This window comes from Ranitomeya variabilis, chromosome 1 (genome assembly GCF_051348905.1).
Source record: "Ranitomeya variabilis isolate aRanVar5 chromosome 1, aRanVar5.hap1, whole genome shotgun sequence".
Lineage (NCBI taxonomy): Eukaryota > Metazoa > Chordata > Amphibia > Anura > Dendrobatidae > Ranitomeya > Ranitomeya variabilis.
In genome coordinates this window covers 357,433,152-357,505,240 of record NC_135232.1, presented here as the reverse complement: position 1 = coordinate 357,505,240, position 72,089 = coordinate 357,433,152, and the positions used below count along the sequence as shown (strand labels likewise).

Genomic DNA, 72,089 nt, shown 5'->3' with positions numbered 1-72,089 from the left:
GAATCCTCAAGATGTTGATACTCTTAACAGCCACCACTGTGTGCTCTGTCACTTCCAGCCTGCGGCCTGCTGGAGGCGGGAGCCACGCAGGTGACTTTGGTTTGCAAGATGACAATACAAGCATCAACACCCTGACGAAGCTGCCCGGTGTGGTGGCGATACGCGTTGGGTCTCCTTGTAGCCCACATTAGGACTCTTTTTCCAGGCGCTATAGGCTTGGGCATTATGTGCCCTGGGTAATATGCTATCTCTACAGCTCACACTATCTTGGTGCTATTTTTCTGTATAGTGGCATGTTAGATAGTTAGTCACATGCTATTGAGGCATTATGCTGATATATTTTTTGCTGCTTGACATTTATGTACCGTTATGTACACACCTGTCGTCTCTACTTGCTAGGCAGGTTTGTGCATGTGTGTCCCTTATCTAGCACTTGCAGTGCAGGGATTTGTATGTCTATGTGGGCTTTATACTCTTGCTATTTTGCATTCACACTATTAGTGGTCTGTTTCCATTTGCAGTACCCAGGGGAGTGCCCAGGTAGCTTGGCCTATTTCTTTCATTCTATGAGCAATTTGGTTCTAGGTAATTACATCATATGTACATGACTCGAGTCCTATGTGGGGTACGGCCGTATTAGGGGCTGTTGTGTATAGCATTTGTATGCTTTTTAAGTGTTTTTATATGTCCATGTGTTTGTTACCCTTGTTTGTATATATATTTCAATAAAGCTGTGTATATATAATTTTTCGCCATTTCCTTGTTGTGGTGATCCCCTTTCTTAGGACCTTGTCTGTTTCACCTTTTGTGAATACAAGCATCATTGTCTTGCAAACACAGCAGACAACCAGTTATAAGAGACAAACAGTAGCCATTCAAAAATATAAAAAATCAACATTTAGGACAACAGGGTATGGTTCTTGACCAACTAAAGCAAACGCATAAATTCAACATATAGATAACAGTCTATTTCTCATGGCTTACTGAAAATAGACGTCTAGTTAATTAAGATAAAAATGCTGTGTTGTCACAGTGGTAATATTGGTTTTAGTATTGTGGCTTTAGTCAAAGACGCACTTCTATCTATATTTTTAACTAAATGTGTGTTTATGGTAATTTATTGAATTGGGAATGTATCAATAAGCTCACCACCATTTTGTTCCCACTTCTCAGTGATGCCACCACAATCCCGACTAGCCAGCTCAGTCTACACATTATGCTATAATCAGAAGTCTTTTACAAATATAGAGTAATAGAACCTTGTTGAGCCTCGATCTGATACCCCATAGATTAACATAATAAAAGCATCTCCTCGGTCACACAACGCGCAGTGTGACCAGGACAGGCTTCAAAGCCGTGACATCACTCAGAAGAGAAGCAGAACGGCAATGAACACCAGAGAGAGCAGCTGTAAGTGAGTTTATACAGTAAACACACTCACATTACATTGCACACACATACTGTATGCACAAAATTAATAAGAAACAAATATAGATGAGAGAGCTTATTTAATAATCAGTATGGCGGTATTATCACTACTGTATATGCTGATGTTATTTGTCTATTATATTTCAATATTATTATTATTATTATTATTATTATTATTATTATTAATAAATCTTATATAGCAGTATTATTGGAAATAAAGGTAGTAGTAAATCATGATTTTCTGCAGAAAAGATAATTTAATAGAGACCCTAATCTCGAGAAGGGGATGGAGCCAGCATTGGCCTGTTTGCACTTTCAAAGGTCTTTCCAGGTCTGAATTTTAGTCCTAGTCCTTTCCTGTAGCCATAAACATGCTGGTGTCTGACCGCTATAGTAGCTGCTGCCCCAGATTAGGGGTAATCAGTGCCTGAGCAGTAGCATAAAAGCACCTCTCTGCCTACAAGTGTAACTTAGGGTACCGTCACACATTGAAATTTTCATCGCTGCGACGGCACGATTCGTGACGTCGCAGCGTCGTATAATCATGGCTCCAGCGTCGTAGACTGCGGTCACACGTTGCAATCACGGCGCTGGAGCGATGCCGAAGTCCCCGGGTAACCAGGGTAAACATCGGGTAACTAAGCGCAGGGCCGCGCTTAGTAACCCGATGTTTACCCTGGTTACCAGCGTAAACGTAAAAAAACAAACAGTACATACTCACCCGTCGGTGTCCTTCAGGTCCCTTGCCGTCTGCTTCCTGCTCTGAGTGCAGCCGTACAGTGAGAGCAGAGCGCAGCACCGCTGTGATCTGCTCTCACTTTCCGGCCGGCACTCAGAGCAGGAAGCAGACGGCAAGGGACCTGAAGGACACCGACGGGTGAGTATGTACGGTTTGTTTTTTTACGTTTACGCTTGTAACCAGGGTAAACATCGGGTTACTAAGCGCGGCCCTGCGCTTAGTTACCCGATGTTTACCCTGGTTACAAGCGAAGATATCGCTGGATCGCTGTCACACACAACGATCCAGCGATGTCAGCGGGTGATCAAGCGACGAAAGAAAGTTCCAAACGATCTGCTACGACGTACGATTCTCAGCAGGGTGTCTGATCGCAGTAGCGTGTCAGACACAGCGATATCGTAACGATATCGCTAGAACGTCACGAATCGTGCCGTCGCAGCGATGAAAATTTCAATGTGTGACGGTACCCTAAGACACTTTGTATTTGATTAGACCCCTTCCCTCATGGCAACTCAGTAGTTTGCTGATTTACCATTCACCCCCATCTATATATCATCTAAGTTCCAATACAAGAGAAGCAGCACAATTTTACCATTCACCTTTGACAGCAGAAATGCTAGAATCACAGTTTTAAAAAGCATATGAACTCTTCCCAGACCATAAGTTCAGAATCATTTACAGGACTGGTGTACTCTGTGAAATCATTAACTATTATTTTCCCTCATTTGTGACGTCACTATCTGTTCTGACACTCTGATTTAGGTCATCAATCCTATGAAATCCTATCAAATCTCCTATCAAATCTCTAATTTAATTACATACACTGATATCCTTCACAGGACCAATCAAATCTGTGCTTCATGAGCCCTATTCTACCCATTAGGGCAAAACAAGAGGTTACATTAATGTCTCCACTTTAATGAGCTGTAATACTCTGTTAGTGACGTCAAATGTGGCAATAGCACCATCTTGGGATGTTTAATTATATTACAAGTTGTTTTTCTGTAAAACTGTCAATTACATCGCGGAAAAAAACAACAATGCACTTTGGGTAAGAAAGTCCTGGTGAAGCAGTCATTTTGTAAGAAGCAGTCTAGCAGAATAGTTGTGTAAAATGTTCTCCTACATTACGTTACTAAAATGCCACTATCCTGCATAAATTATATCTGGTAGACCGGTGTCACACTTGCGAGTGCAATGCAAGAAACTTGTGTGAGTCTCTCTCAATACTGCTGCCGGCACTTGGGACCGGAGTGTGCAGATGCATAGAAATACATGTCCGGTCCCGAGTGCCGGTGGCAGTGCCAGGTATTGATGAGAGAGACTTGCATGAGTTTCTCGCATTGCACTTGCAAGTGTGGCACCGGCCGTAAGGGAACACTCTCTCTGTTCTATTGTATATTCAGAACTGTTGTTAAATTGGATGGTGATTGTTACTAAGTAATGAGAACATATGTTGTCACTGTCTTCAGTAAGGAAGGGGGGCTTCAAACTGTCCCTTTAACTGGGACCCTAACTATCCCTGTCCTTGGGGTACTCTTGAAGGTAGAAAGGCCTGTGTCTCCAACCTTACTATGCTGCTGTTAATGTCATAAGCTGTTTTCTCACCAAGAGGCCTGGGACAGATATGTTAGTGTATAAACATGTAAGATAAATAGGGATAACAAAAAGCAATTTACATACAAAAACATTCACCAAGCTTAGGGAGGTATATAGAAAATGATAGGAATTCACAAACCAAATGGGAATAGGAATAAAGAGGAAGGCATACAGCCAAAACGGCAAGCAACAATATCCAGTAGCAACACAATCTCCAATAAAGAACAGCGTTTCCAAGGAGCAAGGAAGCAAAACTTTCACTGGTAAGACAATGAGGGTTTGGCCAGGTTTTATAGGAAGCATAGAAAGGGTCGTTAATCTCTTCAGCATTAAGGGAAAACAGATTCTTTTAATATGGGATCCAAGCAAACACACAGGCTAAAAGCAAGATTTGTGATTCACAATAAGCAGTGATCTTCTACCCCCAGATCTCCCAGGTTGATGTGACACACTGGTGACAGTACCCCTCTTCTAGGATGGGCCCCAGGACCCTCGGAGCTGGGTTTACCTGGATGGCCCAAATGAAAGGACCGTATCAACCAACCGGCATTAACTTCAGATGCCGTCACCCACATCCTCGACTCCAGACCATATCTTTTCCAATGTACCAAGTACTGTACAGAGCGGCGAATCAATCGGGATTCAACTATTTTTGCTACCTGAATTTCTAAATTGCCATCAACTATAACTAGTGGATCTTGAAAATCGACAGAACTTGAGACGAAAAGCTATAGGGTTAATTACAGTGACCACCTTATGAAGACCAATAAACCTATGACCTAATTTCAAAGAAGAAACTTTCAGTTTAATATTTTTGGTGGATAGCCATACTAATTCATTCACCCCCAGGTCTGGACCTGACAATTTTTTCTTATCAGCCTTACTTTTGTATTTGTCTCCCATGATCTTCAAATTATTCTGAACCCCTTCTCACATAGATGAAAGTAAAGACAATTGTTCCTCCCCAGGAACCCCTGAAGACTCATCTTCACTGAAGGTACAGAATTGAGGATGGAAACAATATGCTCCAAAAAAATAGAGACGTACCAGTGGACTCACTACAATGATTGTTTAACACAAACTCAGCATGTGGTAGAAAAGAAGACTAATCCTCCTGGTTGTCTGACACAAAACATACAAGGTAAGTCTCCCAACTTTGGTTTAGGTGTTCAGTCTGGCCACTCGTTTGAGGATGGATCACCAAAGAAAATTATAGATGCATCCCAAACGAGTACAAAACGTCCTCCAAAATTTAGATACAGATTGGGTGCCCCGATCTGAGAGCACATCGGAGGGAACCCCATGATGCTTAATCACGATCTCAATGATAAACACCTGAGCCAGTGTCTTGGCATTAGGGAGTGCAGGTAAAGCAATAAAGTATGCCATTTTACTAAACCTATCCACCATAACTTAGATAACAGTTTTACTAGATGATGAAGGAAGATCTGTAATGAAATTCATGGATAAATGAGTCCATAGTCGGTCAGAAATGGTTAATGGTAATGGTAAAAGAGCCCCAGATGGACAAGTGGGTGGTCTTGCTAGGTCTTGGAATGTGCACAGATACGACAAGAAGACACAAAGTCAACTACATCCTTACTAGTGATGAGCGAGTGTACTCGTTGCTCGGGTTTTCCCGAGCACGCTCGGGTGGTCTCCGAGTGTTTGTTAGTGTTCGGAGATTTAGTTTTCATCACCGCAGCTGAATGATTTAGGGTACCGTTACACAAAACGATTTACCAACGATCACGACCAGTGATACGACCTGGCCGTGATCGTTGGTAAGTCGTTGTGTGGTCACTGGGGAGCTGTCTCACAGACAGCTCTCCAGCGACCAACGATGCCGAAGTCCCCGGGTAACCAGGGTAAACATCGGGTTACTAAAAAAAAAAAAAACCATACATACTCACATTCCGGTGTCCGTCAGGTCCCTCGTCGTCGACGTCACCGCTGTGCTCTGCTTTTACTTTCCGGCCGGCAGTCAGGCAGTGCGGGAAGCAGACAGCTAGGGACCTGACGGACACCGGAATGTGAGTATGTACATTTTTTTTTTTTTACATTTACGATGGTAACCAGGGTAAACATCGGGTTACTAAGCATGGCCCTGCGCTTAGTAACCCGATGTTTACCCTGGTTACAAGCGAACGCATCGCTGGATCGGTGTCACACACACCGATCCAGCGATGACAGCGGGAGATCCAGCGACGAAATAAAGTTCCAAACGATCTGCTACGACGTACGATTCTCAGCAGGGTCCCTGATCGCTGCTGCGTGTCAGACACAGCGATATCGTATGGATATCGCTGGAAAGTCACGGATCGTACCGTCGTAGCGACCAAAGTGCCACTGTGAGACGGTACCCTTACAGATACTAGCCAGCTTGAATACATGTGGGGAATCCCTAGCAACCCGGCAACCCCCACATGTACTCAAGCTGGGTAGTAGCTGTAAATTGCTCTGCTGCGGTGATGAAAACTAAATCTCCGAACACTAATAAATACTGGGAGATCACCCGAGCGTGCTAGGGAAAACCCGAGAAACGAGTATACTTGCTCATCACTAATCCTTACATAACCTTGGCCACCAAAAACAATGAGAAAGGCGGGCCAGGTCTTTCCCCCCTAATCCAGATGTCTCCCAGCCATCACTCATGGTCTCTGCACGCCGGGTGCCTTCTCCTTGCAGAAGGAAGACAACAATCCTCATCCTCTGTACCTCACTCCCAGATGACCAAGGACACAGCCTGAAATAGAGCTTATACGACTCCCGAAATGCAAGAAATTTATCCTGAGCCTAGAAAGGGTCGTTAATCTCTTCAGCATTAAGGGAAAACAGATTCTTTTAATATGGGATCCAAGCAAACACACAGGCTAAAAGCAAGATTTGCGATTCACAATAAGCAGTGATCTTCTACCCCCAGATCTCCCAGGTTGATGTGACACACTGGTGACAGTACCCCTCTTCTAGGATGGGCCCCAGGACCCTCGGAGCTGGGTTTACCTGGATGGCCCAAATGAAAGGACCGTATCAACCAACCGGCATTAACTTCAGATGCCGTCACCCACATCCTCGACTCCAGACCATATCTTTTCCAATGTACCAAGTACTGTACAGAGCGGCGAATCAATCGGGATTCAACTATTTTTGCTACCTGAATTTCTAAATTGCCATCAACTATAACTAGTGGATCTTGAAAATCGACAGAACTTGAGACGAAAAGCTATAGGGTTAATTACAGTGACCACCTTATGAAGACCAATAAACCTATGACCTAATTTCAAAGAAGAAACTTTCAGTTTAATATTTTTGGTGGATAGCCATACTAATTCATTCACCCCCAGGTCTGGACCTGACAATTTTTTCTTATCAGCCTTACTTTTGTATTTGTCTCCCATGATCTTCAAATTATTCTGAACCCCTTCTCACATAGATGAAAGTAAAGACAATTGTTCCTCCCCAGGAACCCCTGAAGACTCATCTTCACTGAAGGTACAGAATTGAGGATGGAAACAATATGCTCCAAAAAAATAGAGACGTACCAGTGGACTCACTACAATGATTGTTTAACGCAAACTCAGCATGTGGTAGAAAAGAAGACTAATCCTCCTGGTTGTCTGACACAAAACATACAAGGTAAGTCTCCCAACTTTGGTTTAGGTGTTCAGTCTGGCCACTCGTTTGAGGATGGATCACCAAAGAAAATTATAGATGCATCCCAAACGAGTACAAAACGTCCTCCAAAATTTAGATACAGATTGGGTGCCCCGATCTGAGAGCACATCGGAGGGAACCCCATGATGCTTAATCACGATCTCAATGATAAACACCTGAGCCAGTGTCTTGGCATTAGGGAGTGCAGGTAAAGCAATAAAGTATGCCATTTTACTAAACCTATCCACCATAACTTAGATAACAGTTTTACTAGATGATGAAGGAAGATCTGTAATGAAATTCATGGATAAATGAGTCCATAGTCGGTCAGAAATGGTTAATGGTAATGGTAAAAGAGCCCCAGATGGACAAGTGGGTGGTCTTGCTAGGTCTTGGAATGTGCACAGATACGACAAGAAGACACAAAGTCAACTACATCCTTACTAGTGATGAGCGAGTGTACTCGTTGCTCGGGTTTTCCCGAGCACGCTCGGGTGGTCTCCGAGTGTTTGTTAGTGTTCGGAGATTTCGTTTTCATCACCGCAGCTGAATGATTTAGGGTACCGTTACACAAAACGATTTACCAACGATCACGACCAGTGATACGACCTGGCCGTGATCGTTGGTAAGTCGTTGTGTGGTCACTGGGGAGCTGTCTCACAGACAGCTCTCCAGCGACCAACGATGCCGAAGTCCCCGGGTAACCAGGGTAAACATCGGGTTACTAAAAAAAAAAAAACCATACATACTCACATTCCGGTGTCCGTCAGGTCCCTCGTCGTCGACGTCACCGCTGTGCTCTGCTTTTACTTTCCGGCCGGCAGTCAGGCAGTGCGGGAAGCAGACAGCTAGGGACCTGACGGACACCGGAATGTGAGTATGTACATTTTTTTTTTTTTTTTACATTTACGATGGTAACCAGGGTAAACATCGGGTTACTAAGCATGGCCCTGCGCTTAGTAACCCGATGTTTACCCTGGTTACAAGCGAACGCATCGCTGGATCGGTGTCACACACACTGATCCAGTGATGACAGCGGGAGATCCAGCGACGAAATAAAGTTCCAAACGATCTGCTACGACGTACGATTCTCAGCAGGGTCCCTGATCGCTGCTGCGTGTCAGACACAGCGATATCGTATGGATATCGCTGGAAAGTCACGGATCGTACCGTCGTAGCGACCAAAGTGCCACTGTGAGACGGTACCCTTACAGATACTAGCCAGCTTGAATACATGTGGGGAATCCCTAGCAACCCGGCAACCCCCACATGTACTCAAGCTGGGTAGTAGCTGTAAATTGCTCTGCTGCGGTGATGAAAACTAAATCTCCGAACACTAATAAATACTGGGAGATCACCCGAGCGTGCTAGGGAAAACCCGAGAAACGAGTATACTTGCTCATCACTAATCCTTACATAACCTTGGCCACCAAAAACAATGAGAAAGGCGGGCCAGGTCTTTCCCCCCTAATCCAGATGTCTCCCAGCCATCACTCATGGTCTCTGCACGCCGGGTGCCTTCTCCTTGCAGAAGGAAGACAACAATCCTCATCCTCTGTACCTCACTCCCAGATGACCAAGGACACAGCCTGAAATAGAGCTTATAGGACTCCCGAAATGCAAGAAATTTATCCTGAGCCTCAGAAAACCTATTCGGGAGCACCACTTTAGATTCTGGTTCAGCTACCTGTTGCGTCAAAACCTTAGACCATAGGTCGGATATCCCAACAGACAGACCCTGCAGCTGTCTGGCAAAGTTAGCAATGGCATCCATGTCAAGATCCAGAAAAATGTGGGACCAGTGAAAATTTTTCCTCTGAAAGCCGGAGGAGTGACTGCTCCAGTAAGGAGGGAAAAAGGAGAGCAGGGCAGGCCAGACAGGTGCTGGTAGTGGGGGACTCAATTATTAGGGGAACAGATAGGGCAATCTGTCACAAAGACAGGGATCGTCGGACGGTGTGCTGCCTACCTGGCGCTCGAGTCCGACACATCGCTGATCGGGTGGACAGATTACTGGGAGGGGCTGGTGAGGACCCAGCGGTCATGGTGCACATTGGCACAAATGACAAAGTTAGAGGTAGGTGGAAGGTCCTTAAAGATGATTTCAGGGAATTAGGCAGCAAGCTGAAAGCAAGGACCTCCAACGTGGTATTTTCCGAAATACTGCCTGTACCACGTGCCACGCCAGAGAGGCAACGGGAGATTAGGGAGGTTAATAAGTGGCTCAAGAATTGGTGTAGGAAGGAGGGGTTTGGGTTCCTGCAGAACTGGGCCGACTTCTCAGTTGGCTACAGGCTCTACGCTAGGGACGGGCTGCACCTCAATGGGGAAGGGGCAGCTGTGCTGGGGGAGAAAATGGTTAGAAGGTTGGAGGAGTGTTTAAACTAGGGATTGGGGGGGAGGGTATTCATTTTATAGGAGGGGAAGATAGTACAGATAGAGACCTGGGCACAAATGAGGAAGTTGGGGGTGGCGGTGGCATGGGGGGTGGGGTTAGAACAGTTAGTAATTTAAGAAAGAATAGAGGTACAGAGAGGAACATCAAGTGCATGTATACTAATGCCAGAAGCCTCGCCAACAAAATGGATGAATTAGAACTAATGTTGTTGGAGCATAATTATGACATGGTGGGGATATCTGAGACGTGGCTGGATGAGAGCCATGACTGGGCTGTTAACTTGCAGGGCTATAGCCTGTTCAGAAATGACCGTACAGATAAGCGAGGGGGAGGGGTGTGTCTGTATGTAAAATCGACCTTAAATCCCATCCTGCGTGATAATATAGGTGAATTTAATGAAAATGTAGAGTCCCTGTGGGTGGAGATAAGGGGAGGGGGAAAAAATAATAAATTACTGATAGGGGTTTGTTATAAATCTCCAAAACTAATGGAAGCAATGGAGAATATCCTCGTAAAGCAAATAGATGAAGCTGCGACTCAAGGAGAAGTCATTATTATGGGGGACTTCAACTACCCTGAAATAGATTGGGGAACAGAAACCTGCAGTTCCAGCAAAGGTAATCGGTTTTTGACAACTATGAGAGACAATTACCTTTCACAACTGGTTCAGGACCCAACAAGGAGGGGGGCACTGCTAGACCTAATATTAACCAACAGGCCAGACCGCATATCAAATATAAGGGTTGGGGGTCACTTGGGGAATAGTGATCACAAAATAATAAGTTTTCATGTAACCTTTAATAAGATGGGTAGTAGGGGGGTGACAAGGACACTAAACTTCAGGAGGGCAAATTTCCAACGGATGAGAGAGGATCTTGGTGCAATTAACTGGGACGATATTCTGAGACACAAAAATACACAAAGAAAATGGGAGACATTTATTAGCATCCTGGATAGGACCTGTGCACAGTATATACCGTATGGGAATAAACATACTAGAAATAGGAGGAAACCAATATGGCTAAATAGAGCTGTAAGGGGCGCAATAAGGGACAAAAAGAAAGCATTTAGAGAATTAAAGGAAGTAGGTAGCGAGGAGGCATTAAATAAATACAGAAAATTAAATAAATTCTGTAAAAAGCAAATCAAGGCAGCAAAGATTGAGACAGAGAGACTCATTGCCAGAGAGAGTAAAAATAATCCCAAAATATTCTTTAACTATATAAATAGTAAGAAACTAAAAAATGACAGTGTTGGCCCCCTTAAAAATAGTCTGGGTGAAGTGGTGGATGAGGATGAGGAAAAAGCCAATATGCTAAATGACTTTTTTTCATCAGTATTTACAAAAGAAAATCCCATGGCAGCCAATATGATCAGTGATAAAAATTCCCCATTAAATGTCACCTGCTTAACCCATCAGGAAGTACAGCAGCGTCTAAAAATAACTAAAATTGACAAATCTCCGGGCCCGGATGGGATACACCCCCGAGTACTGCAGGAACTAAGTACAGTCATTGATAGACCATTATTTTTAATCTTTAAAGAGTCCATAATAACAGGGTCTGTACCACAGGACTGGCGTATAGAAAATGTGGTGCCAATATTCAAAAAAGGGGCAAAAACTGAACTCGGTAATTATAGGCCAGTAAGCTTAACCTCTACTGTGGGTAAAATCCTGGAGGGCATTCTAAGGGATGCTATGCTGGAGTATCTGAAGAGGAATAACCTCATGACCCAGTATCAGCACGGGTTTACTAGGGACCGTTCATGTCAGATTAATTTGATCAGCTTCTATGAAGAGGTAAGTTCCGGACTGGACCAAGGGAACCCAGTGGACGTAGTATATATGGACTTTTCCAAAGCTTTTGATACAGTGCCACACAAAAGGTTGTTACATAAAATGAGAGTAATGGGGATAGGGGAAAATATGTGTAAGTGGGTTGAGAGCTGGCTCAGGGATAGGAAACAAAGGGTGGTTATTAATGGAGCACACTCGGACTGGGTCACGGTTAGCAGTGGGGTACCACAGGGGTCAGTATTGGGCCCTCTTCTTTTTAACATATTTATTAATGACCTTGTAGGGGGCATTCAGAGTAGAATTTCAATATTTGCAGATGACACTAAACTCTGCAGGGTAATCAATACAGGGGAGGACAATTTTATATTACAGGATGATTTATGTAAACTAGAAGCTTGGGCTGATAAATGGCAAATGAGCTTTAATGGGGATAAATGTAAGGTCATGCACTTGGGTAGAAGTAATAAGATGTATAACTATGTGCTTAATTCTAAAACTCTGGGCAAAACCGTCAATGAAAAAGACCTGGGTGTATGGGTGGATGACAAACTCATATTCAGTGGCCAGTGTCAGGCAGCTGCTACAAAGGCAAATAAAATAATGGGATGTATTAAAAGAGGCATAGATGCTCATGAGGAGAACATAATTTTACCTCTATACAAGTCACTAGTTCGACCACACTTAGAATACTGTGCACAGTTCTGGTCTCCGGTGTATAAGAAAGACATATCTGAACTGGAGCGGGTGCAGAGAAGAGCGACCAAGGTTATTAGAGGACTGGGGGGTCTGCAATACCAAGATAGGTTATTACACTTGGGGCTATTTAGTTTGGAAAAACGAAGACTAAGGGGTGATCTTATTTTAATGTATAAATATATGAGGGGACAGTACAAAGACCTTTCTGATGATCTTTTTAATCATAGACCTGAGACAGGGACAAGGGGGCATCCTCTACGTCTGGAGGAAAGAAGGTTTAAGCATAATAACAGACGTGGATTCTTTACTGTAAGAGCAGTGAGACTATGGAACTCTCTGCCGTATGATGTTGTAATGAGTGATTCATTAATTAAATTTAAGAGGGGACTGGATACCTTTCTGGAAAAGTATAATGTTACAGGGTATATACACTAGATTCCTTGATAGGGCGTTGATCCAGGGAACTAGTCTGATTGCCGTATGTGGAGTCGGGAAGGAATTTTTTTCCCCATGGTGGAGTTACTCTTTGCCACATGGGTTTTTTTTGCCTTCCCCTGGATCAACATGTTAGGGCATGTTAGGTTAGGCTATGGGTTGAACTAGATGGACTTACAGTCTTCCTTCAACCTTAATAACTATGTAAAAATGTGATACTATGACGGTCTTTGGTAAGAAAGGGGGGCCTCAAACTATCCCTGGAACTGGGATCGTAACTATCCCTGTCCTGGTGGCACTCTTGAAAGTAGAGAGGCCCGAGTCTCCGACCTTACTATGCTCCTGTTATTGCCCTTAGCTATCTCCACCCCTCCGCCATGAGGACTGGGATAGATATGTTAGTGTATAAACATGGAAGACAAACAGAGGTAGCAAAAAGCAACTTACATACAAAAACACTCACCAACGGTAGGGAGGTACATAGTAGGATAGGAATGTACAAAAATCAAAAATCTTTAAATGAGATGGTGTGTCCAAACTTTTGGTCTGTACTGTACTTAGTCTAAGCTCAATTCATATACCTGTTATTTATATTCTTGTAGTTTTACCACATCCACATATATTTTGATTCATATACACCTGTTGACCAATAAACAGGTTAGACTACAGAGAACGGTCTGCTTATTTTGGAAGACAGAGAAGGTTTATGCTGTATGTCAGATTGCACACCGTGAGAATGTGTAAGAAGACAGAACAATCCCTATTAATGTTGTAATCAGCAGTGATGTTAACATTTGTCATATCATGATAGCTTCAGATTGTGCTATAGCATATTAAAAGGAATATATTATGCCTGTCTAGTAACTATAGGACTTAGCACTCAATTCACTTAACAGTAGTGTTGAGCATTCCGATACCGCAAGTATCGGGTATCGACCGATATTTGCGGGTATCGGAATTCCGATACCGAGATCCGATACTTTTGTGGTATCGGTATTGAAACAACATTAATGTGTAAAATAAAGAATTAAAATAAAAAATATTGCTATACTCACCTCTCCGACGCAGCCTGGACCTCACCGAGGGAACCGGCAGCGTTCTTTGCTTAAAATGCATGCGTTTCCTGCCTCCCGTGACGTCACGGCTTGTGATTGGTCGCGTGCCGCCCATGTGGCCGCGACGCGACCAATCACAGCAAGCCGTGACGTAATTTTCAGGTCCTGAATGCCTAATTCTAGGCATTCAGGATTTTAAAATTACGTTCCGGCTTGTGATTGGTCGCGTCGCGGTCACATGGGCGACGCGACCAATCACAAGCCGTGACGTCACAGGAGGCAGGAAACGCGCGCATTTTAAAATTACGTCACGGCTTGTGATTGGTTGCGTGCCGCCCATGTGACCGCGACGCGACCAATCACAGCAAGCCGTGACGCAATTTTCAGGTCCTGAATGCAGAATTAGGCATTCAGGACCTGAAATTACGTCACGGCTTGCTGTGATTGGTCACGTCGCGGCCACATGGGCGGCACGCGACCAATCACAAGCCGTGACGTCACGGAAGGAAGTAAACGCGCGCATTTTAAGCAAAGAACGCTGCCGGTTCCCTCGGTGAGGTCCAGGCTGCGTCGGAGAGGTGAGTATAGCAATATTTTTTATTTTAATTCTTTCTTTTACACATTAAAAGCATGTATTCATGCTTTTATTATAACTCACCAGCCCATGTCCTTGACAATATTCATGGCAGTTTCTATAAGCTCAAATTTGTGGCTTCTTCTATCGCTATGCTTCCATTATGCTTATCCTTTGTGTGATGTAGCAATGGTACGAGTCTCTATCTCACAGTACTGCCCTGAGGGAACCTATATCACACTATGACAGCCTATAAAAATCTAGTCCCAAAACATATTACATTACTAAGCACAAAGGTATAGTGGACATTCACCGTCTGTGAAACAGAGATCTCATTTTCTCAAATCACAGCCAAAATCGCACGCTTGCAGTTTTTTGTCAGTGCCTGACTAGTTAGCAGCTAGGGAAACTAACATACAGTAAGACATGGCCTATCGTAGTCATAGTCATAGTGACATACAGTAAAGTCCTGCTTTCTGACTACGTTATTATTTTTTATTAATATTAGCCCTGCTTTCTGACGTATTGCTATTAATAAACAATAAACAGCTACAGTACATATGCAATGAATGAATACAATTGACTCACATTATATTTTTTTTCAACAGTTAAAATATTATATGTGTGTATTTAAGTCTTTATTTAAGGCCCGGAATCCCCATTCATATGCATACGTACTGTTATGGGCTGGAGCTCGTCTTCTTCTCTCTTTGTTAACTTGCTTTAATTACCGATACTTGCGATTTTACTTTTTAATCACTTCCCCAATTGTAAAGTGCTGAGAATTATTATTATTATTATTAATAATAATAATCCATAGAAAGTACCGATTATACAGAGGACAGAAGATGCAATCATTCAGATTCCATCACCGCCTAAGGACTTACACCTAACAGTCCCTTCATTTTCTACTTAAAAACCACAGGTGACAGAACTCATAGATATTTTTTTTCCCCATTTTTCTGCACTGTTAAATATTCTTTAAGATACCCAGTTTTGAATGTATTTATTACAGTAGTGAGAAGCATCTTCCATACAAAATGCCCATTTCTTGGCATACATGGTACAGTCAAAACGTATCCATACATGAAGATTTCTCTGGGGATTCTGTTGATTGGGGTGGGATCTGCCATCAAATATACAATATGTATGACCATCTTATTATATTAACACAAACTGGTAATGAGGCACTAGCTATAATTTTACCCACGGTCTTCCACCAACCTTCATCAGACCCCAACCCTTAGGGCAACTTAATGGCTACCCCTTTGCTGTACTAGTACTGCTCTGCGGGAGGTGCATTTGTGCCCAGAGCAGTACTAGTTATATGCCGCGACCGCCGCAGCCTCACAGCTGGCACCCTGCAGCAATGCCCACGATCGGTGGCATTTAACCCCTCTGATGCCGCTGTCATAGTGACAGCGGCACAGAGAAGCCCCCTTCCTGCGGGCTTCCCTCAGAACAACCTGATACAATCAAATTGTTCTGATGGTCTCCATGGAGACCCGGCACCAAAATGCCCACGGGGGTCCTCCGGGTCCTGCAGGGAGGTGGTTTGTGAGTGCCTGCTGAGATCATGCCTGGCATGCCTCCTTCCCTGCCTGTCAGATTGCTGATGTGATACTCTGTAGTGCAGAGTGTCAGATCAGGGATCTGACATTATATAGTGATGTCCCATACTGGGACAATATAAAAAGGTAAAAAAAAATATTATAGAGTGTAAAAATATTTTTTTTAAAATCCCTAAATTAAGAAAAAAAAGAAACCCCTTCTGTAAAAAAAAAAAAAAAAAAAACGAGGCAAAAAAAAAATGCTTTCATCATACCGCCGAACAAAAAGTGCAATAAAACGCGATCAAAAAGACGGATGTAAAAAAAAATTGGTACTGCTGAAAACGACATCTTGTCCTGCAAAAAAAAAAGCCACAAAACAGCTCCATCAGCAGAAAAATAAAAACGTTATAGCTCACAGACTAATGCAATGCAAAAATAATTATTTTTTCTATAATATAGTTTTTATTGTGTAAAAGCGCCCAAACATAAAAAAAGATATAAATGAGGTATCGCTGTAATCATACTGACCCAAAGAATAAAGCTGCCTTAACAATTTTACCACATGCAGAACAGTAAAAAAAAAAAAAAAAAAAAAAAAATTAATGAATTGCTATTTTTTGTTCATTCTGTCTCCCAAAAATTGGAATAGAAAGCGATCAAAAAATGTCATGTGCCCAAAAAAGGTACCAATAGAAACGTCAGGTAGTCCCGACTAAAATACGAAAAAATTATAGCTCTCTAAATATGGTAACGCAAAAACTAGTTTTCGCATTAAAAAGCGTCTTTTAGTGTGTGACAGTGTGTAATCGTACCGACCCGAAAAAAAAAGTCACCTAATCACTTATACCACACAAGGAACGCATAAAAGATAAATAAAACCAATTCTTCACATGCTGTTGATTTTTTAATTCTCCCTCCCAAAGATCGCAGTAAGGCTCGGTGCACATATATCCTGTGCTCTGCGTTGAGCGCTTATGGAGCGCCCCCAGACGCAGGGCCGCGGGGTACTCGGTACCAGGCCTCTCTGTCTCGGTTCTGGGGTTGTCACGGTGGCTAGACCCGGTCCGTGACCCTGCTAAGGGGTGTCCAATGAAAGGTGTGATGATGGTGCGTGGTGCAAGGTGTGATGAATAACAAGGACACAGGGTTGCAGTCTCTTTACCTCTTTACTGAAGGCTTCAGGATCCGCAATCCAGAGCACTGCTAACAGGGCTGGCTGAGACCGGCCGGTCCGAAGGCACATCCAGAGTTCCCTTTGCAGGTGGAAATCAGTGCCTACCTTCTAGTGCCTGTGTGTTGTAGTACCTCCCTGCTGAGCACCACGGGATAGTCCTCACAACTGTTGTGTCTGTTTCTGATGTTCTTTCTCTCTCCGTCCCCCAGATGATTTGGCTAGGACGCACCCGTATGACGGGGTAGGCCTGGAGTTATTCTGGGACCCTAGAGATGCCCCTCTCCCACAATTGCCTCCGTTGTCTGCTTAGGTGATTTAGGTGAGACAGCCAACCTAAAGTTAACTGTCCTGCTGCTGTTTGAAGTAATGCTTGGAGCCCAATACTTCCTCGGCGTTCCAGCCACCGGCTACGCGCCTCAGTAGGATGTTGCCACGATCTTAAGGCACGACTCCTACTGGTTCTATTCTCCTTTGTGCTGTGATCTCGTTTCTCACTTCTCCACAATAAACCTCGCTTTGTGTCCTTTCTTAAGATGCCACCGCAACGGGTGCAGGCGCGGCTCCGTAACGTTCTGTCCTTTTCGCTAGGCCACTGTCAGGATCCCACCCCTGACAGAGACCACCCTGAATCTTCCCAGGAACTCCCTCTCTCACAGGATGTTGCCTGGGCCAAACCCAGTCAGCTTCTCCCTAACTTCCTATCCGACCCCCAGTTTTACCTGAGTGTGAGGAGTGGCCTAATACATAGAACCCTTTGCTCCCCCTGGTGGCCAGAGTGTGAAGTGTAATGTGTGACTGTAATACCTGGTCAGGTGAACTCCTTTAGTGCAATCAGACGTGACATCACTCCCCTTAGTGGCAGAGCGACATCACTGCAACGACCAGGACTCTGGGGCGCTGCACTTACATCGGGGTTTCCGTGTAAATCTCTGAAATACGTGATTCAGCCAGAACCTCTTGCTGAAGATTCCCTATAATGAGGCAGAAGGAGGCACTGTGGACGCCGTCTGACCTGTGATCCAGCGGTGTCTGTCTTTTTAGGATTGCATAAAAGTGTCGTCGGCCACAGTTTTGTGCACTTCTGAAAAGAAGGACACTGCGGAACAGAGGCCTGACGGAGTGCAGAGTAACTCTGCTGCATCACTATTGTGAATGGATTCATTGGGGTTTCATCTGAATCACGTCACTCAGAGATTTAGATGGAATCTCCAAAGTGGTCATTGTAGCATTCTGAATATACGTGATCCCAACTGTTATGTAAAATGTTCCCATGTTATGTAAAATGTTCCCAATAAAAGCTTCAACTCAATCCACAAAAAAAGCAAAACCCCACTCAGATCTGTTATCTGGTAACGGAAATATAGGGGGCTTCTACGTTACTGATAGCATAAAGGCTCTGGAAAAGTGAAATGGCTCCTCAACCGCCAAAAGGAATTCAGCAAATTCACAGTACCCAAATCCAAATGCCCCCCCTCCCTTCTGAGCCCCAGTGTGCCTAAACCACATATAGCGCCAACATGTTTGGCATTTCTATAGTGATTGAGAGCCTGCCTAATTTACAGGTGCGTGTCTCCAGAAACATGAGATGTCCATAATGCACTGGTGACTAGTGATGAGCGAGTGTACTTGTTACTCGAGATTTCCTGAGCACGCTCAGGTGGTCTCCAAATATTTATTTATATTTATTTTTTGTCGACGCAGCTGCATAATTTGTGACTGCTAGAGAGCTTGAATACATGCAGGCATTGCCTGTTTGTTAAGCAACCCCAACATGTATTCAAGCTATCTAGCAGTCACAGATCATGCAGCTGCGTTGACAAAAAAATACATCTCCGAGCACGCCAAAATACTCGGAGATCACCCGAGCATGCTTGGGAAATCTTGAGAAACCAGTATACTCGTTCATCACTACGGGTGACTGCAACGGCAGTTTGCTGCCTGTTTCTGGAAAACACCCATGGAGTCAAAATCGTCACTACATCCGTAGATAAATTGCCAAAGGGTTATGATTTCCAAAATAGGGTTATTGGGGGGTTCTGCTGTTCTGGTACCTGAGGGGCTCTGTCATTGTAACATGGCACTCTCAAACAAGTACAGCAAAATCTGCACTGTAATATGGCGCTACTTCCCTTCTGAGCTTTGCACTGTGCCTAAAAAACTAGTTTTCGACCACATGTGTGGTATTGGTGAACTCAGGAGAAATTGCACAACTAATTTTAGGGTCCATTTTCTCCTTTTGCCCTTGTGAAAATACAAAATTTGTAGCTAAAAAAGATTTTTGTGGGAAAATGTTAGTTTTTTATTTTCACGGCTTAACGTTTTAAACTTCTATGAAGCACCTGTGGGTTCAAGGTGCTCAATGCACATCTCTATAAGTTCCATAAGGGGTCTAATTTCCAAAATGGTGTCACTTGTAGGGGGTTGCCACTGTTTAGGCACATCAGGGGCTCTCCAAATGCGACATGGCATACGCTATTTATTCCAGCAAATTTTGCATTTGAAAAATCAAATGGCGCTCCTTCCCTTCTAAGCCATGCCCCCAAATAGTGGATTTCTCCCACATATGGGGTATTGTTATGCTTAGGAGAAATTGCACAACAAATTTCGAGGTCCATTTTTTCTGTTCTCCTTGTAAAAATTTTCAAACGCAGCCGCTAATTATTCCAGCATATTTTACAATCAAAAAGTAAAAAGGTGCTCCTTCCCTTCCGAGACCTGTCGTGTGCTCAAACAGTCGATTTCCCCCACATATGTGGTATCGGCATGCTCAGGAGAAATTGCACAACAAAAGGTATTGTCCACTTTCTCCTGTTATGTAACACCCCAGGAAGCCAGTTATTACAGTGGTATTGCCTTCCTCACTGGGATGTTAATGCCATGCCTGAAAGCAAAGAGGACCCCTTTAACAGGTATCATGTACATACAACACTGTTCTAACTCCAGGCCAGAAGAGGAAGCTCTGAACCCGGTTTCAGGGTAGCTTCCCTAGATATATTCTGGCTGGAGGAGGAGTTAGCTAGTCAGTCAAGAGGAGAGCTGGAGCTGGGCAGACGGCTGTTTCTGCAGCTGCTGACAGAGAAGTCTGTAGGAGACAGAGAGGGGAGAAGGAGCAAAGGAGGAGAGAGAACCTGGAGTGGAGTTGCGACTGGGCTCCCTCCAGGTTCAAGCGCAAGAAATTGGAGGCAGGAATTCCAATGTTGTGGGGGTAACTGTATGCCCCACAGCAGAAGCTGGCGGACAGGAGATTCCAAGTCTCCTGGCGACCATTACACCTGAAGGCACCTGAAGGCACAGCAGCAGATAGAGCCCGGAGTCACCACGAGACGAGACACCTGTAAAAAGGCTCGAGTTGCCTGCCATGCGGGTTGTGTCCACCTAAAAGGGACAGAGAGAATGAGAGGGCCTTGTGTGAAGTTTCAGACAGCAAGGAACTTAAAACACAGCGCAGTAAGGAAGGCTTCCAACCCCACTTGGCTAGGGGGATTCCGAATCGCTTCCAGGCTGCCTGGATTTCAAAGACCACCTGTAATCTGTGTACCTGAACTGCACCAGTAAGAGGTAAAGAGACTGCAACCTTGTATCCTCCAATTCTTTCCTGCACTTCATCTTTCATCTGTATCAACTACACCGGGAGCCCTGGGGACTAAAGTTCTCCGTGTGGGGACTACACCATCTCTGCTGCAATACCATCATCCCCAGAGGACCCCTTTTAGCAGTGTCTGCCATTCCTGGCCAAGTACCCCAGGTGGCGTCACGAACATTACTACATTAGACTTTATTTCCATATTTATTAACCCCCTTTTATTGGACACCCAGGGCCACAGACCAGGTCACTGCCACTGTGACACATCCCTTTAAGAACTGGCCCAGTTTTGAGTACCCCACCGCCCTAGCAGGCGCTCCACTTACCCTTGTGAAAGTAAACAAAATTAGGTCTAAAGAAATTTTTTTGTGAAAGAAAAGTAGATGTTTATTTTTTCCTTCCACATTCCAAAATTTCCTGTGAAGTACCTGAAGGGTTAATAAACTTCTTGAATGGGATTTTGTGTACCTTTAGGGGTGCAGTTTTTAGAATGGTGTCACTTTTGGGTATTTTCTTTCATATAGACCACTCAAAGTGACTTCAAATGTGATGTGGTCCCTAAAAAAATGGTTTTGTAAAATTTATTGAAAAAATGAAATATCGCTGGTCAATTTTTAACCCTTATAACTCCCTATCAAAAAAAAAATTTGCTTCCAAAATTGTGCTGATGTAAAGTAGACATGTGGGAAATGTTACTTGTGCTGATGTAAAGTAGACATGTGGGAAATGTTACTTATTAACTATTTTGTGCGATATGTCTCTTTGATTTAAGTGCAGAAAAATTTAAATTTGAAAATTGCAAAATTTTCAAACTTTTCGCCAAATTTGTTTTTTTCTCAAATAAACGCAAGTACAATATGTCACGAGGAAACAATCTCAGAATCACCGGGATCCATTGAAGAGTTATTACCTCATAAAATGACAGTGGTCAGAATTGTAAAAATTGGCCTGGTCAGGAAGGTGAAAACAGGCTTAGTCTCAAAGGGGTTAAGAAAAATAAAAGGGAAGTTCTTTTTTCCTGTAGGCCAAAGTATGGAATACATCTCTAGATTGCTGTTGAATACACAGAATTGCATTCTTAAAGATGGTGAAAAAGAGGGACAGACGTGCCTTACACTTTTACGTAGACAGTGGTGAAATAGGTTAATAGTTAAAGATGAACTGCATACAAGTACCATCATTTCTGATATATGTTTTATTTTATGCATACTAAAACACATTGATGCAGGATCATTTCTATATATATAATTATCTAAGGGGTACTTCCGTCTTTCTGTCGGCAACTTCCGTCACGGAAATCCCGCGTCACTGATTGGTCACGCTAGCTGCCTGTCATGGCTGCCGCGACCAATCAGCGACGGGCACAGTCTGATTAGTCCCTTCCTACTCCCCTGCAGTCAGTGCCTGGCGCCCGCTCCATACTCCCCCCCAGTCACCGCTCACACAGGGTTAATGCCAGCGGTAACGGGCCGCGTTATGCTGTGGTGTAACGCACTCCGTTACCGCTGCTTTTAACCCTGTGTGTCCCCAATTTTTACTATTGATGCTGCCTATGCAGCATCAATAGTAAAAAGATGTAATGTTAAAAATAATAAAAAAACAAAAAACCTGCTATTCTCACCTTCCGTCGTCCGACGATGCGCTCGCGCCGGCTGCCATCTGCCATTCCCAGAGATGCATTGCGAAATTACTCAGAAGACTTAGCGGTCTCGCGAGACTGCTAAGTCATCTGGGTAATTTCGCAATGCATCCTGGGAACGGAAGATGGCGGCAGGCGCGCGCGCATCGTCGGAGCTTCGCTGGATCCCGGCGGGTGAGTATATAACTATTTTTTATTTTAATTTTTTTTTTTAACAGGGATATGGTGCCCACATTGCTAAATACTACGTGGGCTGTGTTTTATACCGCGTGGCTGCTATATACTACATGGGCAGTGTTATATACTGCGTGGGTTGTGTGATATACTGCGTGGGCTGTGTGATATACTGCGTGGGCTGTGTGATATACTGCGTGGGCTGTGCGATATACTGCATGGGCTCTGCTATATACTACATGCCGTGTTATATACTGCGTGGCCTGTGTTATATACTACGTCGCCTGTGTTATATTTGGCGTGGCTGCTATATACTGCGTAGGCTGTGTTAAATAGTACGTGGGCTGTGTTATATACTGTTTGGGCTGTGTTATATACTGCATGGCCACTGTTATATACTGCGTGGCCTGCATTAACGCATTGGATATTCTACAATATGTATGTATCTAAGTATATAGCAGCCACATAGTATATAGCACAGGCCACATAGTATTTGTCTGCTATATACTACATGGCTCCTATATACTACATGGCCTGTGCGATATAGACTATGTGGCTGCTATATACTGTACATACATATTCTAGAATAACCCAATGCGTTAGAATCGGGCCACCATCTAGTATTTATATATTTGTTACTTTTGTTTATTGAAATGTTATTGTACAAAGAGGAAAATACAGTAAATGGATTCAAGTGCAAAGTAAAAGCCCAGTGGAAGTAACATCCCACTGAACCATGAGGTTATGTTTTTATAATAATAGGGAATTACATATAATTTTATATTTGTGTATTATTTAGAATTGTAATTATTTTTTTATTTTGCATCATACATTCGGCGCTTTTTACAATAGTTATAGTTTTGTGACCTGATACCTAGAAATAGGCAAGGCATCAGGAAAAAGAAAGGAGTGTTCACATGAACGTTCAGTAGGTGGCACCTAAAAGTCTCCTTCCACTTTGCAGTCGCCATTAGAGGAGCAGGAGTGGGAGCTGGAGCCTGTCCATCCCTGAGCTGCACAAGGCTCTGTAGCCAAGGTACTGAGGCAAAAGCAACAGCCCAGGCCAAGGCAGAAAGAGACAGAAGGGGAGGGAGACACAGCCAGTGAGGACAGCAAGGAGCAGCAGCAGCACAAGGCAACAATCACAGTGCACCAGACTGAGCACTTCCAAAAGCTCCTTCTTCCCACCAGCTCTGTTTATATTATGACAGCAAAACTCTGAAGATCTTCCCTGTCTATTCTTCATCATCAGGTATTTATCCTGCTCTTTACCTACATGTAATGACTGAGGAGCCCACTGCTGATGGCACAGAACATTGTGCATTGCTGGATGCTAGAATCCAGGTCAGCAGCATCCACATCACCTGCACAGTGTAGCTCCAGTATGATATCATAATCTTATATAATGCCATGAATCATTGCACAGACAGGCCAGGCACTGGTTCCTCCTGATTATACAAGGACTATGTTCTTCTGATGCTTCTACCTAGGAGAAAGGAGATCTCCCTGGCATATCTGTGCATTGGAGCTCTGCTTCTGCCCATATTACTGTATGGACATGCTCAGCAGCAAAATGAAAAGGCAAATCCTTGTCAGCTGTGCAGGGGATATTTCCAGTTAATATTCTATAATGCTGATTTAGAATCAATACTTTGCACAAGGGAATCAATCAGACATCCCTGTTCTGTTTCCTCAACTTTACAGAACAGCAACATAGCTGCTATGGGATGCTGAGGGGAGGAAATCTGGCATTTGATGATGGGACGCCCGTTAAACATAAGCATTGATTTTCTTCCCCCCCCCAAGTGCTTCAGGAAAGAGATTCTGGAACACAGCAGCCTTTAAATCAGCTTAGCTCCCTCAATCTCAGCAAAAGGCAGGGAATGGTAGCAGAAAAAACACAGATTAAAAAGAGGGGTCAGCAAGGTTCCCGCACACAATTTATATTACATTGAAACACAATGTTACATATTTAGAGATTCTGTTTTGTTTTTTTTTGTTGCGTTTTTTTCAAATGATTTTTTTTTTATTATTTCAATAATCCATCAGGAAATAAGCTTGTCTTATTCATACAAAACTGTCAGACTCTGCAGCATTGCATATTTATGAACATACTGATTTGCAGAGTAATATATTTAATAAATTATAACTTTTTTTTCCCATCGGTTGAATATTCTCTTTTTATGAAACAGGATGTAAAAATGATTCTTACATGCAGAATATAAATGGTGTGAGTTACGGGAATTATGTGCATGCCAATGTGGCAGAGTTGAGTTTTTTATGTGCCATGCTGAATTACCGTATCACAATGTGTAATTTATGGCCCCCAGAAAGCCCGCCACATTAGCTAAACTTACAGCGCTAAATGGGGTCCTTAAGAATTGATATATTCAGTTCTGCTACATCTGTAAAATTATCATCTATCCTCTGGCACCTGTTTTTACAGCTGATTTGCAGTAAGTATACCCTGCTCTGATTTTTCCACCCATATGATGTTGCTTTGGCTGTCATCTAAAGTTAGATAATCAGGTCATCTCGGATGCGTATATGCTATAATGCACAGTCAATCAGTTGGTTTCCGCAGGCATTAGATTTGCAACTGAAGATTAATGAATGTGTGTGATTGTGTGTGTGTGTGTGTGTGTGTGTGTGTGTGTGTGTGTGTGTGTGTGTGTGTGTGTGTGTGTGTGTGTGTGAATGTCTGTGTGTGTGTTAATGAATGTCTGTGTGTGTGTGTTAATGAATGTGTGTGTGTGTGTTTGGGTGTAGAAAGCCCTCAGGTGTCTTTAAATGCAATGAGTTTTCACCCCTATTTTACATATTTTACATAAAACTTGTAAGAACAATCAGATTTCAGTTTTTCTTAAAAACTGGGTGACAGCTCCTAAGTACACTGCACTAATTGGTATTAATGGTTGTCACCAAAGATCTGAAGGACCAAACTACGGTAACTTCCAATCATTCCAGTAGGCTTTATACAAAAGTGCAACAAAGTGAATTTAAAATGATTTTCTGATCTCTGTACTAAGATCCCTTGCCATGATATCACCATGTAAGCCAGTCCCTTCCTTAAGTAGTAATTTCACTTTGGCGTCACCACCACAGAAAATGATTGGCTAAATACATTACAATTTTTTTTCATGAAGTTAGAACTAGTTTGTCAATATTTTTGCTAATGAAAAATACCCTTAAATACGAGCTAAGTTTTATTACTGTCATAGAAGGAAACCTACAAAGCTCTCCACAGTTTTGCATCTAATTCTCACCCCTTACCCCTCTAGACCAAACATTATTACCCTATGTTCACGTGCAGTTCTCTCTTTTTAATGACCTAAGACTAAGAGTCTCAAACCTCACAAACCCATCTCGAAGACTTCTCTTATGCTGCCCCAATTCTCTGGAATGCACTACCCCAGATAATCTGGTTAATTCCCAATATGCACAGTTTTAAGCGTGTTCTAAAAACTCATTTCATTAGACTTTCCTATCACCTCACTAATCTAACTACTCCCTGTTCTACACTCCTAACTTTTGCTCAGAATCTGGTCCCTTCCATCGTCTGGATAGCAGTCTGTATCTGGACATACCGTACATAGATACTGGCTGATAACCGGGTCATGCAGTTTTATTTGAATGCCCCTATTTATTTATTATAATCAAGGCTGGACCATACAAGACAAGCACTTTTTTACCTTTTGTGTCACCCTGTTTCCTAATAGATTGTAGGCTTTTGTGCAGGACCTCACTCCTCTTGTTTAAATTGTTGAATAATATATTGCTGCGTAAAGTCTTGTAGAATTCGTACAAGTCCGCCTCTGAATTGTAAAGTGCTGCAGAATATGTTGGCGCTATAGAAATAAAATGATCATTATTAAGGAAATTATATGATACGTATCAGTATGTCTGTAGATGGCTAAACAGCCCAGACATGAAATGATACAAATCATACCATACATTACACAGATCACCCGGCATCTGTTACATAAATAGCAAACTAGATCGCCAATAACACCAAATGAAGAAAAACCTTAATGTAGTAAAGAGCAAATGTGTAACAACCCATAAAATGTAATTGTAATTCAATTTCACCTACTCTATACAATAATGTAATTACTGCCTGACATGTAGGCATCCAGAATGCTGTACCATGCAGAAATGATCTCATTTCTATACATAAACCATGTATGTACATGTCATTTCCCTTATTTTCTTTTTAGACTAAATACATACACTTCCTGTCCAGCACTTCTGAGTCTGTTATGGCCGTATAATTTATGGATAATTAATCTAATTCAGACATTTGCAATACATATAACGCTATCATAGTAATTTGCATAACATATTCAGAAATTTACAGGAATGGTAGAAAGAAGTCCTGCCACTACCCACAGAAATAACATAATATCTATTTCATACTGGCCAGTTAGATTAACTTTGAAACTATTACTTTTAGGAGTCATGAACACAACTGTTTAAATTGAATCGCTATATAGCTATGCACATGTCAGATTTTCTCCTCAGAGTGATCCAAGGAAAAAAAAAATCGGTAACTTGCCAAACTTTGATCTGAGTGTCAGATCAAAATTGGCAACGCAAGTTTGTGGGTCCATGGAAAACATCAGACTGCATTTGGATGACATCCGGGTGCAGTTCGATTTTCACGGACTGACTGGTGAAGGTGAAGAAACATTTTTTTCTCTCTACCGCCGAGAAGAATGGATTCTCTTCTGACCAAACTCTGATTAGCGTAATCGGATTGTTTTTCCCAGATGGAGAAAAAATGATCATGTGATCCTACCCTTAAATGGAATCTATCACATACTTTGTACCCACAAACAGAATACAGAATCCCATTTTGAGTGCATATACTAATTAGGCTGGAAGTGCATTGGGGGTGAACCAATCAGTTTTCTTTATTTTCCCCCTTCTGGCGCCACACTCCTCTCCCTGAATAACTATTCTATGACTGCTGTCTTTAGAGCTGACAACCAAGGAGAGAAAGGTGACACTGGGCATCGAGTAATGAAGAAGACTGATGCACTGACCTTTCACCGCGCTCACCCCAATGCACTTGCAGTCTCATGAACATATTTGTTGAGAGTAACATTTCTCAGTGCCAGAGCGGTATTTTGGGGCCATAAAGGTATCTGTTACCTTATATATTCAAGAATATTCTATTGGGGATTATAAAGCTGATGAAAGATTACATTACAATGATTTTGGGCTGTTTTACCTTGGAAGTAGCTTAGGAGTTGACATTCTACCAGATTGCTAAATCATGAGTTTTCTTTTTACTCATGTCTAGTACTATAAATAATAGAATTTATATATTCTATTTATACTAGGAAATAGTTTATTTTAGAGTTACAAGAGAGATGTCCAAAATTACTCTTGACTGGTTAATCCTGGAAGTATTTTGTGAGCTAAGATCCCTCAAACTGCTGGAACAGTTTTCTTTTTTTATTTAAAGGAATCCTGTCACTAGGTTTGGCCGATCCGAGTTATAGTCTCCCCCTTTCAGGGCTTATGTACTGCATTTCATAATGCTGTATATAAGCCCCCGATCTGACCTGTAAGAGAAGAAAAATACATTTATTATACTCACCTGTGAGGCGGTCCGGTCCACTGGGTGTAGCTGGTCTTGGTCTGGCGCCTCCCATCTTCTTACGATCCTTGTCCTCCTGCTTACTTCATATGGGCAGCATGGTGGCTCAGTGGTTAGCACAGCAGCCTTACAGTGCTGGGGTCCTGGGTTCACATCCCACCAAGGACAGCATCTGCAAAGAGTTTCTATGTTCTCTCCATGTTTGCGTGGGTTTCCTCCTTGCTCTCTGGTTTCCTCCCACATTCCAAAGACCTACTGATAGGGAATTTAGATTGTGAGCCCCATCGGGGACAGCAATGATAATGTGTGCAAACTGTAAAGCGCCGCGGAATATGTTAGTGCTATATAAAAAAATAAAGATTATTATAAAAATAAAGATTAGATTATGTGGATGACGCATCCCTGCATCATCCACACAGGCTCCCCAGAATCACGCTCCTGTGCAGGTGTACTTATCTGCCCTGTTGAGGGCAGAGCAAGGTCCTGCAGTGTGGAGGTGCTGGGCCTCTCTGACCTTTCCCGCCGCCTGCGCACTGCGGTACTTTGCTCTGCCCTCAACAGGGCAGATAAGTACGCCTGCACAGGAGCGTGATTCTGGGGAGCCTGTGTGGATGACGCAGGGACGTGTCACCCACATGAAGCAAGCAGGAGGATGGGGATCGTAAGAAGATGGGAGGCGCCGGACCAAGAAGAGCGACACCCCTCAGACTTGACCGCCCCGCAGGTGAGTATAATAAAAGTTATTTTTCTCCTCTTTCAGGTCGGATCGGGAGCTTATATACAGCATTATAGAATGCTGTATATAAGCCCTGAAAGGGGAAGGCCATAACTCGTATCGGCCAAACCTGGTGACAGGTTCACTTTAACACTAGGTTTAAGAATATAATCAGTTAGAACGTACATATTACATAACTCTAAGAAATAGTTTGTTCCAAAGTTCAAAACTAATTTGTCTGCACATAAGGGGGATTTCTGATCTAAGACATTAACAATAGGACATGTCCTTTCTGGAGAACAGAAGAACCCTGACTCAGCCCATGGACTCCCTATCCAGGCAAACACTGTATGGACTACGTTACACTGACGTCTATGAAAGATGCCCAAAGAGCTGAACAGCTTTTGTATTTCTGTGAATGTGTCATAAATATTCCACCTATAATGGTCACTTGTATATGTGGTTTTAGTTTGAAGATGCTAAAAAAAAAATCAAAAGTTCACAGCTTCCAAATTACCAATTCCTTCCTTTAGCTCTCTGTGTTTAACATTGAACTCAATAACTGGTTTTGAGTTGGAAAATGTGAATTTTTTTGTACTTGAAATCAAAAGAAAATGAACAACAACGACATAAATACAAATGTTTCAGACAAGCTGCAGGATTAAGGGACAAATAAGAAAGATATGAATCACTAGCAAAAGCCACAGACTTGTTTTTTATGTTGATATTTCTCACATATTCTCTGGTAAAAAGGATTTGTATGTAGCGGAGCAATGTCAGTGTCATTTATTGAATATTTCAAGATTTCACAAAGCAAGCCAGATCGATAGTTATTCTATGGCGTCAAGGGTTATTCTATAGCTTTATGTTCACTGCTATAAAACCTAATATTTAATTTTATTATTTAATAGTCAAAAACAGATACAGTACAGACCAAAAGTTTGGACACACCTTCTCATTTAAAGATTTTTCTGTATTTTCATGACTATGAAAATTGTACATTCACACTGAAGGCATCAAAACTATGAATTAACACTTGTGGAATTATATACTTAACAAAAAAGTGTGAAACAACTGAATTATGTCTCATATTCTAGGTTCTTCAAAGTAGCCACCTTTTGCTTTGATGACTGCTTTGTACACTCTTGGCATTCTCTTGATGAGCTTTGAGAAGTAGTCACCGGGAATGGTTTTCACTTCACAGGTGTGCCCTGTCAGGTTTAATAAATGGGATTTATTGCCTTATAAATGGGGATGGGACCATCAGTTGTGTTGTGCAGAAGTCTGGTGGATACACAGCTGATAGTCCTACTGAATAGACTGTTAGAATTTGTATTATGGCAAGAAAAAAGCAGCTAAGTAAAGAAAAATGAGTGGTCATCATTACTTTAAGAAATGAAGGTCAGTCAGTCTGAAAAATTGGGAAAACTTTGAGAGTGTCCCCAAGTGCAGTGGCAAAAACCATCAAGTGCTACAAAGAAACTGGCTCACATGAGGACCGCCCCTGGAAAGGAAGACCAAGAGTCACCTCTGCTTCTGAGGATAAGTTTATCTGAGTCACCAGCCTCAGAAATCGCAGATTAACAGCAGCTCAGATTAGAGACCAGGTCAATGCCACACAGAGTTCTAGCAGCAGACACATCTCTACAACAACTGTTAAGAGGAGACTGTGCAGCAGGCCTTCATGGTAAAATAGCTTCTAGGAAACCACTGCTAAGGACAGGCAACAAGCAGAAGAGACTTGTTTGGGCTAAAGAACACAAGGAATGGACATTAGACCAGTGGAAATCTGTTCTTTGGTCTGATGAGTCCAAATTTGAGATCTTTGGTTCCAACCACTGTGTCTTTGTGCGACGCAGAAAAGGTGAACGGATGGACTCTACATGCCTGGTTCCCACCGTGAAGCATGGCGGAGGAGGTGTGATGGTGTGGGGGTGCTTTGCTAGTGACACTGTTGGGGATTTATTCAAAATTGAAGACATACTGAACCAACATGGCTACCACAGCATCTTGCAGCGGCATGCTGTTCCATCCGGTTTGCATTTAGTTGGACCATCATTTATTTTTCAACAGGACAATGACCCCAAACACCTCCAGGCTGTGTAAGGGCTATTTGACCAAGAAGTAGAGTGATGGGGTGCTACGCCAGATGACCTGGGCTCCACAGTCACCAGACCTGAACCCAATCGAGATGGTTTGGGGTGATCTGGACCGCAGAGTGAAGGCAAAAGGGCCAGCAAGTGCTAAGCATCTCTGGGAACTCCTTCAAGATTGTTGGAAGACCATTCCCGGTGACTACCTCTTGAAGCTCATCAAGAGAATGCCAAGAGTGTGCAAAGCAGTCATCAAAGCAAAAGGTGGCTACTTTGAAGAACCTAGAATATAAGACATAATTTCAGTTGTTTCACACTTTTTTGTTAAGTATATAATTCCACATGTGTTAATTCATAGTTTTGATGCCTTCAGTGTAAATGTCCAATTTTCAAAGTCAGGAAAATACAGAAAAAGCTTTAAATGAGAAGGTGTGTCCAAACTTTTGGTCTGTACTGCACTTATTGCTGCCATTTTCTAGATGGCTAAAACTTTCTTATATATGTACAGATAAGGCATGTTATGAGCACTTTATTGCTGCCCCTCCATGATTAAGAGATTTCCCCACAAATTAGGTATTCCGATGGCACAAGAAGAGACAAAGTTCCATCCAGGAGTGTAACTACAACAGGTGCAAGGGTTGCAATCGCACCCAGGCCCTGCAGCCTAGGGGGCCCTAAAAGTACCTTTGGACTATAGAAAAAGACTATAGCTATTAAAGATTTAAAATATTTGGTGGCCCCGTTGGAGCTTTCGCATCCGTGCCCATGAGTTTCAAGCTACGCCACTGGTTCCGTCCTTGGTGCCCAGGCCGGTGGCGTTCACATGGACCTGCACTCAAGGACTGCCGCTCAAGCAGTGTGATGTCACTTGCTACAGGAGCTCCCATGTGCCAAAAATAAAAATGGATTTTGGATTTTGACTTAAGAGAGTTCAGGTTATCTTTTCTGCATGTTAGAGCGCATTTTCTAATCAATTGATTTACACAATTTTATTCATGGACTTAGGTAGTCAGTGCGTTGTTTCATTCTGCTTAGTGGAAGTGCTAGTGTGTATTTTCTATTAGATTAATTATTTTTATGTTTATGGGTGACCTTACACAATGTTTACATGCCTCTTGTTACGATTAGAAGAATTATAAGTTAAAAGGCAGTTTTGTTAAAGGGAATCTGTCAGTAGGTTTTTGATATCTAATCTGAGAGCAGCTTAGTGTAGTGGCAAAGACTATGATTCCAGCGATGTGTCACTTACTAGCCTGTGTTTTGCTGTTTGAACACAAACACTGTATTATCAGCAAGATATTATCATTACAGGACAAACTGCCTTGTGCCTTCTGGTCTAACCACATTCCCACCACTGATTAGCAATTTCGGTCACAATACATTATACACAGAAAGCTGCCAATCAGTGGTATGGGCGGGGGTTGCACAAGGCTCAGCATTCCGAGCTCTGTTAGATCTGATACATCTCTCAAATGAGGGTCTCTGTCCCTACTTCATGGTGCTGTAAGATTACATAGCAAAAACCTGCTGGCAGATCCCTTTAAATATTATTAGAATTCGCAATACTTTATCAATGTGTGAAAAAAACTGCCTAATAAGAGCCTGCCTTCTGTTTCATTTCAACTGTAGCTACGGTGCATGATGGTTGTGCTCTTCCTACAGATGCAAGCATTGCAGTGCGTAATAGCATTGAATTTCACTCCAAACCTTGGCAAACCTTTGTGAATCAATGAGTTGAAAAAGAGTAAAACTAAAAGTGAGCAGTATTTTTAAATGTTCAGTGTCCATGTTTCATTTTACTTTAGCTGAAAAATTGTATAATTAAAATCCTGTTTAACGGCATAGAGACTTAAATTTATTCAGTTTATGTGTCATTTCTATAAAAATTCCACATTATAACATTGAGTGGTTCACACTTACATTTTTAGAGATGTTCAACACCTACGAGTTTTTCAAGAAAACACTTAATCAGGAAATCCTCTCTTTGGGTTGTCTTTGTTGGACTTTTTCTGAGCCTTTTGCATAGCTTCGTGTAGATTCAATTTGGATCTGCTTCGTAGAAATGACATTCACTTTAAAAAAAAAAAAAAAACCTTTCAGAAAAAAAGCTAAAAAAACTGTCATCTAGTGAACAGCTATATGAATTTCCCACAGAAATGAGTAGGATGAGTTTCCCAAGCATTTTTAAGTCCTTTTTTTTTCTGGAGGATCTTGTGTAGAGGATCTCCTCAGAAAGCTCTGTGTTCCCATAGCTTAAGATTGCCACAATCTTTGTACAAACATGTGTGACAGAAATATATAATAATGTTTCTTTTTTTGCTATATTTGTAGAATGATTATTTATGATTTTTGAGAGATTAACTTTTCTTCAGGTGAACCTACTGATTTTGGCCGTTCAGACTATCTTATGTGTATGGAGACCTCATGATCCTGAGAATGAATATGATAAAGTGTAGTCTCTGTGCTTTTTTTCCTTCAGAGCAACCTCTGGGCACCAACTAGAGGGTGACTGGGAGTTTGGTCATGATGGGAAAAACAATAGGGACCAAACACAAAATAACTTCATACACCATCACTTTATGAGATGGAATACCCTTGATGCTTAGCAGCCCCAGCTCGGTTTTATAAGTGACCAACTCTAAGGCCGAGGTCACATTTGCGAGTACGAGTCTCACGCCAATACCCGACACTGCCGCCGGCACTCGGGACTGGAGCGTGCGACTTCATATAAATACATGCAGCTGCATACTCCGGTTTCAAGTGCCGGCGGCAGTGCCGGGAATTGATGCGCGAGACTCGTACTCCCAAGTGTGACCCCAGCCTAATGGCAATCGATGGTTGTTGGCTATGAAATTATTCTAGAAGCTTAGTTATATCTGACTTAAATGTGAAAAAGCAATACATACTAATGTACAATACATTTACTAGTGTTATAAATCCATATGCCCATGCACCTTAGCAGTGCTGTCCAAGCAACATTCTAGGAACATAGCACCATGAGTCGTAGCTGGACAGATTTACTATTATTTCAGAAATTTGCGTAAATTCTAGAACCTATATACATACATGCATTCGATTATTTTTTTTTGGACAAAGAGGCATGATATTTGTTAAGAGGCATGCATCACTTAATTAATTTGCTTTATCTTGTTCCATTGCAGTGCTGTTCCAAGACAGACCAATCCTAGTAAATGTCCCCTTTATTGTTTTATGTAAAAAAAATAATTACAAAACCACATGCCATTATTGGTGCCTTGTTATGCAGAAACTTGTTATGAGCATTTTGAAGATTTTTGATTTATGTATGCGTGATTTATACTGCTCAAAAGCAACATTTATGAAAAAATATATATATTTTTTCTTTAAGCAAAACAAACAAATCAAGACATCATGACGTGAGTCTCCATTGTTGTAAAATCTTCCCAAAATGCATGTTTTCTACTAATGGGATAGAAACTCACCGTGATTTAATCCCCCACCCCTCCCGACAATAAAATATGCACTTAGTAGTAAGCTAATAGCTGAATTGGAGATTTTGAATGCTAAGGAGTTCTGAGACTAATGTGTAGTTGATTGATAGAGGTCCATCAAGTAAAATGAAACCCTACATTAAAGTGTAGCTTCACCTTAGATCAACTTGCACCAGATATTTGTGAACTGTACTTATAGCTTATTTTCGTATCAGAGCAATCTGATAATAATTCCGAGAAAAGGGAATGGAATAAAAATCCTATCTGGAATCCTTAAGGCATTTCTGCACAATACAAAATTCAAATATTTTACTGTAACACTTATCAAATTATTCTTGTCCATAAATGTAGTCAGATCTGCCTATTTCCCTTGTAAGAAGTGTCTCCGTTAATGTAAATGCAACATTTTGGTTCAATTTTTCCAGGAATAATGACCATGCACCCCAGTTCTCAGTTTGGGTCCCGGTTGTCAGACCTACATCTATTTCATTTTTATGATATACTCTAGTTAATATGCCATAAAGTATTTTATGAGACAATTTCCTTTAATGTACTGTATGCACATGTTATTTATTACAAGGTTATAGAAAAGATAGACACACTCCTCTCTAATCTCATTGTTCTCTGTAGAAAACAAATGTTCAAAGCGTTCCAGTAATAAAGCTCTTTGATCTCTCTGGTTGATAAATGAAAATTCTGCAAAAAGCCACTCTAGGATGATGAACAATTGAAAAATGTATAGGGCTTTACTGTTCCAGTGACGTCTAGAAACATCAATAAGTGTGGAGTGCAGAAAACTGAACTAGCTTTTATCTATTATGAAATCAAATGACAGTCATGGGTATGCATTCTATAGATAGATTTTGCAACCTTCTGTTTATGTTTTTCTTATATATAAATACTAGTGATGAGCGAATACATTCGGTACTATTTGTTACTCGCACAAATAGTTTGGGCTATTTGTTACTCGTTTATTAATTAAGTATTCACCTCGGTATATTCGAGTAACCCGCCCAGCGTGTTTGACACTTTATTTGCAGCCAATGAACATGCTGGGCTGGCTTGCCAATCACAGTAATACCACCACCATCTTTGCATCCAGCACCATAGGGGATATTTAAAGGCTGCCGGTGCCATCTTGCGCACATTGCAGCCAGAAACAGCATAGGGAGAGTGTAGTTTGTGCGTAAGGAGAGTAGGGAGAGTGTAGTTTGCGCGTAAGGAGAGTAGGGAGAGTGATAGGAGCTTATAGTGAACGTTATTCATTCCAGAAAGCTCTTTTAAGAGCTGAAGATTGTGAAGAGATTAGATTAATTGTTTGTTAGGTGGGGATTTCAGCAGTAGTAAGAAATTTAATAGGGAAGTTGGGTGAAAGGCAGGCATCTGGGTGGGTGTTCTGACCATTGCAAATACATGCTGCAGATCTCTGCTACTTTCCACTGTGTTGAATAGTAGTTAGTATTATTAACAGTCTGTGGGATTAGGGTGAAATAGGGAGGGTTTCATCCACTACCAAAATAAAAAAAATCAGCTATTTGTAGAGGGAAATATTATTAGGTAGTAACAGCATATAAAAAACATTTTTTGGAGAGCTACGCAAAATTACATTCCTCAGTGGCAGCATACAGTAACATCCATTTTAAAATCAAATTGCAAAATAATCGTCATTGCCTCTTGCCTAAAATACCTAATATTTGTCTAGCAGTTGTGCGACTGGCCCATCTGGGTAGAGATAATCGTACGTGACAATTTAGCAGGGGAAATAATCTTCATTACTCCTCATTTGGAGTGTGTCGGGCAAGACAATTGAAAAAAAATATATAATTTTCTATTGGTTTAAAAAATAGCATATCTCTAGCAGTTGTGCGACTGGGGCAAAACCTGCAGAGATACGCAAATGTGACTATTTACATGTAATTTACGTCAGTCTGCTGTTGTCATGTATAATGAAGCTGCAATCTCCAAAAAATAGCCACACATTACTAGATACAGTGAATTTGTACATAAGACCTTTGTATGGGTACTTGTGAAAAATAAAGCCAGTATTTTTTGTTTTTTCATAAGCATAACGCATTCAAGATACACCACTAAATAACCTAGACAAGTGCGAGGATGTTGTGGGTTGGATGGCAGGCAAAGGCTCCAGTGTGTTGACAAGCAGCACCACGATTTCTTCCACATGGTCCAATCTCAGTAGCCAATAGGCTGGGGCTCTGAATCCTCAACCTGGTCCTTCTTTCTCCCACCATCAAGTCTCAGGAGACATATGACCGCAATGCTGGCCACTCTGAGGAACTGTTTGTGATTTGTCAGGCCCCTCATCATGGACCATTGAAGAGGGTCATGAGGAGCTGGAGTGTAGTGATGCCCAAACATTTGAGCACCCACAGCCAGGACAAAGACACATTGGGGAAGGTCAATTGATGTCTGAAGAGGTGAAGGATAATCATGAGACACAGTAACCATCGGGTCAGACTCAAATTGCAGCTCAGAATGAGGATCAGATTGAGGAAATAGAAGCAGACGTGTAGATGATGAGGCCACTGATCCAACCTGGCATGCCTAGTAAGTACAGCAGTGCACAGAGGGATGGATCTGTAGCAAGAAAACAGGCAAGAAGAGGTAGTGGTTTGCCCAGAGGTAGAACTCGGTCAACTGTTCACAGAGCCCCCCCACTTGGCTAGATAACAGGCCAAGGTTCATTGTTCCCCTGTATGGCAGTTTTTTTCTGAAATTCCTTCATACAAAACAAATGCAGTTTGCATCATCTGCCAAACCAAACTAAGAAGAGGCTAGAACACTGCCAACCTGAGCACCTCCATCATGCAAAAGCACATGGCAGTCAAGCACCCCAGTAGGTGGGGAAAATGCCTGGGTACCAAATCTGTGTCTGGTGAAACCATTGCCACTTCCCCTGTGTTACGGCCTTCCAAAACTGCTGACCATGAAGCAGGCACTGATACCTCCTGCCCACAACCAGCTGTTGCACACACAAAACAGTCAGCAACCACATCCACTTCATTGTCCCAGCGCAGCGTTCAGTTGTCCCTGCCCCAGACATTTACTAGAAAGCAGAAATATCCAGTCATTCACCCACAATCCCAAACGCTAAACACCCACATTGTCAGATTGCTAGCACTGGAAATGTTGCCGTTTCGATTTGTGGGAACTGAATCTTTCCACAACCTCTTGGCGGTGGCAGCCCCACGGTACTTGATTCCCAGCCGACACTATTTTTCCCGGTGTGACGTCCTTTCATTACATAAGTACGTGTTACACAATATCAGCCGTTCTCTGGCCAACGCAGTCACAGGAAAGGTCCACCTAACCACAGACACGTGGACAAGTTCTTGTGGACAGGGACAATACATTTTCCTGACTGCACACTGGATTTACCTGGTGGAATCTGGGACAGAGTCAGAGGCTGGGACATCGCACATCTTACCCACACCAACTTCCATCAGGGTTTCAGTCTCCTCTTATGGACATGGCAGTGATGGCGGACAAAGCCCGAAATTCAAATAGACGTGTTTGAAATGGCATTGTAAAGGGATAGGGAATATGTATTCCACTATCTTGCTAACTACTTGGAATGAGGGAGGGTCCTCCAAAATGTACTAAGTGAGAGCTCTACCACATATATGACACAGGGCCACCTGAGGGCTCTAACCAAACTGTTTATCTCTATTCAGTACAGTCTATACCTACATACTATATTCGTGTTAAAAAACACTCACTCACACTAACTTTTTTCTCTAAATCTGTGTAAATGTAAGTTTAGTGTAGCATCAATGTGTTAATACACTCACCGATTGCTGTCTTCTCCAGTATCCAGTGACATTCTGTCTTTTGAGCCACAGAACTTGCTGGATCACACTGAGACCTGGAAATAATATAACAATATAATTTTTATTTATATAGCGCCAACATATTCTGCAGCACTTTACATTATAGAGGGGACTTGTACAGACAATAGACATTACAGCATAACAATAAACATAGATCAAAACAGATACCAAGAGGAATGAGGGCCCTTTTTGCAAGCTTACAATCTATGAGGAAAAGGGGAGACACGAGAGGTGGATGGTAACAATTGCTTTCGTTGTTTGGACCAGCCATAGTGTAAGAATTGGGTGTTCATGTAACGCTGCATGAACCGATTATCAGCCTAAGTATGTAACAGTACAGACACAGAGGGCTAATTAAATGCATAAAGCGTATGAGAACATGATGCGAGGAACCTGATTATGGTTTAAGTTTTTTGAATGGGCCACACAGGGATAGTTAGGTTAATGCGTTGATGCGGTTGGCCAGTCTGAACAAATGCGTTTTTAGGGCACACTTAAAACTGTGGGGATTGGGGATTAATTGTATTAGCCTGGGTAGTGCATTCCAAAGAATTGGTTCAGCACGTGAAAAGTCTTGGGGACGGGAGTGGAGGTTCTGATTATTGGGGATGTTAAACTCAGGTCATAGCAGAATGGAGAGCACAGGTAGGGTGGTAGGCTGAGACCAGGGAGGAGATGTAGGGTGGTGCTGAGCCATGGAGCGCTTTGTGGATGAGGGTAATACGTTTTTACTGGATTCTGGAGTGGATGGGTAACCAGCGTAATGACTGGCACAAGGTAGAGGCATCGGTGTAACGGTTGGTGAGGAATATGATCCTGGTTGCAGCATTCAGGACAGATTGGAGATGGAAATGACTTTTACAATACAAACATAATGATCACCAGAATGATGCTTCATACACTTACTTTGAGAATGAGGCTCATTGACATAGAGATTTAGACTTGCTGTCAAAATTTCCGTCACGTGATTCAGGAGAGGATTAGAACGACACTGGATACTGGAGAAGACAGCGATCACTGACATTTACATAGACTTAACAAAACAAGTTAATGGAAGGGCTTCTTTAAATAGTGTTGTAGAAATCTGATCCACCCAAATATTGTTTTATTGAGTCAATGCCTGGAACTCTTTTATACTAGAATCTTATTTCATTGGAATTTTGCTGATTACGAAAATAATTGTATTTGAAAGCTCATATTATACTGCTGGTTATAAACAGCAAGATGGTGTTATAAAGACTCTGAACTAGAAGGAAGTGATGGAAAATGTGAAGTCAGGGCTAAGCAAAATATTTCCAATTCAATAAGTACTAAGGGGGTTTTCCAGGCTGCAGCAACATTTTTCTAGTCACTTTATATGACTTCAGATTTCTGAATAATGACAGCGTTTTATTTGCACACTTCTTGGATTCTGCTTTGGTACCTGCTCGAGTGGATGTCATCTGTCCTCAACTATGCAATTTGGATCCTGCTGGCCATTTGCGGACTACCATCTTTACTGATTCAATGCTCTATTAAGTAGAGCAGTAGGGAAGTTAGTGGGCAAATGACAGCAAGAATGCAATCCCATGCTTGTGATTAAGTGGAAACCACCTGAACAGGCAGCAAAGCAGAATCCTGACAATGTGCACAAAGTGAATGTAGAAATGTAGTTATAGCCCAAACATCACCGAAATGCAAATTACACAGCCCTATAATATCAACTTTTGGAGAAGGCCGCCCTTACTCTAGACTAGATTTTTCTGTGATGGATTTACAAGTACCTTATAGCCTATATGTAATATCTAAAAGACTACTACAATTTTGATTGGATTTTCTAAAAGTGGTTTCTAGATGTATACTGCAAAATTAGACTCAAAACTAAAACTAAACTTTCCAATATTTAAAGGAATGAATTTAAAAACACAAGTCACCATTATAAATATTGAGTATGGTATCCTCCAGACTTGCTCAAGAAACATTATTGGAGTACTATTCACTAAAATGCAGAACAGGAGAGATGAAATTTGTCTTCTCGCAAACACATCTCGGCTGGAATGTAATGCAACAATATTGCAGCCCTGTCTGCTTGTGAGCTGGAAGCTGGAGCTAAGAGGAACCTACAGATGTGTCAGTTATCAGGAGAGCAGAGAGCAGCCATTACACATCACCCTGTAACCATTACACATCACACTGGTAACCATTACACATCACACTGGTAACCTCTACACATCACACTGGTATCTCTGGTAACCATGTCACATCACACTGGTAACTCCCCCTTATATTTAAAATAAGCTCTGGAGGCAGAGTTATTTCCAGGCACCTTCCTCCCAGAGCCTGGAAGAGGTCACTTATATAAAGTTATAAAAGATGATTTCTCAGCAATAATACAGCTGATATGAGACACACAGGGAGGACTGTTTTCAGTATTCTATAACCTGTATGCCATATTAATAGTTTAGATTTAGTCAAATGTGGTGACAGATTCCCTTTAAAAGCTTTCTGCTATTGGCAATAAACCAATCAAACAAAAACAATTTGAATATCTGAACACAACTAGCTCAACCAAATTATACCTAAAATGTCACTTTAATGACTTCTGCAGTCTTAGTATTAATCAACCCCTTTGTGACAAGCGTCTTTATTACTTCATAGAACACCTTTCACTTATATAGAGTCGATATTAGCTTATCTGCTGCCTGAGGCAATAATAAAAATGGTGCTCTCTCACCAGACAAAATCATAAGTTAGAAATTCACACAAAAATAAAATCTAAAATTATCCTTCTCTACCTTCAATTTAAAGGGGTTGTGATGAGAGTAAAAAGAGAGTACGTTGATGCAGTGGCAGACACAGGCAGGAGCCCAGGGTTACCAAGTTGACTTTTTATTTTTTACTGGACCACTTATCAAAAAAATCACAGACAGTATTTTTTACAGAAACAGCTCATAATTTTTGACAAAATTATTACCAAATACGTGCAGTATTTACTGTAAACTGTAAAATTATGATAATTACAGCCAAAATAGTCTGTACAAGTTTGTTCAGTTTAAAAAAAAAATCATGGATGCCTCAGATGTTTTATACGGACAGGGCAAAAAAGTGTCCTATTTTTACAGATTGTTATTGAATTTCTTGATGGTTGTGCAAGAACAGCCTTTTGCAGTATAACAGTCCTGTATATGTGAGTAGGCATGTACTGATTTGGAGGTGCTAGTTGGCCCCCTTACCTCTTGTATATACAGCTCTGGCAAAAATTAAGAGACCACTGCAAAATTTTCAGTTTGTTTGATTTTTCTTTTTATAGGTCTATTTTTGAGTAAAATGTAAATTGTTCATTTATTCTATAAATTTCTGACAATGTCTCCGAATTTCCAAGCAATACATTTTGTATTTTTTTCTGAAAAGGAGAAGTGGTCAAAATAAAAAACCCCAGTGCTTTCAGACCTCAAACAATGCAAAGTAAACAAGTTCATAATCAATTAGAAACAACAATACTAATGTTTTAACTCAGGAAGAGTTCAGAAATCAATATTTTGTGGAATAACCGTGATTTTTAATGCATCTGGGCATGCTTTCCACCAGTCTATCACACTGCTTCTCGTGCAAAAACGTAAGCAGCTCTTCTTTTGATGGCTTGTGACTATCCATCATCCTCCTGATTACATTCCAGAGGTTTTCAATGGGGTTCAGGTCTGGAGATTGGGCAGCCCATGACAGGTTTTGATGTGGTGGTCTCTTAATTTTTGCCAGAGCTGTACATACACATATACATACAGTATATTACATTTTGTGCAACGTATAGGGAACATTATCATACTGTGCAGATGTGGGCCCAAGGAGGAGAAACTAGCAGGAGGGTTTGAGTATATTACAGACTTGATCTTCAGTCATCCTCCCCCTCCCAACACAGACGTAGGATGGGGGATGAAAGAAAGCCCTGGATAGTTTATGATAGAAACACTTCTAATACTTTAACAGCTGCCCCCTTCTAAGCTGCTGCATTCTGCCATCTGAGGCAAGATGCTGAACTTGCCTCATAGCAGATGCGATCATGCAAATGTTATAAATATATAGACACCAGCTCATGGCCGTGTTCATAAAGAATGAAATCCAGTTGACTAACATCATCCCACCAGGCGCCGCTTCCTCTTTGTCTTGTGCAGTCACCCACGCCTGCGCTCTGCAATTATTTCTCGGGCATGCGCCGTGCGCGCTGCCCTGGAACTCACATCAGCTGATGTACTGATATCCCACCTGCGTGTAGCGGAGGCCCCAGATCCCCCCTCGCAGTGTGTTATGATGTATTCACACTGCGGGGCTGGGAATCTGGCACTGTGCGCAGGCGCGATCTACTTACATCACTTGATGTAAGTTCCACGGCGCATGCTCGAGAGATAGTTGCAGAGCGCAGGCACGGGTGACTGCACAAGACAGAGAGGAGGCAGCGCCTGGTGGAATGTTGGACGGCTGGTTTGATGATGGATTCTATTCAGGGATTACTGAGACAGCAGTAGTCCTTAAAAGTGACATAGTGTGAAGAATTTGGAGAAGTCACCTGTAATATTAGTTGTGTTGAGCTATTTAAATTGTTTGCTTGATTGAACAGTAGAACGTTAGTAAATGTAAATATTAACCCTAATTTAGAATGAGGTTAATAATATTATACACCACGAGACAAAAGAAAATACCGACAACAGATCCCTTGTTTTTTGCCACTGCAATTTACCTCATCACCCTGCACAAAAACTCCGGTCACCAAAACCGGTCAGGCAAACAGTCGTTTCCTAGAAAGAGAAAATAGGTGGCACTCACACTCCAAGTAAAACATCCCTTTATTTTATGTTATAAAATGTTGCAGCGAGAGAATTGTGGGACACTTCATGGTCTCACAAAGTGTCCCACCATTCTCTTGCTGCAACTCTTTATAATATGAAATAAAGGGATGTTTTACTTGGAGGTTAATAATTTTGATTGCAGATCTATCTATCTATCTATCTATCTATCTATCTATCTATCTATCTATCTACCACCAATCTATTTCCTATCTATCTATCTCTATCTACTATCTATGTATCTATCTATTATCTATCTCATATCTATCTATCTGTCTGTCCCATATCTATCTATCGATCGATCGATCGATCGATCGATCGATCGATCGATCTATCTGTCTATCTCTGTATCAATTTATCTCCTATCTCCTATCTAGGGCCAGTCTTAGACAAAGTGGGGCTCTGGACTAAAATTTAAAGTGGGGCCCCAAATGCTCACATATTGCACCATCACACATAAACATTTCTGTTGTATTTACAAGCACTGAGTTCAGGCCGTTAAATTAGCGTGGTTGACAATATTGAAGTCATTTGATGCTTGTTTCCCGGCCTCTTTAGGGTAGGTGCACACTTTCTGTATTTAGCAGCGCTTTGGACACAGCACATTTCCGCTGCATCCAAAGCGCTGAACACAGGTGATTCCGCATGTGTTCATTGAACTGTGCAGATTCATTGCATCCAATACATTGTACAGGTGAAATTTATCTGGCGGTGGCTCCCTTTTTCACAAGATAAATAGACATGCTGCAGTCTGGAAAGATGCGCAACATGTCCGTCTCCACGGGTGAGCCGCAGGCGTCTGTGAACACATAGTGGACTTGGGATTTCTAGAAATCCCATCCACTATGCTGTAACATCTGGACGCTGCAGGTTGGGTACTGTACAAGTATGCAGCATTTACTGACCATGCTACCCTTACTCCGAATGAGTAAGAATGATGGGTACAGATAGTCTTTGATACAGTATAATGCAGGTCCCAAATAATAGAATGTACTTCCTATGTATGCTGCAGCCCCCCTCATAGAGTATACTGCAGCCCCCTCAGAGTGTATAATGTAATCCCTTCATAGAGCATAATGCAGCCCCTCTCAGAGTAGAATGCAGACCCCCTCAGAGTATAATGCAGATCCAGACACACAGTATAATGCAGCCCCCTTGGAGTATAATGCAGCCCATACACAAAATAAAATGCAGCCCCCCCGCACACACACAGTATAATGCCCCTTCAGAGTATAGTGAAGACCCCTCAAAATATAATGCAGCCCCACACACAGTATAATGCAGTCCCCCAGAGTATAAAGCAGCCCCCGTAGAGTATAATGCAGCCCCCACATACAGTATAATTCAGCCTCCCCACAAACACACACACACAGTATAGTGCAGCCTCCCACACAGACAGTATAATACAGCCCCCACACAGTATAATGCAGCCCCTTACACACACACAGTATAGTGCAGCCCCTCACAGTATAATGCAGCTCCCCACACATAGTACAATGCAGCCCCCCAGTCACAGTATAATAAAGCCCACACCCACAGTATAGTGCAGTCCTCCCACACACAGTATAGTGCAACCCCCACACACAGTATAGTGCAGCCCCCACACACAGTATAATGTAGCACCCCCACATACAGAATAATGGAGCCTCCTACTCACAGAATAATGCAGCCCCCACTCACAGTATAATGCAGCCCACACATAGCATAATGCAGCCACCACACACAGTATAACATAGCCCCTATATACACAGTGTAGTGCAGTCCCCCACTCACAGAATAATGCAGCCCCCCACACACAGTATAGTATAGCCCACACACAGTATAGTGCATTTCCCCAACACACAGTATAGTGTAGCCCCCCACAGTATAATGTAGCCCCCATATACACAGTACAGTGCAGACCCCACACAGTATAATGTGGCCCCCACTCACAGAATAATGCAGCCCCCCACACACAGTATAGTGCAGTCCCCCCACACACAGTATAGTGCAACACACACACAATACATACCTCTCCTCCTTTTTCCTTTCTGCTCTCGCTGCTGCAGAGTGTCTCAGCATTTTCACTACTGGCACACACTGAGTCAGAGGCAGAGGGATGGGAGAAGGAGCGTCATCTGACTCCTCCATCACTGCTTTCAATGCAGTGCGCGATGCTGGGGGCGGCGCCAGGCCCCTCTTATGGGGGCCCCATAGCAGCTGAATGGTGTGCCGCTATTAGTGGCATGCCACTGGCAAGGGGTCCCTGGAAGAGCGTGGGCCCTAGACAGCTGCCTGGTCTGCCTACCCTTAACGCCAACCCTGCTCCTATCTCCTACTGTGTTTATCTCCTATGTATTTATTATCTATCTTATCTCATATCTATTATCTATCTCATCTATCTCATATCTGTCTATTTATCTATCTCATATGTATCTATCTAATTATAGTATGATATAGGCAAATTAGTGGAGAACATATCATCTTACTATTTTCACCAAAGTCAAAATTAGATATTGAAGAAAGAAAGAACATAAGAGGTGTTTTAGCTAATATCACACAATTATATTGTGTAATCTTTTCATTTCAAAACTGTTAGATATTTTTTACTTAGCACCTGCTGGTGGTCATGGCTGATCATAGTTCTTTACAGTAACCCTTTCCAATACTAGGGTAATGTGTACTTTTGTTATCCTATATGTCCGTCGTGCCTTAAGGCTATTTTCAAAGAGGTTGGTGCAGATAAAAATCAAGGTATTTATAGATAAAGCGTTATTGCACCCTCTGGTGTGTTACCTTCTGAAGCTCTCATGTGTTACAGAGTGCAAAAAAATGATTCTGGGCAATGAACCAGATCCATATGGTATCACACCACTTTGCCAAGAATATAATAACTATAATGACCTGAGACATTTCACAATATGGTTATCCTTTATTTGCAAGCTAGCTGTTGCTGTTCTCTTTTGTTTGCCTTTATATATTGGAAAATGTTGACCTTAATCTTAATTTATTGGCATAAGTATGTATTCGTTGTGCTAATATATCGCATAGCTGCAGCACTCATTCTATTCCTTTTGAATATGTGCTATAAAAAAATGTACATGAGCAATGATTCTAGGCTACTTGTTTCTTCATGCTTGCAATGGTTACGTCTTGAATATATTACCACAAGGTAATGAATATGATTTGCACACAGGACAACATAGCAGCTGGTGTCTGTAACACAATTAGACTTTGTCTACTTAAAAGCAAAAAAAAAAAAGATTAGTCTGTGCCCGATACTTCTGAGGGAAAGGAAATTATAAGCTTCTGCTCAGAAATATTTCACTTGCCCTCAGTATAAAGCCGTCACTAGGTAATGCTCCAGGTAAGGACTGCCATTACTTTGCACCACTGTATAAATATGAAATTTCATATCACAATTGAATGTCTCTGCTCCACATTCTCTTGACTGACAGAGAAGTGGATGCATAACCAATACTGTTAGTATAAATGTATATTACATAAAGTGATGTAAACAGGCAATAGTGATATTAACCGACAGCTCATGAATGCTGAGGATTACATAGCAGGAGTTCATTTTTGAAAGTACTAGCAAATCTGCAGCAGATAAAACAATGTTTTAAGAAGCTCAGTAAGTAATGCACCTCTGGAATAAGGATCTCTGTCCCTATTTTATGCTGATTTCAGTTGAACTGCAAAACCATGGTGTCAGACTCACTTTAAATAGTACAAGTATTTTGTGCCTTTTTCCCATTGAGTTAAATAGAATCTGTTATAAGGTTTTGCAACCTTATCTGAGAAAATGATTAAGGAGCAGAAACCCTAATTCCAGTGATGTATCACTTACTGGTCTGCTTGCTGCAGATTTGAGAAAATCTTTGCTTTATTTGTTTTAGATCTACCAGTTTTTGGAAGTGCATCTGAACAGCAAGGTGGATTGCTGTTGAGGGGAGATAGAGAAAAAAATAAAATAAAAATCTATAAATCTTCAGCACAGCGAGTGTGAGCGAGCTGAGTGTGACCTGAGCGTAAGTGTGAACGGCGGTAAGTGTGTGACTTGTGATTCAGTGACTTTGGAATCAGGGAGTTTCCAAGGGAGGAATTGCTTCTGTTTTTTTTTTTTTTTTTTTGGTTTAATTAATACTTTGTATTTATTTTTAATTAACGTTTCTGTGTGGTGCAATCCCCATTAGGAAATGTGCTCCACAATTGATAATGCCATCCAGTGCACATCTTGCCACATGTATGCAGTCCTTGACCAGCCGGTCGAGGGTGCATACTGCTGTGCGAGATGTGAGCACATTGTGCATTTGGAAACCCAGATACTGGATCTAAATGTGCAGCTGGCAACACTGAGATCCATAGACAATATGGAGAGGAGTCTTCTGCTCACAGAGCAGACGCTCAATGGGATAGATGAGGAGGGGGATGGTAGGATGGAGCTGCAGGACAGTGTGGCAGTTAGCTGGGTGACAGATAGAAGGTGGGGTAGAGGGAAGAGTGCCAGGGAGGCTAGTCCTGATCTGGCACACCCCAATAAGTTTGCTAAGTTGGCAGATGAGGGGGGTGCCAGTACAGGGGTAGCACTGCTGCAGCCAGGCATGTCCTCTGAAAGCCGGAGGAGTGACTGCTCCAGTAAGGAGGGAAAAAGGAGAGCAGGGCAGGCCAGACAGGTGCTGGTAGTGGGGGACTCAATTATTAGGGGAACAGATAGGGCAATCTGTCACAAAGACAGGGATCGTCGGACGGTGTGCTGCCTACCTGGCGCTCGAGTCCGACACATCGCTGATCGGGTGGACAGATTACTGGGAGGGGCTGGTGAGGACCCAGCGGTCATGGTGCACATTGGCACAAATGACAAAGTTAGAGGTAGGTGGAAGGTCCTTAAAGATGATTTCAGGGAATTAGGCTGCAAGCTGAAAGCAAGGACCTCCAACGTGGTATTTTCCGAAATACTGCCTGTACCACGTGCCACGCCAGAGAGACAACGGGAGATTAGGGAGGTTAATAAGTGGCTCAAGAATTGGTGTAGGAAGGAGGGGTTTGGGTTCCTGCAGAACTGGGCCGACTTCTCAGTTGGCTACAGGCTCTACGCTAGGGACGGGCTGCACCTCAATGGGGAAGGGGCAGCTGTGCTGGGGGAGAAAATGGTTAGAAGGTTGGAGGAGTGTTTAAACTAGGGATTGGGGGGGAGGGTATTCATTTTATAGGAGGGGAAGATAGTGCAGATAGAGACCTGGGCACAAATAAGGAAGTTGGGGGTGGCGGTGGCATGGGGGGTGGGGTTAGAACAGTTAGTAATTTAAGAAAGAATAGAGGTACAGAGAGTAACATCAAGTGCATGTATACTAATGCCAGAAGCCTCGCCAACAAAATGGATGAATTAGAACTAATGTTGTTGGAGCATAATTATGACATGGTGGGGATATCTGAGACGTGGCTGGATGCGAGCCATGACTGGGCTGTTAACTTGCAGGGCTATAGCCTTTTCAGAAATGACCGTACAGATAAGCGAGGGGGTGGGGTGTGTCTGTTTGTAAAATCGACCTTAAAACCCATCCTGCATGATAATATAGGTGAATCTAATGAAAATGTAGAGTCTCTGTGGGTGGAGATAAGGGGAGGGGGAAAAAATAATAAATTACTGATAGGGGTTTGTTATAAATCTCCAAAACTAATGGAAGCAATGGAGAATATCCTCGTAAAGCAAATAGATGAAGCTGCGACTCAAGGAGAAGTCATTATTATGGGGGACTTCAACTACCCTGAAATAGATTGGGGAACAGAAACCTGCAGTTCCAGCAAAGGTAATCGGTTTTTGACAACTATGAGAGACAATTACCTTTCACAACTGGTTCAGGACCCAACAAGGAGGGGGGCACTGCTAGACCTAATATTAACCAACAGGCCACACCGCATATCAAATATAAGGGTTGGGGGTCACTTGGGGAATAGTGATCACAAAATAATAAGTTTTCATGTAACCTTTAATAAGATGGGTAGTAGGGGGGTGACAAGGACACTAAACTTCAGGAGGGCAAATTTCCAACGGATGAGAGAGAATCTTGGTGCAATTAACTGGGACGATATCCTGAGACACAAAAATACACAAAGAAAATGGGAGACATTTATTAGCATCCTGGATAGGACCTGTGCACAGTATATACCGTATGGGAATAAACATACTAGAAATAGGAGGAAACCAATATGGCTAAATAGAGCTGTAAGGGGCGCAATAAGGGACAAAAAGAAAGCATTTAGAGAATTAAAGGAAGTAGGTAGTGAGGAGGCATTAAATAAATACAGAAAATTAAATACATTCTGTAAAAAGCAAATCAAGGCAGCAAAGATTGAGACAGAGAGACTCATTGCCAGAGAGAGTAAAAATAATCCCAAAATATTCTTTAACTATATAAATAGTAAGAAACTAAAAAATGACAGTGTTGGCCCCCTTAAAAATAGTCTGGGTGAAGTGGTGGATGAGGATGAGGAAAAAGCCAATATGCTAAATGACTTTTTTTCATCAGTATTTACAAAAGAAAATCCCATGGCAGCCAATATGATCAGTGATAAAAATTCCCCATTAAATGTCACCTGCTTAACCCAGCAGGAAGTACAGCGGCGTCTAAAAATAACTAAAATTGACAAATCTCCGGGCCCGGATGGGATACACCCCCGAGTACTGCAGGAACTAAGTACAGTCATTGATAGACCATTATTTTTAATCTTTAAAGACTCCATAATAACAGGGTCTGTACCACAGGACTGGCGTATAGCAAATGTGGTGCCAATATTCAAAAAAGGGGCAAAAACTGAACTCGGTAATTATAGGCCAGTAAGTTTAACCTCTACTGTGGGTAAAATCCTGGAGGGCATTCTAAGGGATGCTATGCTGGAGTATCTGAAGAGGAATAACCTCATGACCCAGTATCAGCACGGGTTTACTAGGGACCGTTCATGTCAGACTAATTTGATCAGCTTCTATGAAGAGGTAAGTTCAGGACTGGACCAAGGGAACCCAGTGGACGTAGTGTATATGGACTTTTCCAAAGCTTTTGATACGGTGCCACACAAAAGGTTGTTACATAAAATGAGAGTAATGGGGATAGGGGAAAATATGTGTAAGTGGGTTGAGAGCTGGCTCAGGGATAGGAAACAAAGGGTGGTTATTAATGGAGCACACTCGGACTGGGTCACGGTTAGCAGTGGGGTACCACAGGGGTCAGTATTGGGCCCTCTTCTTTTTAACATATTTATTAATGACCTTGTAGGGGGCATTCAGAGTAGAATTTCAATATTTGCAGATGACACTAAACTCTGCAGGGTAATCAATACAGGGGAGGACAATTTTATATTACAGGATGATTTATGTAAACTAGAAGCTTGGGCTGATAAATGGCAAATGAGCTTTAATGGGGATAAATGTAAGGTCATGCACTTGGGTAGAAGTAATAAGATGTATAACTATGTGCTTAATTCTAAAACTCTGGGCAAAACCGTCAATGAAAAAGACCTGGGTGTATGGGTGGATGACAAACTCATATTCAGTGGCCAGTGTCAGGCAGCTGCTACAAAGGCAAATAAAATAATGGGATGTATTAAAAGAGGCATAGATGCTCATGAGGAGAACATAATTTTACCTCTATACAAGTCACTAGTTCGACCACACTTAGAATACTGTGCACAGTTCTGGTCTCCGGTGTATAAGAAAGACATAGCTGAACTGGAGCGGGTGCAGAGAAGAGCGACCAAGGTTATTAGAGGACTGGGGGGTCTGCAATACCAAGATAGGTTATTACACTTGGGGCTATTTAGTTTGGAAAAACGAAGACTAAGGGGTGATCTTATGTTAATGTATAAATATATGAGGGGACAGTACAAAGACCTTTCTGATGATCTTTTTAATCATAGACCTGAGACAGGGACAAGGGGGCATCCTCTACGTCTGGAGGAAAGAAGGTTTAAGCATAATAACAGACGCGGATTCTTTACTGTAAGAGCAGTGAGACTATGGAACTCTCTGCCGTATGATGTTGTAATGAGTGATTCATTAATTAATTTTAAGAGGGGACTGGATACCTTTCTGGAAAAGTATAATTTTACAGGGTATATACACTAGATTCCTTGATAAGGCGTTGATCCAGGGAACTAGTCTGATTGCCGTATGTGGAGTCGGGAAGGAATTTTTTTCCCCATGGTGGAGTTACTCTTTGCCACATGGGGTTTTTTTGCCTTCCCCTGGATCAACATGTTAGGGCATGTTAGGTTAGGCTATGGGTTGAACTAGATGGACTTACAGTCTTCCTTCAACCTTAATAACTATGTAACTATGTAAGTTCTCTGAATGCTGAGCTCTGTATAGGGAGATTTCTACATACGCTGTCCATATGCAGAAAGTTGTCAATCAGTGATGAGGGCATAGGGGGTGATTGGACTACTTGGCAGCAGGTTTTCTAGTCTTCTATGAATAATCCCTTGCTGATAAAACAGTGATGTTATCAAAACTAATGCAAGCAACCCAGTAATTAAGACAACCTCTAATGATAATCTCCTGCTAATAAAACATTGATCTTATTACAACTATAGCAAACAACCTTTAAAGGGTGCATCACTGTAATCAGAATCTCTAACTCTGAGGGAAGATTGAACCTTTTGAAATTAGAATTTGACAGCTGCTTGGAATTTTTTCTAAAAAAAAATAAATTAGCTGCGAGTCATTATACTTTAAAACCGCTAATTGCCATGAGTATTGGAGTATAATACTTGGAGGTCTCCTAGAACTATATTTAACCCATTTTGAGCCCTTTAAAGGGAATCTGTCACCTCATTTCGCCGCTATAAGCTGCGGCCACCGCCATTAGGGGCTTATCTGTTCTGGAATGCTGTAGATAAGCCCCTGATGTATCCTGAAAGATAAGAAAAACATGTTAGATTATACTCACCCGGGGCGGTCTGATCCGATGGGCGTCGCGGTCCGGATCCGGCGCCTCCCATCTTCATGCGATGATGTCCTCTTCCTTGCTTCGTGTCACTGCTCCGGCGCAGGCGTACTTTATCTGCCCCGCTGAGGGCAGAGAAAAGTACTGCAGTGCGCAGGTGCCGGGAAAGGTCAGAGAGGCCCATCGCCTGCGCAGGAGCAGTGACACGAAGCAAGGAGGATGACGACATCGTATGAAGATCGAAGGTGCCGGATCCGTACCACGACGCCCATCGGATCGGACCGCGCCCTCGGTGAGTATAATCTAACATGTTTTTCTTATCTTTAATCGAACTTGTTTTTCTCATCTTTCAGGATACATCGGGGGCTTATCTACAGCATTACAGAATGCTGTAGACAAGCCCCTGATGGCGGTGACAGCAGCTTATAGGCGAAAAATGGGGTGACAGATTCCCTTTAAGGCCAATATAAGCTTACTGATGTCTAAATGATCATAACTTATCTGAATAGAGAAAAACAGATACTAATTGCTTGCAACCATCAGCTTCTTTAACAAGACACTGCAGTATCAGACTTTTTAGGCTACTTAAATTGTAAAAACAGTAAAAAAAAATATCCTTTTTAAGGCAGTTGCCTGCTTTGCTGGTGTTTATGCACAGGCTGTGGAAATGAAGTACCCATAGCTATTTACATAAGATGGGGCAAAAATTATCCTTGTTTGGAGATAATCAAAAGCGATTTTCTTTGCTAAATGAAGAAGTAAAAGCTTTTCCACAAAATGTCAAAAAATTATCCCTTTCTTTAGAGTACAAAAAAAATCCCTTTTTTGGGGATTCACAAAAGGTTTGCTATTGTCTGAGTAAAGGATTACAAATACTTTTTATCAAGAGTTCCAAAAAAGTACACCTTTTCTTTCACATTAAATAACTTGCAGAAATATTGTGTCAAGTATGATTGTCACATTTGAGTAATTATAAAACTTTAAAGAGTAACCGTCATTTTAATTTTTATGTCATTAGACAGGAAAATAAGAAACATTGTAATGTCTTATTAGATAAATCAGCTTATTTCTCCTCCTGGACTAATTTGTATTCAGTGAAGATGGATTTTTAAATTTCCAAAGTAGAATCTTACCAGTAGCAACTCCTGTGTAAAGGGTAGGAGGAGGGAGGAACTAGAAGCAGAGCTCCTGTCTCCTCTTCCGCCCTCTTATTTGTATAGAACCTTATCAGTGGTAACTGCCATCTCCTACCTCAGTTATGTAAAAATCTGTCTTCAGTGAAGACAGATTTTACCCGTGTATTGAGAATTTTGAAGTGAAAGATCAGTCTTGGAAGAGAAAGAAGCAGATTGCTCGGATAAGATATATTACAAAGTTGATCATTGTCCCTTTTACTATTGATTAATGAAATAATTAAAATGATGGTTACACTTTAACTTCTTTGAATACATATATTATATTTATTGATAATTTTAAGTTATCACCTTCTTTCCAAATAACACAATGTACAATATAACCCTTAATGCTATGTTACTAGGTAGGTACAAGCACGTAAGTAATTTGTGTCAACAGCCACCAACATTGTTTTGGCACTTACAATCAAATGTCAAATTGTTTGAATACATAGAAAGCTGTGAATTTCATGAAGCTTGACACAATATCACAGTGGTTTAGCGGTTAGCATTGTTGCTTTGTAAACTGGGGTCCTGGGTTCAAATCCCACAAGGATAACATCTGCAAGGAGTTTTGTATGTTTTACCCGTGTTCGCGAAGGTTTTCTCTGGGTGCTGCGGTTTCTTCCCACACTTCAAACACATACTGATAAGGAATTTAGATTATGAGCCCCAATGGAGCCAGTGATGATAATGTATATATATCACTACGTAATATGATGGCACCATATACAGCTCTGGCAAAAATTTAGAGACCACCACATCAAAACCCTGTCATGTGCCACCCAATCTCCAGACCTGAACCCCATTGAGAACCTGTGGAATGTAATCAAGAGGAAGATGGATAGTCACAAGCCATCAAACAAAGAAGGACTGCTTACATTTTTCCGCCAGAAGCAGTGTGAAAGACTGGTGGAAAGCATGCCAAGACGCGTGAAAGCTATGATTAAAAATCATGGTTATTCCACAAAATATTGATTTCTGAACTCTTCCTGAGTTAAAACATTAGTATTGTTGTTTTTTTCTATATGATTATGAACTTGTTTTCTTTGCATTATTTAAGGTCTGAAAATACTTTGTTTTTTTTAAATTTCGACCATTTCTCCTTTACAAAAAAAAAAAAAATACAAAATTTATTGATTGGAAATTCGGAGACATGTTGTCCGTAGTTTTTAGACTAAGGTTATGTGCACCCATCCTGAAAGTATGCAGAAATTTCCTGAGAAAATCCTGAGGTTTTCCGCAGGAATTCTGCACGCGTTTTTGTCGCATATTTTTCACGTTTTTTTGTGCGGATTTTTCGTGTTTTTTTCCGGAGGTTCCCAATGCAATAATATAGTGGGAAATCAGCATAAAATCCTCAAAATTAATGAACATACTGCGTATTTTTCCGCATGCCTTTTTATTGGGAAAAAAACGCAACATGTGCACAAAAATTGCGTAAACCATGAAAAATGATGGGATGCTTAATGTATGCGTTTTTTAAGCATTTTTGCCACGGACAGCTGCCGAAAAAATGCAAAAAAAAACCGCGAAAAATCCACGAATAATCTGGAACATGTGCACATACCCTGAAAGAACAATTTACATTTTGCTTAAAAATATACCTATAAAGAGAAAAGTCAGACAAACTGAACGTTTTGCGGTGGTCTCTTAATTTTTGCCAGAGCTGTAAGTAATAAATATTATTGATCTATCTAATCAACTCTACTTTATGCTTCTCTCAGATTAGGTAGCAAAAACCTGGTCACAGATTCCCTTTAAGATTTTGACTTGTGTTTTGTTGATGTTAATTGAGAGCCTTGTTTTTAATTTCTTGATTTCTCTGTTACAAACTCTGTTCAGCCAAGTAATAATTTGAGGCATATAAGAGGTGGTGAGGTTTATAACATTGGTGGATAGTATGCAGATTGTATTGTGTTTCTGTCTTTAATGTCCTCTTAAACCCGTTATACCTTCTGTGAACCACATGTCAATAAAGACACTTTGATTATTTAATAAAAGTTACATATTCAGTAATGCCATGTACCCATAATTCACCGAATTACAGCACTAAATATCAGATCATACTTATATAATAAAACATAACATTTATTGTAATTAAAGATAAAAACAACAATCACGACCTAAAAAACGTCCACTGTTTGGCTGTAGAAAAGATACAGGGTGCATGGAGTCCCTAATATCACACTGTCTAGCCCCTACCTTGCTGCGGAGGTTGGCACCCTATGAAAACCTGCGCAATGGCGCCCCCGCTCAATGTAGGCTCCCCTAACTCACCCTAAGAAACCCTCAAGTGAGAGAAGATAGACAAACAGCAGAACAATCAAACAGACAAACACATAATATACCTTATAAAAGGGTCACTGGGTAATAATAAAGTGCAAAAGTGCTGTAATAATTTTCAATAACACGCACTATAATTGCACATTACCCCAAACGGCCTATAACCTAATACACTGTGCCTAGATGCTCACTACCTGCCTGCGGGGGTTGGCACCCTAGATATCCTGCGCAAATGGCGCCCCCGCTCTCGTAATCTGGCCCTAGTAAGCCCTAAGACCGCCAATCGGCAAAAAAATATATAAAGAGGCAGGCCGAGCGTACAGCACTTAGTGTAAATACACTAAAGCCCCTACATACAAATAAAGCAACTTACATCAAATCCCCAATGTCTTAAATAACACAACACAACAGTGTCTTAAATAACACAGCACAGAAAAATGCTAGTCTCAGTATGCTTATCTCGACGCGTTTCTCTGAGGTCAGTTCATCAGGAGACATACTAGAGAAATAGAAAACTTATCTGAGTGAAGGGTAAGAGGATAGATCACTTCAGAGGAGATTGTCGATATTGTAGTGGGGAACAATGTCCGTCCTTAACCACCTGTTCATAACAGCCTTGTGCATGTCATATACACTCTGCCTTATAAACCTAACCTCCTCCTCATGTCGAATCAGCGTCCTGCGGTGTCCGCAATTAGAATCACTTCCGGGTCCCAACCCTAATGCACGGAATTCCTGTCTGCGCAAGTGCCACTTTCTTCCCATAGGCGTTTATCGCTTGGAACGGTAATGCGTGTCATTACACGCATGCTCTGTAGCTTCTCACTTGGAACGCAAGTGCGCATCAATCGGCGCATGCTCAATAGCTAAGTCTCAGCAAGACGGTCGTTAGCTGGAACGCAAAAGCGTACCACACTGCGCAGACGCACTAACACACATAGATTTCTCATTTAGAACGCAGAAGCGTGTCATTCTGCGCTGACTCAATAGCTTCATATCAGCACGAATGACACTAACTAAAACGCAACAGCGTGCCGCATTATGCCGACATATTAGCACTCCTAGATATAACCACACTCTTAAATAAAGCATATCCCAAAGGCCTATATTGTCTAAAGAGGACCACCATTTTACAATGAAAATACAATTTTTGCGACGCTGAAAAGAACTATTAACCATAAACCTCCCACCATTTATTAGAACGTGCACTACAAAATGAATCAATTAAATAAAGATAAAAATAAAATGATAAAGACCGGCCCCTTTCTCGGGACAATGGGTCATGGGTTTGTATTACAAAAGGGGTTCTCAATAAGGGAAAGAACGGGTGGGCAAAAATTTAAACAAAGCAGCCAAATTGCAATAAATCATTCAAGCCCTGTGGCTTCATACTCTTCATCCGAAATATCCATTTTGCTTCCTTTTGTAAGATTAAACGGTCCCAATCTCCACCTCTAACTGGTGGTGTGACCACTTCAATCAGTGAAAAATTACAGCATTTCAAATCTCCACCATGTACCTCCCAAATGTGGTTAGCAATAGGGGTATCTCTTTTATTTAAAATGTCTCCTACATGTTCGCCCACCCTCCTGCGCAACTCCCTTTTCATTTTGCCCACATAATCCATAGGGCAGCTGCACTGGAACAGGTAGACCACCCCTTCCGTCCGGCAATTAGCAAATTGCCTCATATTATAAATTTTACCGGTACAGGAGCTAACAAAAGTACAGCTCCTCGAGACATATTTGCAAAATTTGCATTTACCACACTTGAAAGTACCATTCTGTCTTTTCTCCAACCAGGTGGGAGACTTTTTTTGAGGGAAAAACGCACTATGGACCAATTGATCACGAATTGATCTCCCTCTCCTATAAGTGATAGATGGTGTATCTGGGACTATATCACGTAGAGCTGGGTCCATTTTTAAGATCTCCCAATGTTTTTGGATCACATTTCTGACCTTCTGCGACTGGTTATCAAAAGTGCCTATGATTCTAAGATCGTTACCATCCTTCTCCCTTGATTTTTTAACAAGCAGTGGTGCTCTCTCCTTAGTACTTGAGTTTTTGAAAGCCTCATTAAGGACCCCAAGCGGATACCCCCTATCCACAAATTTGTCCCTCAAGTCTCCCGCCTGTCGGAAAAAGGCAGAATCGGTTGAACAATTTCTCCTCATACGTAGGTACTGACCCCTCGGTATACCCCTCCTCAAGGTTACAGGATGATGGCTCTCCCAGCGTAACAAATTATTGGTGGCAGTAGGTTTATAGAATGTTTCAGTGACAATCCGACCAGTACTGCCCCTAGAGATCTTCAAATCCAAAAAATTGATAGAATCACGTTGGAATTCAAACGTTAGTCTGAGACCAATAGCATTGTCATTGAGCTCATCTACAAATCTGGAGAACGACGACACCCCACCGGACCATAACACAAGCACATCGTCTATGTACCTACCCCAAAATAATATTTGGGGCCTCCACCAGAAGGCATCGTCCTCTCCGAAAACTGATAGGTCCTCCCACCAGCCCAGGAACAGATTAGCATACGTGGGAGCACAAGGGCTCCCCATAGCCGTACCCCTGAGCTGGTGGAAGAACCCACCCCCAAACGCAAAAAAATTATGTTTGAGCACAAACTCAAGTAGCCCAACAATGCACTGGTTATGCCGGGACAACTGTATACCCCTTGATCTCAAAAAGAAACTAGTAGCCTGGAGGCCTTTATCATGTGGGATGTTGCTATAAAGCGCCTCCACATCTATGGAGGCAAAACACACATCATCAGTAAGGACTATATCCTCAAGCCTGAGGAGGAGATCTGAGGAGTCTCTAACATAAGAGGGCAACAAAACCACAAAAGGTCTTAACACTATCAATATACACACTCGTATTCTGTGTAATTGAATCAATACCAGCCACTATTAGGCGGCCCTTTAGTGGGCTTAGGCCCTTATGCACCTTTGGCAATGAATAAAACACAGCCAGAACTGGAAATTTAGGAAGCATAAAGTCATATTCATTCTTTGATATTAAACCAGCGCTTTTTGCCTCAGTTAGAAGTATTTTTAAGTCTTCCATAAACTCATTAGTAGGATCTTTCTTAAGAGGTCTATACGTAGATGTGTCCTTAAGAATGTTATTACACATCACCTGATATTGCTCAAGATCTAATATCACCATGTTACCCCCTTTAGCTGAGGGTTTGAACTCGTAATCCTTATTAGCAGACAAACCATCCAATGCCTCCCTCTCTGCTCTCGTCAAATTAGAGTGATAACCGTCACCTAAAGCATTAATTTTCTCCAGATCCTTGATCACCAATCTGGTAAATATTTCAGTGCTATCAAACCCTTCCTGAGGGGGCATTCTAACACTCTTGGGCTTAAGGTCAGTAAATGGGCCTAAATCCAAAGGTCTCTCATTTTCCCTAAGAAGGTCAGTAAGAATTCTCACACTGGGTAAATCCTCCTCAGTTACACCTAACCGTTCACAATCAGCACGATCATGTGTTTTAAAAAATATTTTCCATCTGACCTTCCTTATGAACAGGTTAATGTCTTTAACCCACCCAAACTCGTCAAATTTATTTGTAGGAACAAACGAGAGACCCTTGGATAGGACCGCCCTTTCCACTTCATTTAATGGGTAAGAGGAGAGATTGATAATCCTATTCACCTCCATCATTTCTTGTTCCTGTCCTCTTTTTCTTTTTGAGGGTCCATACCCGTGACCCTCTTCTTCTCCAAAAAAGACAATGATGAGGATAATGAAGAGGGTCCTGTAGGAGATGTTTCCCGCCTTTGGAAATTCCTTGTTACCATACGTTCCTGTCTTACCCATTTTTGTCTGTTGTTTTTCTTACGTGTCCCTCCAAAAATACCTCTACTCTCCAAAAAGCTGGATGACCCTCTATCAGTATCAGAAGAGTCAATCTCAGAAGATGATACGTCCGCTATATTACATACCCTCCTATCCTCCTGCAAAAATGTATATACCGTCTTCTCTTTGAATTCCTGAATATCTCTGGTAAACTGTTTATGCTTCCTAGCCTTAATCTCACTCTGAAACTGTTCCACGGTCGTTTGGAGGCTAGCCTCCCTCCTAGGAAAATCAGTATGTGTTTTTAATTTCAAAACCTCCTCCACTTGTTCAGCCAATTTTTTGGAGGTGGCCTCAAAGGTTTTCCTCGCTTCTTCTAACAAGATGGTCATAAACCTTAATGAACTTTCAGTATGTTCTGTCTCCCACCTATCAAGAAGATTTGCCGATCTAGATCTCCGTGCTGGTGTAATAGATATCCTCAGACCTTTTGGTACTATTCAATTCTTTATATAGTTTTCCAATGACTGTGTTTCCCACCAGGAACGAATATTGTCCTTATAACATACAGTTAGATCGTTAAAGAGGCTTTTAAGGTCCGTATTTGTTGTTGTACCACTTCCCTCCTCTGTTTCAGAGAAAGCATCCAGGGCATCGGCCACCCATGATTCCCTATTGATAGTCTCAGATAGAAAACCCACCATAAGTACCAAAATATCACAGAAAAAATAATATCAAAGTGCCCAAAAGAGACAAATAATTCACTGAATTACAGCACTAAATATCAGATAATACTTATATAATAAAACATAACATTTATTGTAATTAAAGATAAAAACAACAATCACGACCTAAAAAACGTCCACTGTTTGGCTGTAGAAAAGATACAGGGTGCATGGAGTCCCTAATATCACACTGTCTAGCCCCTACCTTGCTGCGGAGGTTGGCACCCTATGAAAACCTGCGCAATGGCGCCCCCGCTCAACGTAGGCTCCCCTAACTCACCCTAAGAAACCCTCAAGTGAGAGAAGATAGACAAACAGCAGAACAATCAAACAGACAAACAGATAATATACCTTATAATAATGCGTAATGCGGCACGCTGTTGCGTTTTAGTTAGTGTCATTCGTGCTGATATGAAGCTATTGAGCCAGCGCAGAATGACACGCTTCTGCGTTCTAAATGAGAAATCTATGTGTGTTAGTGCGTCTGCGCAGTGTGGTACGCTTTTGCGTTCCAGCTAACGACCGTCTTGCTGAGACTTAGCTATTGAGCATGCGCCGATTGATGCGCACTTGCGTTCCAAGTGAGAAGCTACAGAGCATGCGTGTAATGACACGCATTACCGTTCCAAGCGATAAACGCCTATGGGAAGAAAGTGGCACTTGCGCAGACAGGAATTCCGTGCATTAGGGTTGGGACCCGGAAGTGATTCTAATTGCGGACACCGCAGGACGCTGATTCGACATGAGGAGGAGGTTAGGTTTATAAGGCAGAGTGTATATGACATGCACAAGGCTGTTATGAACAGGTGGTTAAGGACGGACATTGTTCCCCACTACAATATCGACAATCTCCTCTGAAGTGATCTATCCTCTTACCCTTCACTCAGATAAGTTTTCTATTTCTCTAGTATGTCTCCTGATGAACTGACCTCAGAGAAACGCGTCGAGATAAGCATACTGAGACTAGCATTTTTCTGTGCTGTGTTATTTAAGACACTGTTGTGTTGTGTTATTTAAGACATTGGGGATTTGATGTAAGTTGCTTTATTTGTATGTAGGGGCTTTAGTGTATTTACACTAAGTGCTGTATGCTCGGCCTGCCTCTTTATATATTTTTTTGCCGATTGGCGGTCTTAGGGCTTACTAGGGCCAGACTACGAGAGCGGGAGCGCCATTTGCGCAGGATATCTAGGGTGCCAACCCCCGCAGGCAGGTAGTGAGCATCTAGGCACAGTGTATTAGGTTATAGGCCGTTTAGGGTTATGTGCAATTATAGTGCGTGTTATTGAAAATTATTACAGCACTTTTGCACTTTATTATTACCCAGTGCCCCTTTTATAAGGTATATTATCTGTTTGTCTGTTTGATTGTTCTGCTGTTTGTCTATCTTCTCTCACTTGAGGGTTTCTTAGGGTGAGTTAGGGGAGCCTACGTTGAGCGGGGGCGCCATTGCGCAGGTTTTCATAGGGTGCCAACCTCCGCAGCAAGGTAGGGGCTAGACAGTGTGATATTAGGGACTCCATGCACCCTGTATCTTTTCTACAGCCAAACAGTGGACGTTTTTAGGTCGTGATTGTTGTTTTTATCTTTAATTACAATAAATGTTATGTTTTATTATATAAGTATTATCTGATATTTAGTGCGGTAATTCGGTGAATTATTTGTCTCTTTTGGGCACTTTGATATTATTTTTTCTGTGATATTTTAATGCCATGTACCCACACACAGTACTTGATACGCAGTTGCGGTCAATTACAGTCTCGCTGCTTAGTTACAGTGCAAATGAGCTCTTGGCTATAAAATGTGAACATATGTTGCACTAGATTTGTGACGACAGTATATTTACAGTTTGCTTCCTCACACAAAGGCATGTATATAGTTATAAAAAGCAACCAGTAACTGTGATAACAGTGATTTGGCATGAAGGTATAGGCATCTGTTGTAAGCTCAGCCTTAGGAACATTATCCCATTTTCAAACCATTTCATTTGATCAAAATGAGGAAGATTGTATGCCTAGTTCAACAGTATCCATGCACCCTTCTGTTTTCTAAGTCTAATTTACCCTTATTGACCATATTACCTGCAAAATTTATAAAAGATTTTTACAAAATAATAATTTGAGTAAACCAAAATTGAATTTTTTATTATTTTTTTTGTTATTATAAAAAATTGGAAATTTCTGGGTAATTTATGAAGACTGATTCCTAGACTAATAAAAGCTATGCACTTAGTGCAAAGCCGATCAAAATTATAAGCAGGGTAATCCATTCACCCTTAAAGGCATCAACTGGAGTGCGTCATTCAAATATCATGAACAAAGTGTAGTTATCGTACTTCTGCACTCAAAAATGCTCTGCGCATAGTGCTCAGGCTTCCAAAAATTACAAGCACGGTCATCCATACACCCTTGAAGGCATCAACTAGAGTGCCTTATTCAATTATTGTTAACAAAGTGTAGTTGTGGCACTCCTACACTCATAAACGCTCTGCACACAGCGCAAGGCAAGAAAAAAATTATGAGGGTCGTCCATACACTCTTGATGGCACCAAATGGAGTGCCACATAAAAAAATAAAGTTTAGTTGTGTCACTTTTACACTCATAAAGGCTTTGCGTACAGTGCAAGGCCATAAAAAATGATGAAGGTAATCAAGTCAACCATAGACCCTTGAAGACAACAACTGGCAGGCCTCATTCAAATATTTTGAAAGTTTAATTGATGTACTCCTGCAGTCTTAAAGGCTTTGCACAAAGTGCAAAGCCAGGAAAAAATTATAAGGAGAGTCATCCATAGACCCATGAAGGCAACAACTGGTGCGCCTCATTCAAATATCTTGAAAGCGTAGTTGATGTATTCCTACACTCATAAATACTTTTCACAAAGTCAGGAGAAAATGCTAAGTAAGGTAATACAGTAATCCTCTTCAGGTGTCTGTTCCTTCTCCTTCCTTGGGAGGCTGAGGGAACTGCCTCCATCTGCTTCATGAAGCCCGATTCCCAAGTGCCTGGGCTGCAAGTAACCCAACTGTGGGCAACACCGGAGACCTCAAAATGTGGAATTAGGCGACAACACTTTGTGTAACCTTCACCATCGTTTGCTCCCGCATAGAAGGTGGGAAGCCCAAAGACAGTCTGAACTCTCTGGGGTGGTAGACACATCTTGATCTTGACACCACGAGGAGCCTCTCCCATGCCCATTCAATTTGTTAAAATGGTTCATCCTGCTACCTTCTTGGATCACACCCACCTCCATTTTGAGGAAGGTGATCCTGGTTCTAGCCATCAGCTCTTGCAGCTTTTGAGACAAATGTTCCGTCTTTACTGCCCTCTGGTTTAACAAGATGTGATAATGGGTCCCAAATGCTTCTATGGACTCCCATCTCCTCTACTGGTCAAACGTAACAACCTCCCCCTGTGATGCCAACTCTCGGTACTTTGCAACTAGCGGGTATGCTAGCATGTCTCCAGCCCTGGTCCTAGCTCACCTCTCCTCTTCCAACCAGCCTAGGCCATGCAGTTCGGTCAACAGTTGCTGGATTCTGGCTCTCCCATCCGCAGTCTGCAAGAACCCCAGCTGTGAAGGCTGCGGCCTGGGTTTGGGCCTTGGTAGTTCAAGAAAAGCATCTGGTTCCAGACTACAAGCTCCTGCAATCTCTGCTGTTGCGTGAGCTTGGTCTGGCTCCAATACTTCTACTGCCAATCCCTTGAGATGGGAATATGCCATCTTTGTTGCTTTGTCACCCATTAAGCATGCTACACTGTATGGAATAATAATTCAATCCAGAAAAAATGTTTAAACTTTATTGTTTAGTATTATATACCAACGAAATATAAAACAAAGCACATAATACTCTATGGATGACTAACTGAATTAAAAAAAAAATTAACGTTTTTTGGAGTGTTACATGCCACTGAAATGTAACTCAAAGCGCGTAATACACTATGAATGACTAATTGAATCTAGAAATAAAATTTGAACCCTTTTTTGGAGTCTTATAAACCAACAAAATGTAGTATAAAGCACTTAATACTCTATGGATAACTAATTGTCATTCAATTCAGAAAAAAAATTAACTTTTTTTGAGTACTGTTTACCACCGAAATAACACAAAGCATCCTATGGATGACTAATTGAATCCAGAAAAAAATTTGAACACTAGTTTAAAGAGTTATACACCACCGAAATATAACATCAGGCACATAAAACTCTATAGATAACAAATTCAATCCAGGAAAATTTTTGACCTTTTTTTGGAATGTTGTATACCACCAAAATGTAACATAAAGCACATAATACTCTATAGATGAATAATTGAATCCAGTAAAAATTTTGAACGCTTTCATGGAGTGTTATATACTATCGAAATGTTACACAAAGCAAGTGATCCTCTACGGATGACAAATTCAGTCCAGATACATTTTTTAATAATTTTTTGTAGTGTTTTATACCATCGAAATGTAACTCAAAGCACATAATACTCAGCAAGACTAGTTGATTCTAGAAAAAAGTTTGAATGCTTTTTTGAGTGTTATATACCACCAAAATGTAAAGCAAAGCACATAATATTCTATGGATGACTAAATGAATCCAGAAAAATGTTGGAACCCTTTTTTAAGTGTTATATACCACCAAAATGTAACACAAGACAGGTAATACTCCAATTCAATCCAGAAATTGTTTTTAATTCTTTTTTAGAGTGTTACATAGCAGTGAAATTTAACACACAGCACAAAATACTCTGTGGATGATTAATTGAATCCAGAAAAAAATGTGAACACTTATTTGGAGTGTTATATACAGCCTAAATGGAATTCCAGCCACTTAATATTCTATGGATGACTATTAAATTCAGATTTTTTTTAAAGTGTTATATAATAATACCAAGTTCAATCCAGAAAAAATTTGAACTCTTTTTGGGAGTTTTCTATACCACTGACTATTTGAATCCAGAAAATAATTTGAATTCATTTTTGGAATGTTATGTACCACTGAAATGTAACACAAACCATGCAATGCTCTATGGATGACTAGATGAATCCAGAAATATTTTTGAATGCTATTTTAAAGTGTTGTGTACCACCAAAATATAACATAAAGCACATAACTTTTTTTTTGAGTTTTGTACAGTACAGACCAAAAGTTTGGACACACCTTCTCATTTAAAGATTTTTCTGTATTTTCATGACTATGAAAATTGTACATTCACACTGAAGGCATCAGAACTATGAATTAACCCATGTGGAATTATATACTTAACAAAAAAGTGTGAAACAACTGAAATTATGTCTTATATTCTAGGTTCTTCAAAGTAGCCACCTTTTGCTTTGATGACTGCTTTGCACACTCTTGGCATTCTCTTGATGAGCTTCAACAGGTAGTCACTGGGAATGGTCTTCCAACAATAAACCTATCTTGATATTGCAGTCCACCCATTCCTTTAAAAACCTGGGTTGCCCTTCTCTGCTCCAACTCTAGTTCGGCTATGTCCTTCTTATATAATGGAAATTGTACACAATATTCTAAGTGAGGCTGCACTAGTGACTTGTATAAAGTCAAAACTATGTTCCCCTCATGAGCATATATGCCTCTTTTAATTCCTCGCAAATATTTATTTGCCTTGCTGCAGCTGCCTGAAACTGATCACTGAAGTGGCATTTGCCATCCACCCATACATCCAAGGCTTTTTCAGCGACAGTTTTACTTAGTGTTTTACAATTTAGTAATAAATAATTATACATTTTGTTTACTCTTCCCAAATGCATAAGCTTACATTTATCTACATTAAATTTAAATTGCCATTTCTCAGCCCAAGCCTCAAGCTTACATAAATCCTTCTGTAATATTAAATTATCCTCCTCTGTGTTGATTATCCTGAGTTTAGTATCATCTGCAAATATGGTAATCATACTTTCTATGACCCCCTGACAAAGTAATTAATAAATATACTAAAAAGATGAGGGCCCATTACTGACTACTGTGGTACCCTACTGTTAATTGTGACCCAATTCTAGTGTGTTCCATTAATAAACACCCTTTTTCCTGTGCAAATTGCCTCTTCAGAGAGAAAGGGGCCTTGAACTCTCCAGCGCCACCTGTTGAAAGCAGTGATCCTACAAGTCACAATCAACCCTTTTATCAAGTCTTGCAATATGACTTAGGATTAAAACCAAATCAGTATCTCATTTTGCAGACACAGTGTTTTGGGCTATTGGCCCTCATCAGTGCAAAATATGAGAAATGATTTGACTAGCTGAGAGACTCTGGACTGGGGTCTAAGGGGTAAGGTTTCTCTTTATGGAGCGTGACATACCAGCTCTGGCATGTCAAGGCAAGGAGGCTTATTCACCGTGCATTGCTTCTCTGGGAAATTTAATATGCAAATTGCCTTTTCAGAGAGAAAGAGGAATTGAACTCTATAGCGCCACCTGTTGGAAGCAGCAATCCTACCACTGAGCCAGTTGTTTACCCAGTTACATAAATTTTCCCCTGGTCCCATTTTTCTCATTGCATTTTTTGTCTGGCACCAATGCCTTTCAAAATAGACATATTTTGAAAGGTACATATATTTTCCGTGTAGGCAATATCCACTGCATTTCCCTGGTTCAGTCTAGAACTTACCTCCTTGCAGAAGCTGATTGTGTCCCCTTTTTGTGTATTGGTACATTTGCTTTGCATGAGTCCTGTGGTAGAATCCTTGTTGTTATGGAATCTGTGAATATTAAAAATAATGGTCTGTCCATCACTATACTTAATTCCTGCCATACTCAGGGGTGTGTGTCATCTGGGCCCAGAAATGTGTCTTTTGAGGCCCAGTGATTTTTGAGGCGTACTTCCTGCTGGGTTAAGTGAGTGTAATTTAGTGGAAAGTTTCTAGTATCCTCAATCACGTCATCTGTCATATGATTTTCTTGTATAAATACTGAAGAGAAAAAGGAATTTAGCAGATTGACCTTTCCAAAAAATTATAATTCCAAATTTGTTTGGATTAGTTACAAAATTGGCTTGTCAAAAAAGACTAATACCTCTAAAATTCTTTATTTGATATATTTAAAAGAAAAAAAAAACACACAAAAAATGTGAAAAAAACAAACGAGTAAACAAAAATCAAAACAATCAAAGAACAGTTGCTGATTGGTAACCTCCAGTTGGTGTACCAGCCGGGGTACTAATAGGCCTATTTGACCCTAATTCACCCTGAGCCCCTGCCTGTCAGCGGAGGTTGGCACCCTCTTGAAACGCAAATGGCACCCCCACTCAATGACGGCTTGCCCTAGATTCCTTGGAAATCCCTATAATAGGGAGAATCACTATAGACCAAATATCTCAATACCAATCTTAACCACAAAAATGTCTGTGCCTTTATAACAGTAATAGTATAATACAGGGAATGTAAACATGGGCCTAACCACCAATTAGCCACCGTACAAAAAACCCAAAGGATATTAAAACTTGAAGCCAAAACAAATAACTTATTAGTGATGAATTTTTAACGGGGAGGGGATGGTAGAAGTTTGATGTGCATAGGATATTACCTTGTGCTATTGGCTAACCGATTTATGAATGGCAATGCAGGAGTAATGAATATTGTACTATAGCTTGTTCATATCCAACCTAACTTTACTGCACCATATCCTATGTAAAAGATATTGTTTAAACAGCTCAGAAAGAGATATATTCTGAGCAAACTCACTTTAACCCATTATTTTCCCCGTCTCCATATTTCATCATTATGGGAAGTACATGAAGGGAGAGCTGTAGGGTAATAAAGGGTGAGTCTTTGTTGAGCGGGGGTGCCAAATTGCGTATTATCTAGGGTGCCAACCTCCACAGCCAGGTAGGGACTCTGTAAATAGGGACTGTGGAGGGTTAATAATTATACCCTTAAAAATTCATCACTAATAAGATATTTGTTTTGGCTTCAAGTTTTGGTATCCTTTGGATTTTTTGTACGGTGGCTAATTGGTGGTTAGGCCCATGTTTACATTCCCTGTATTATACCATTAATGTTATAAAGGCACAGACATTTTTGTGGTTAAGATTGGTATTGAGATATTTGGTCTATAGTGATTCTCCCTATTCTCCCTATTATAGAGATTTCCAAGGAATCTAGGGCAAGCCATCGTTGAGTTTGGGCACCATTTGCATTTCAAGAGGGTGCCAACCTCCACTGACAGGCAGGGGCTCGGGGTGAATTAGGGTCAAATAGGCCTATTAGTACCCCGGCTGGTACACCAACTGGAGGTCACAGATTAGCAACTGTTCTTTGATTGTTTTGATTTTTGTTTGCTCATTTATTTTTTCACATTTTTTGTTTTTTAAAAATATATCAAATAAAGAATTTTTAGAGGTATTAGTCTTTTTTGATGAGCCCGATTGACCTTTCCCTCATCCTCTCCCACCATTTCACACAAACTATTTTTGAGGGGACCAACACTGACTTTTCAGTTTCTTATATAATTAAAGAATATCTTTGGATTATTTTGCTTTCTTTGGCAATGAGTCTCTCTGTCTGAATCTTTGCTGCCTTGATTTGATTTTTTACACAATTTATTTTTTCTATAATCATTTAATACCTCGCCATTACCCTTTTTAATTCTCTAAACACTTTCATTTTGTCACTTTTTGCGCCTCTTACACTTCTTTTTAGTCACAGTGGTTTCCTCCTATTTCTAGCTTGTTTATTCCCATAGGGTAAATATTGTACACACGTTATATTCAGTAGGCCCTAGAATGCGTAACCCGGGCCTTTTAGGCTCGGTATCTTACTTTTTGCAAACAGTTATAATTACAATGTTGTGCATTTTTCATTTTTAATTTGCAATTTTGAAATAAACTTGTAAAAGTTTATTTCTTTGAGTTCCTCATATGATTTGCACAGTGGTCTAGAAGGCCAGGGTTATGTGAAAATGTATATTTCAGATGTCACGCATTCTAGTGTCCCATTTGCTTTGTGTACTTTTATGTCTCCGGACATTGTTCCAATTTATGGCACCAAGATCGTCTCTGTCGTTGGAAATTTGTGTATCTGAAGTTCTGGTGGCAGTTTTTTCTGAAATCTCTGTTCTATCTGCTGCAGATCTACCAGTTCTCTGAATGCGGAGCTCTGTGGAACACACTACTAATTAACAGCTTTCCGGGTACAATGTGCATAGACAGCAATCTGCTGATCAGTGGTGGGGGCGGGTTAGACAGCTGATGAATATGGAGGACTGCATGGCAATGGATAAAGTAGTCCTCTATTGATAATCTCATGATGACAAAACTTTGATTTTATTAAAACTACAGAAAGCAGTCACATTATTGGAATTAAGTTCTCTACATATTGCTGCTCTCAGATTAGGAAGCAAAAACCCAGTGATTCCCTTTAAGGAATCTCCTCTCATTTTCTAATATTTTTCTGACATATTCTGTTGGGTTTAGTCTTAGATTCTCTTCTTTATTGTCCCTACACAGATCCAGATGGACAAGCTATCAGCAGATTTGGCTTTCAGTAGTGTCATTATTCTGATGACACCCAATTATACATATCTACCTACACATTGCTATAAAACCCATTCTGATTTTTAATTTAAACCCAAGAGGTTAAGAGAAAACTACAAGAGGAAACAATAGTTTCACTTAGTTCAAATAGATCCTGAACTTTGTATGATTTCATTTCTTAATATATCTTTCTAGCGGCCGGTGCTCAGTGTTTCTGTAATAGAGCTTTAATCCCCTGCAAAGGCGTAGAGTTAAAAGATAAAATTCTGGCTCCCTACAGCTGCCACTCGAAGAAGCATAGAAGCTTACTGCATACTGTTTTTACATTGAACTTTATAACTATGGCTTAACGGCAAAATTTGGAAAAATGTTACATTACGTATTTCTCTTAGTTTTTTTATAGACCATGAAAGGTCTTAATCTGTGACTTTTCATAGTCTATAAAAGGTCTTAATCTAAAGAAGATTAAGACCTTTTTATAGTGAATCTACGGTACACTTAGAATAAATTCAGTGCTTGTAAATGGTAATTTTTTTCCCAAGTGTATATTAGTTTGGCATTATTGAAATGTGTTTCCTCTGATTTGATTATATTTTGCAGGTTATATTAAGTTTATTCTTTTAAATTAAGTTTTAAATTAGTGAGATAATTATGATGATTAGAGATGATAGTAACAACCACCTAATAAAGCTTTTTGTTGTATTTATCTCCTTTAGGTATTTCGTGAAGAAAAGCATCTGAACTGTTTGTGAAAATGCCCGAGCAAAGTAATGATTACAGAGTAGTAGTGTTTGGAGCTGGAGGTGTGGGTAAAAGTTCCCTAGTTCTACGTTTTGTAAAGGGTACATTTCGAGAAAGTTATATACCGACTATTGAAGACACATACAGACAAGTGATCAGCTGTGACAAAAGTATATGCACTTTGCAAATTACTGACACCACTGGAAGCCACCAATTTCCAGCTATGCAGCGCCTGTCTATATCAAAGGGACATGCCTTCATTTTGGTTTACTCTGTCACCAGTAGGCAGTCCCTGGAAGAATTGAAGCCAATCTATGAACAGATTTGCCAGATTAAAGGAGATGTAGAGAGCATCCCAATTATGTTGGTTGGAAATAAAAGTGATGAAAGCCAAAACCGAGAAGTGGAAAACTCGGATGGAGAAGCAATAGCAAAAAAATGGAAATGTGCCTTTATGGAGACATCAGCCAAGATGAACCACAATGTCAAGGAGCTGTTCCAAGAGCTTCTAAACCTTGAGAAACGCAGAACTGTGAGCCTTCAGATAGATGGAAAGAAGAGCAAGCAGCAGAAAAGAAAAGAAAAACTCAAAGGCAAATGTGTTGTCATGTAAAAGCATAATTCATTCTCCTCTAGCCTTGCGGCGCTGGATATGATAGGGAAACTGCATGCACAACACTTGGCGATGCACTATTTTATCATCTGGAAATAAATGGCACATATTTTACCTGTTTTACCTCAAATAATGATTGAGGTACAAATGGCTAGACTTGAAAATAATTAAGTGTCATTTTCATCTTGTTCAATATCATTTAATAGGACTAAGTTGTCATTTCGAGCATGCAGTTGGCTAGAAATGCTTAAGACGAAAATTTAGATTTTTTTATCTATGTATAGAGACTAAAAATATAAAATTGCATGTGATAACCATGCATATAGAAATAATAATAATAGGATGAAATATCATTAAACTTTCCTGTGTATAGCAATAGCACAGGATTTTGGCTTTCACAACACGTTTATTTGGGGTTTATACCTGAGGAAATATTAAGAGCAAATGACTATGTACCTTTCTTGCATGTTCGGACATATCCATGCTACTGCTGCATTCACTTTAGAGCATATTTTATAAAAAAAATATATATGACACATAGCCAGACATATTTTATTTGTGTATTTTTTTTTCTTATTGTTGATTGCCTTAAAGAAATTTTTCTCCTTCAAATTGCTTTTTAAAGGGACTGGACAATGTATGGATGTAAAACCAGCATTTTCAACAATTAATGCATTCCACGTTGATCAGATCTAAGTGTACGTTCACCTGTGAAGATCATGTTACTGTTTTGTTTTTATCTTGATTCTTAGTTAAATCATTTTGCAGAGCTGGTTGCTACTTTGAAGTTATCAGTAATTTGCTGCATGACCCAATTGCTATTTTAGTACGATAGCTTTGCTATTAATTTTTCTCATTCTATACTGGTCTAAGGCTAAACTTCCCAGAATAGAAATGAGTAAAGCAAGCACTGGGTAGACATTGATAAAGCAGGACACTTATAAGGTGAGAACTAAGAGGAAGCCAGCACAATTGTAAATGCAGCCTGAGATGTCTTAACTCAGGATCCATAAAAGATAAGTAAAGTACTTCCAAAATGACATGTATATTATAGGTAAATGTCAACCGTAAAATGATCTTCAAAGGTCAACCTAAATATTAAGAAAGTGAGATTAATTTAATTTTATGTGATGGATTAGTTGGTGCGCACATCAACTGTATACTCACCTGAATGAGCCCACCAACAATTCAATCCTGAGACCCAAATATTAATCTTACTATCTAGTTTAGCATCTCAAGTTTGAAGTGAAACTAGAAGGTATCAATTTAGACATTTCAGCAA

General features: G+C 41.1%; 1 protein-coding gene across 1 annotated transcript; it reads left to right on the top strand.

Annotated features, from left to right (window-relative positions):
* Positions 1-23,615: 23,615 nt before the first annotated feature.
* On the top strand, positions 23,616-70,943 carry DIRAS2 (DIRAS family GTPase 2). The gene is made up of 2 exons (XM_077299916.1): positions 23,616-23,751; positions 70,170-70,943. The coding sequence occupies exon 2, from the start codon at positions 70,208-70,210 to the stop codon at positions 70,805-70,807; it is 600 nt and encodes a 199-aa protein (XP_077156031.1). The 5' UTR covers positions 23,616-23,751; positions 70,170-70,207; the 3' UTR covers positions 70,808-70,943.
* The last annotated feature ends 1,146 nt before the right edge of the window (positions 70,944-72,089 follow it).

Excerpts from the sequence above, each read along its gene's own strand:
- DIRAS2 (XM_077299916.1), top strand. The coding sequence starts at position 70,208 with ATGCCCGAGCAAAGTAATGATTACAGAGTAGTAGTGTTTGGAGCTGGA.